This window comes from Papaver somniferum, chromosome 1, assembly GCF_003573695.1.
Source record: "Papaver somniferum cultivar HN1 chromosome 1, ASM357369v1, whole genome shotgun sequence".
Taxonomy (NCBI): Eukaryota; Viridiplantae; Streptophyta; class Magnoliopsida; order Ranunculales; family Papaveraceae; genus Papaver; species Papaver somniferum.
The window spans coordinates 28947438-29019526 of record NC_039358.1 but is presented as its reverse complement, the minus strand read 5'-3'; the positions used below and the strand labels follow the sequence as shown (position 1 = coordinate 29019526).

Genomic DNA, 72089 nt, shown 5'->3' with positions numbered 1-72089 from the left:
AGTGAAACTCATTGGCAAGCCTTAACAAGAGTTTTGAGATACTTGAGACATACAAAGGAGTATGGTTTGCATTATACAAATTATCCTGCAGTACTTGAAGGATATGTTGATGCAAATTAGATCTCATACACGTATGATACTAAGGCTACTAGTGGCTATGTATTTACCATGGGAGGGGCTTCCATATCGTGTAAATCATCCAAACAAACGTTGATCTCTAGATCAACTATGGAGGCTGAGTTTATCGCTTTAGACAAAGCAGCGGAAGAAGCAGAGTGCCTTCGAAATTTCCTTGAAGATATACCAATATGGCCTAAACCCGTCTCGGCAATAAACATACATTGCGATAGTCAAGCGGCTATAGCAAAGGCTCATAGTAAAATGTATAATGGTAAGTATAGACACATATGTCTTAGACATGAAACCATTAAGCAATTACGCTCCGGTGGAATTATAACGCTCCAGTGAAATGGTAACGTTCCAGTGCAATTACGCTCCAATTATATAAGGTCCAGAGATAATCTAGCGGATCCACTTACAAAAGTATTATCCAGAGAGCAAGTAATTGTATCATCGAGGGGAATGGGACTATTGCCTACAAATATAGAGTAAGTTACAGCGGTAACCCAACTTAGCGATTGGAGATCCCAGGGTCTAGGTTCAAAAGGGAAAACTAAGTTGTAAAACACTCGCCAGAGACACCGAGAGAGATTAATCTCTTTCCCATTTCTATGATGAAACAGTGTCACCTGTCAAGTGAAAGGTTGAGAATTCTTCTCTTAGTGATTCCTATAGCTTAGTATGACTAAGAAAAGTATGGCAGGATACTTTCAAATACGAGATCACCTATATGAGTGAGAAGTGGGGCCGCTTCCGTGATAACTATAAGGCTATGTTAATCTAAGAGCACTCATGAATTCCAAGATTGTTCAGGGCCGAAATGAACACAACCGAGAACCAATGAAGTAAGGAAATAAGCTATGTGATATCTATTGTATCGACTTACACTATAAAGTTGAGCAGTTCAAGACATCACGTTCACTGAACAACTAGTAAGTCCGGTAGGTATTCACTAAGGAAGATTCAAAGCCAAAATCTATCTTTCCCGATATAGTGATGTTCCGCGCACAAACTCTCTAGTGTCTGCATTAGAGTATAGGATTAGAATTAAGCATTTTCTAAATGTCTATGTGGGAAACTTTATTCATGTGGGGGATTGTAGGAAATATGGATTTGGATGGGCCCCCAAATCCGTTCCCAAAGGTGAATAAAGTTGTGACTGTTCCCAACCAACGTGACCATTCAGTTTCGGTCACAACCATTGGTGAACCGTTATATTTTCTATTATAAGAACCCAATGTTCTTAAGCGTACAAATATAGAAAAAAACAGAAAAAAACATCCATTGTTTTACTGAAAATAAACTTGCATTAGAGTATAATTGAAGAGAGTTTGCTGCTGCTTTAAGTTCGATTGTTTTGATGTTATTCGAGTGCATGTTAACATCAAAGGTATTGTTGTATCTTGGATAGACTTACTTCCGAATTCGTTTTGCACCAGTGACGGGAAGTTAAAGTTTTCAGGAAAGAGGAGTATCTCGCCTCAATACACAAATTAAGTTGGTAATTCTAGTCCTTGTTCTCTATAATTATTGTATTGTCTGTTTTGTGAATTGTGGATTCCTTGGTTGCTGAAATTGGAGGAAGAGGATTGCTTCTCACCAAGTATTTGATAAATTGTCTCAACCATCTCTTGTGTTATTTTGATAAAATAGAATATGAGTCTTGTTTGTGAACGATTGATTTGTTTGTATCCATTGTTATAACCCAGATTTCCCAACACATTTCTCATCACCGCGTTTCTGACGGCGAATCCATCATAGGATCTTTCTTGGTTTCATGGTCTAGACATAGAATTATTTCCTTATCATGATCGACTTGCTGTTTCTCAACCAAGAAACCCACCTAGAGTTGAATTTGCTCATGGTTCAATTGAGTTCAGAAAGACTACTACTAATCTCGACACCGCCCCAATGATCTTTCCATCATTACATAAAACTATAATTGTCAATTACTCTGTTGAGTCTATTAACAAGCTGAAAGTTATGGTCAATGATAACCCCGATCGAAGATACAACACTTTCGTGTGTTTTCTTTCCCATGTATGGAAGAAGGTAACTCAAGTTAGAGGACTTGGCCTAGAAGAGTCGAGTCAGGTGAGGATAGCAGTGAATGGAAGAACACGAATATCTGAACCAGTGGTACCCATGGAGTATTTTGGTAACTTGTTACTTTGGGCATATCCAATATTGAAGGTGAGGGAACTATTGAATGAGAGTCATGCATATATTGCCCAAGTGATCCTTAATGAAGTTAATCGTGTCAATGATAGGTACTTCAAATCATTTATTGATTTTGGAGCTGGGGTATATGAAGCTGAGGAGCTGCAAGAGACGACATCTGAACCGGGAAGCACTTTGTGTCCAAATTTGGAAGTAGATAGTTGGTTGGGATTTCCAGTTCATGATATTGATTTTGGTAGTGGAAGTCCTTGTGCAATAATTCCACCCAATAGTCCATTTGAAGGAATTGTGGTTTTTATTCTTGCAGATGGTGGGGTGGATGTAAAACTTACTCTATTCGCCAAACATGTTTCTCTTTTCAAGAAGATTTCTCACTCCATTGATGGCAAACTCTCATGTTCCTCTCTTTAAGAATATTGCGATGACAAACTCTCCCCGGGGGCCGAGATTGCATAATGAAATTTTTTTAATTTGTTTGCTTTTTTGTTTTCTTTGTTTAATGGTAAGGTATCCATAAAATATTTATAAGAACTTAAAATTGTCTTCTCCATTTCCTGCAACTATATCACTTAAAAATGAGAATTCTGTTTTCTCTAAACAGCAAGTGTGATGCGTTTATGCTGCAGCGGATCTGCGCAGAAACCTCTCCGCAACTCACAAAAATGAGTTTATGGCATGCCGGGATCCCCAAGCACTATGGGACTCCTTGAAAGAAAGATATGATATCTTAAAGGTAGACATGTTGTCAAACTTTAGAAATGAATGGATTCATCTGAGATTCCAGGACTTTAAATCTGTTCCAGACTACAATTCTGCATTGTATAGAATTACTGCGCAATTACAGTTGTGCGGTGACATGGTCACACAAGAGTCTAAACTGGAGAAAACTTTCAATAAGTTCCATTCGTCTCAGATCATACTTCAACAACAATATCGTAAACGACATTTCATTCGATATTCAGAATTGATTGGTGTTCTTCTCCTATTAAAACAAAATAATAAATTGCTGGTGAAAAATCATGAATCTCGTCCCTGTGGTTCTGCTCCTGTGCCAAAAGTAAATGAAACATCTTACTCCGGACATGGAAGCGACTTTGGTAAACGTGGTTTTCCTGGAAAAAAGGATAAACGTGGAGGTCGAAAGAACAAAAATAACCGTGGTAATCCGTGTAAAAAAGAACATGATACGTATGCGAAACAAGCAAAAGGGAAGGAATCAACTGTCAATCCTTTCAAGAAAACTGACAAAGATCAGCGTTGCTTTCATTGTGGTCGTAGCAACCACTGGTATAGAACTTGTCGAACTCCTGACTATCTCTGTAAACTTTTCAAGAAGAATGAAAAGAAGAAGGCATCAAAAGCAGAGATGAATCTAGATGAAGCTAGTATTTCCACCAAATCTCCAAAGATAGATGTTGCTAGCTACTTGGTTGATTTAGGAACTAAGTACGAAACTGATTTCGATAAGTTTGCTAATGGTTTATTTAGTGTAAATTAAATCGGTACCTATTTTAGTTTTTGTTTATATTGCTTTTGGTTTTGCTTATGTATAATATGTATACATATATGTGATATATACATATTTTGCTAGAACATGTTGTGCACTCTTTTTACACCTTCTTTATTTCGAAGAGGAATGAACTCAAAGGGTCAATCAGATGGTGACATTTGTCTTTTTGATAGTGGAACGACAAATTCCATCTTTCGAAGTACTAAATACTTTATTACCTTGAAAAACTTCAAGGATAATATCAATACCATCTCTGGCTCAACCAGTCTTATATATGGTTCTGGTAGAGCAAGTGTCTCATTACTAGGTGGTACCATATTGACTATTAACGACGCTTTATATTCCTCTAGATCCCAAAGGAATCTGTTGAGTTTTAAAGATATATGTCGTAATGGTTATCACCTAGAAACTAAAGATGAGAATGATATGAAGTATTTATATATTACTTCATCAAATTCGTGTGGAAAACACGTTGCTGAGAAGCTTGTAGCTCTCGCATATGGGTTGTACCTTACAAAGATTCAAAAGGTTGAATCTTATTCTGTCATAAGCCAAAAGTTTTATGACCCGAATGCTTTCATGCTCTGGCATGATCGGCTCGGATAACCAGGTTCTACTATGATGAGTAAAATAGTACTGTCATGGACATCCTTTACAAAAACTTTTGTTTAACAAAGAACTTGGTTGTACTGCTTGTTCTTTGGGGAAATTGATTACCAAACTGTCAATGACGTAAGTGGCTCACAAATCCCCTACTTTCTTAAAGAGAATACAAGGTGATATCTGTGGTCATATTCATCCCCAAAGTGGACCATTTAAGTACTTTATGGTTTTAATTGATGCATCTGCTAGATGGTCGCATGTTTGCCTCCTCTCAACATGAAATCTTTCCTTTTCTAAGCTTCTTGCTCAGATTATTAGATTACGTGCTCATTTTGCAGATTATTCCATCAAGTCTATTCGTCTTGATGGTGCAACAAAGTTTTCTTCAGAAACTTTTGATGCATATTGTCAGTCGCTGGGTATTGATGTTGAACATCATGTTTCTCATGTACATGCACATAATGGTTAATTTTAATCATGCATTAATCACCTTCAACTCATTGCGATACCTATGCTAATGAAAACTCCCAGTTTCTTCTTGGGGACATGCTATTTTGCATGCTGCTGCATTGGTACGTCATCGACCATATGCAAATAATCGATGTTCTCCTTTGCAACATGTGTTAGGTCATCAACCCAACATTTCTCATTTGCATGTTTTTCGTTGTGCTGTTTATGTTCCTATAACACCACCACAACGCACCAAGTTTGGCCCACAACGTCGAATTGGGATTTATGTTGGTTTTGATTCACCATCTATTATTAGATATCTTGAACCATTAACAGGGGATGTATTTACTGCAAGATTTGCAGATTGTCATTTTGATGAGCTAGTTTTCCCACCGTTAGGGGTGGGGGTGGAGAAGCTACCGCTTGAAAAACATCGTGATTTGTCATGGCATACACCACATTTATCTCATCTTGACATTTGCACCAAGCAATGTGAAATTGAGGTGCAAAAGATTTTTACATCTTCAAAACATTGCTAATCAAATGCATAATGCATTTATAGATACAAAAAAATAATGAATTCAAACGTACCAGCTAAAAATGCTCCGACACGCGTTTTTGTCCCTACAGGACAAGCCGTGGATGTGCATGGTAGCAAATGAATCGTCTAAAGAACATCTTAAGCGTGGGAAACCAGTTGGTTCAAAAGATTCTGCTACTCGAAAGAGGAAAATCCAATCACAATCATTGAAAAATATTGCTTCTAAAGAGGCTATTAAAGATACGTCCAAATTTTTTGAGCATAAATCTCCCGATGAGGAGAATGTTTCTACGGAAACAATGGAATCTCAAAATGAGGAAATTTCCATAAATTATATATCAAGCAGAGAAGTTTTGGATCGTAATACAATGATTATTGACGACATATTTTCATTCACAGTAGCTACTAGATAATGATGGTTTTGAACCACACTCTATAGAGGAATATCTTCAAAGGAATGATTGTCCAAAATGGAAAATGGAAATCCAATAAGAATTTCAATCTCTCGCTAAACACAAATTTTTTGGAACTGCAGTTCAAACACCATGCAATATCAACCTTGTTGGCTGTAAATTGGTGTTTGTGCATAAGCGAAATGAGAAAGGTGAAATCGTTCGCTATAAAGCGAGACTATTGGAACAAGGTTTTTCACAAAAACATGTTATTGACTATGAAAATGCAATTACCTTTCACTATTTGATCAGTCTGGTAGTCCTTGAATGGCTCGACATGGATCTAATGGATGTAGTTACTGCCTATTTATACGGCAAGTTAGACACTAATATTTACATGAAAGTACCTGAAGGTTTTCAGTTATCAGCAGATAAAAAATATGATATGTATTTACTAAAACTTAATCGAGCGTTGTATGGTTTGAAACAATCTGGACGAATGTGGTACAATCGTCTCAGTGAATACTTAACAAGTCAGGGATACGTAAACAATCCTATATGCCCATGTATATTCATTAAAAAGGAAAACTATGGATTTGCTATAATTTTTGTATATGTTGATGATATCAACTTGATTGGAACTCCTAGTGAGCTCCAAAAGTCTATATAATGCCTTAAGAAAGAATTCGAGATGAAGGATCTCGGAAAAACGAGATATTGTCTCGGTTTGCAGATTGAACATTCTGCTAGCGGAATTTTGGTTCATCAAATGACGTATACTGAGAAAATTCTCAAACTTTTTGAAATGGATAAAGCCTATCCGCCCAATACTCATATGGTTGTGAGGACACTTGATGTTCATAATGATCCATTTCGTCCTAAAGAAGAGGATGAAACACTTCTTGGTTCAAAAGTACCATATTTGAGTGCAATTGGTGCATTGATGTACTTAGCTCAATGTACGAGACCTGACATTTCTTTTGCAGTAAACTTAATATCCAGGTTTAGTTCCTCCCCAACTAAGAGACATTGGATATGACTGAAGCATATCTTCCGGTATCTTCGTGGAACTACAGACTTAGGTTTGTTTTACTCAAGAAATTCATCAGAAGGTTTTTAAGTAAAGGGATATACAGATGCTGGTTTTCTATCTGATCCACACAAAGCGGTTTCTCAAACAGTTTTTTTTTACTACTGGCGGAACTGCATTCTCATGGAGATCTTGCAAACAGAGTTTACCAGCTACTTCATCAAATCATTCAGAAATTATTGATCTGCACAAAACAAGTAGGGAATCTGTATGGTTGAGATCGTTGATAGGGCATATCATAAATTCTTGCGATTTGCCTTTAGTCACTAATGCACCAACGATTATCTATGAAGATAATGAAGCATGTATATCATAATTCAAAGATGGTTACATTAAAAGTGATAGAATAAAGCACATTCACCAAAGTTCTTCTATTCTCACCATGTGAAGATATAATCATGTGAAAACTTAGCTGATCTATTCACCAAGGCGCTGCCAACAAAAATTTTTCGTAAACTTGTTCATGGTATCGGAATGCGACATCTTTATCGACAAAATGATTGATGTCAGAATCAAGGGGGAGTATCTACTTTTGAAGATCCTTGAAGGTACTGGAATTTATTGCGTTGTACTCTTTTTCCTTTTCAAGGTTTTTCTCCCATTGGGTTTTTCTTTGTCAAGGTTTTTAACGAGGAAACTTGCGAGTCCAACACTGTTCTAATTTTTGGTACTGTACTCTTTTCCCTTCGCTCTGGTTTTTCCCTATGGGTTTTCCAAGCAAGGTTTTAATGAGGAAATATTTTAGAATAATGGATATCTATTACAGGTCAGGCAAGTGACGCATAATGATTGCGCGTTACAGTATTGCAGGACAAGAAAATATCCGACAATGAATGTGCGACACTGCATAGACTGTCAAGTGCTAAGAATGGCAAAACCCTACAGGGACAGTGAAGCGCAAAGGTGGCGCTAAACTGTAGAGACATTTTTCTAAGTAATGAAGCTTATTGGCCGACACAATGAAGCTTCATTTAGGGAAAGGCAAGAGATGGCCAAAGTGACAAGATGTAACATGCGATGTTGACATTGAGGCATATCCATGGAATTGAGTTGGCCTAAGATCAAGCATGATGCAAGAAGGTAGAATAGGCCAAGAGTTGGTCTGTGCATTAGTTCAAGGCAAGGCCAAAGCTTGAACATTGCAAACAAGTTAACAATGCAAGAGTGGCATTGTTATTGCCAAGCAAATTGGCTAAGTGAAGCATATGACGCATGAGCAAACAGGATGAGCTTAAGGAGTCGTCCTTGATGATTGAAACACAAGTATTGTCCGTGCATTATCTTAGAGAAAGAAGTATGCAGGGCCAAGATGGCTGAGCATTGGATAAGGGCCGAACTCAGTAAAGCGCAACAGTTGTGCAACACAACTCAAGTGACGGTTGTGAGTTGGTTATTGGCTTTGCGAGCATGCCAATAAAGTGAGACAAGTTAGAACCGTTATAAAGTGTGTTTGTAACCATATTAGAGTATTAATAACCAACAAGAACAGGTGCGGCACCAATTGGCGTGACAACACAAAAAGGTGGCAGTTGAAGTTGGCGGCTATGGAAACTACTCGGACACTTGGCTGTCCAAGGCTTGTGAAAGCAGTTGCACATAAGTTTTGGCATGATCCAAGCATGTATAAATAGCTTAGAAATCAATAATGTTGGTGTTTTTCATTTGAGAGAAGAACCACTAATGTAGAGAGTGTTTTAGGCATTCACCAAGAGGGTGAATGGCCTGTTTTGGTCCATGAGATGGACTGTTGTTTGTAATATTCTTTAATGCAATAAAATTGGTTTATTGTGTTATATCTTTGTGTTCCCGATGTTGGTGATCTTGTGAAGTTGTTTGAGTACATTTATGCATGGAAAACCTCTTATTCTTATGGGGGAATGAAGAGTTAGAGAGAAAGAAGAAAGACTTCCATTGTGCAAAGCCTTTAGAGTGAAGGCAGATGCGTACTTTGATGCAAGTATGAAAGGCTGAGTAATTGTGGGTGAAGTTGGTTCACTGAACCACAATTATATCCGGTCATGTCCCATGAAAAATTTAGGATATTAAATGGACATGTGATAGATGGTATCAGAGTTGTGTTAGGGGACACAATTGCTGATTTTTCTCTCTTTTTACTCAAGTTGGTGTCATTTGTTTGTCAAATTCAGTGGTGAATTGTTTGGGTTTTCACTAGTATGGAGACTAGAAGAAGTTTGTCTTGTGTGGAAAGATCAATTGGAATAAACTTTGAAGCATGCGGTAGCAACATGCTATGAAAGTTTATGACTAATGTGTCAAAATTCCAGCACAAAGTGTTAAACGAACATGCGAGAATCATTAGAAACCGGTTTTTCAAGTGATTGCATGGAAAACTGAAGAGTACGCTGACTTCTATGGTGCAATTCAGTTTTTTAAAGTCCATGTTTCTCACAAGTATGCGAAGATTATGCATTAGGAATGCATATATTCATAGTGTTATCAGTAGCGAGTACATTACATGTTGTATTGGAAATTTTGGGAAAATTCCTGAATGTAAATTTGTTGTTGGCCTTTGCAGTGGCAAAGAAGATGGAGAACTTGTCTATGCGATAGATTGAAGGTGTCTCATTGTGGCCAGTTGATGGAAGATTAATGTTATCTCTCTTGAATGCATGTACCTTGGTGGTAATGCCAAGTCTGGTTGCGAACCAGCAATTTTTGTGGCAATGTGATGCAATAAAATAAGAATTGGATGGCCAATTCTTATCTAGCATAAAGCTTATGGAAAGGCTGAAGAAATAAGCGCAAGTTAGGGAAAAACCGATAAACCACGGTCTTGCATTTTCAAAGTGTTCTTCGTTGATGCTAGATGTGCACAAGGAGTGTGCTTGTACCTGGTTTATGAGTGGGATCAATATGCTTGGACAAGGGTGACCAAAGACCTGCATTTGACATAACCACAAGTGGATGTTCTTGTCGACTGCAAATCAACAATTATTGCTACTGAAGTTGATTTTGGAGAAGGGGAAAAACAAGAGTAACCAATTGTGCATGGGAAGTAAAAATGAGTTCCAAGTTTAAAGAAATAATGCGGCATTCTTGCTTCAAGGAACGTAGGAAGTGGGTTCCTCATTTTCAAGGATTATGGCCTTGTTGATATCGTCCAAGGAAATTTGTCCGTGAAAGTCATTGAGTGATATAACTTTGCTGAGCTCTATGGTGATGCTCAGAATCACCAAGTTAAATTTGTTCCAGTTGTGCAAAGGTGCACAAGTTTGTGCCAATATTTGGGTGCTAATTAGCATAGCAAGTATGCAACAGTAACATGCTCCAAATGGGATTTGGGAATGGTGAAGATGCATAATGCGTTTGGAAATGCAAGTTAGGAAAAATTGTGGATGCGAGAAAGATAAGGACAAAGTAGTGGTGATGCATGAGAATGACATGAGGTCATTTTTGGAGAAATCTTCATGAAATCTAAAACAACATGATAACATCAGTTTGAAGGAGTATTCAACTAAGTGTCAATTATGTTATGCTTCGTTGTGGGAGTAGCATAAGAACGTTGATAAGTAGAAGAGTGCATGTGGCAAAGTGAATTTCTACATTGGGGACAGTAGGTGCTGTCTTGCTTCCTTGTTGGTTACTTAGAAGCGAAGATGAATTCAATATTGCAAGGCTTGTTAGGTCTTACAAGTTGCAATCAGTTAGCGCGAGTATTTGCTCAAGTTTGAGTATACTTTCAGTTTAGGGTCGAGTGGACCTTGGTGTTGGGAATTGTCTCTCTATGTAAGGTAGTAGTGAATGAGGATATTTGAGACGAGAGTTCTTGTCTCTTTCGTTATAAGTAAACCTAGTTCACGTGGAAGATGATACATAGCATATTAATCCAAAATATGCAATAGAAGACGCTGAAAGTGAAAGAAGCAAATAGAAGAGTTGGCGGCATAGTCGAGTTTTCTATTGAGAGTTATGTGGAAGTGCGACGACATTTGGCAGTGATAGGATGGAGCAACGCAACAAGAATGAAGATGTAAGTCCATCAAGTATATGAGTTAAGAGTAACTCATAGTTATGCATGATGTTGTTTTTCCGCCACATTAAAGCGTAGAAGTTTGAAAGAGCAAGCGATGCTTAAATGGCTGGTTTCAAAGGTGCGTGAAGAGGATACCTGGTCCAAAATGACGGTGGGATGTCCCGAGTAGTCCTAATTCATGACTATACCAAAGTCATGCATTTCAATCAAGGTGTTTCGAAAATGCAAGCAAAAAACAACAAGGTGCTGGTTCTTTGGCATACAAATGATGCAAGTCCAAGAAGGTGAAGTTTGCAATATGATTTAGTGGCCAAATCTAGTGAAAGTGATGATGTTGGCAAAGTGCAGCAAAAGCTATAGGTTGTGGCACATACCAAGAGTGATATGAAATCATAGAGTGCATACCTTATGGCATGGCATAATTTGGCATAGGCGCATATAATTGAAGAATGAGGCCAAGTCTTATATAAGTCCTGTTATGTTGCTTGGTGAAACTAAAGTCGGAAATGAAGGCATAAGGTTATGGCAATGATCATTGGTGTTCATTTGGGGAGAATCATTACTTGTGTACACTTAGGTGCAAATGATTCCAGCGAAGTTCAAGCCTAATTCAGGGAATTTGCAAGAAGAATTTCAATTTGCACTTGGGTGTTGATATATGATTTGCAATGGAGTTGAAAGTGGTCGCGATGCAACAACAAAGTTCAAGATCAGTAGGATCAATAGAAAGGCAGTAAAGCTAAGTGGTGCTGATGCTAAAGCATATAAGTTGGCTAAGTGTGTTTTTCAAAAGCTAGCAAAGATTGTTGAATTTCAGAAAGATTTCTGAAAGTGCATGCGACGAAGATTGAGACCGGTATAGAGTTTATACTTGGTTGCGTTCAACAAGGGCGTTGAACGGATTAGGTGGGGGAGGTCTATTACAGGTCATGCAAGTGACGCATAATGATTGCGCGTTACCGTAATACATGCCAAGTCAGTGTCCGACAATGATTGCGCGATACTGCATAGAATGTCAAGTGCTAAGAATGGAAAAACCCTACAGGGCCATTGAAGCGCAAATGTGGCTCTACACTGTAGATACGTTTGGCTAAGTAATGAAGATTATTAGCCGACACAATGAAGCTTCATTGAGGGAAAGGCAAGACATGGCCAAAGTGACAAGATGCAACATGTGATGTTGGCATTGAGGAATATCCATGGAATTGAGTAGGACCAAACTCAAGGATGATGCAAGAAGGTAGAATAGACCAAGAGTTGGTCTGTACATTAGTTCAAGGCAGGGCCAAAGCTTGAACAGTGCAAAGAAGCTAATAATGCAAGAGTGGCATTGTTATTGTCAAGCAAATTGGCTAAGTGAAGCATATGACGCATGAGCAACCAGAATGAGGTTAAGGAGTCGGCCTTGATGATTGAATCACAAGGATTGTCCGTGCATTATCTTAGAGCAAGAAGTATGCAAAGCCAAGATGGCTGCGCATTGGATCAAGACCGAACTCAGTAAAGCGCAACAGATGTGCAATACAAATCAAGTGATGGTTAGGAGTTGGTTATTGGCTTTGCAAGTATTCCAATGAAGTGAGACAAGTTAGAACGGTTATAAAGTGTGTTTATAACCATATTAGAGTGTTATAACCAACAAGAACATGTGTGGCACCAATTGGCGTGGCAACACAAAAGGTGGCAGTTGAAGTTGGCGGTTATGGAAACTACTTGGACACTTGGATGTCCAAGGCTTGTGCAAGAGGTTGCAAAGAAGTTTTGGACTGATCCTAGCATGTATAAATATCTTAGGAATCAATAATGTTGGTGTTGTTCGTTTGATAGAAGAACCACTAATGTAAAGAGTGGTTTAGGCATTCACCAATAGGGTGAATGGCCTGTTTTGGTCCATGAGATGGACCGTTGTTTGTAATCTTCCTTAATGCAATAAAATGGGTTTATTGTGTTATACCTTTGTGTTCCTGATGGTGGTGATCTTGTGAAGTTGTTTGAGTACATTTATGCATGGAAAACCTCTTATGCTTATGGGGGCATGAAGAGTTAGAGAGAAAGAAGAAAGACTTTCGTTGTGCAAAGCCTTTAGAGTGAAGACAGATGCGTACTTTGATGCAAGTATGCAAGGCTGAGTAATTGTGGGTGAAGTTGGTTCACTGAACCACAATTATTGCGGGTCATGTCCCATTAAAAATTTAGGCGATTAAATGGGCATGTGTCAATATCCAAGGGGGAGTGTTATAAAATGCATAGGATATGCATTGGATGTGATGGCTATCCACTTAGAACCATTAGTTACACCAAGCACCTTGCATAAGCACCTTGTATAAGCAACTTGCATAGGCTACTTAAGCAATAGTAAGCTACTTGTTGGATGTGATTAATACCTGAAGCTAGTGGGTGTTGAATTACATGGTTTATATGCAAGCTAGAAGTGCTAGAATCTCTACGTGTAGTGTGACATCTAATACTAGGTGGTGTTCACAAGATAACACCTTAAAACTTTGTATAAACAGCTCCCTTGGGCTAATGTATTTGATATCCCAGTTTCTTAAGTGAATAAGAAATTCTCTCTTCTCCCATATTACTTCTCTTGATATTTTATATATAATTTGAGTCCAATTTAGAGAGTTGTGGTTGAAAGATGGAAAAAGCTCGAATTATAGAGCTTCAGGCCCCACTTGAGAGAATATAGACCAATAATAATCTCGGGTTTTGAGATCTTTACGATGTTTTTTGAAGCACACCCTATGGAGTGGGTGGTCAAAACCCACGCTTATATACACAAGTCACAAATCGTATCTTCATATGCTCTCATCTTTATCCCTTTGCAAAACCGAAATCGTATCTTCCAATATCTCTTATGTAACCGCAAAATGTATCTAAATATTATCTAAATATTATCTCTTTCTCTCAATTTCACTCATTATCTCTTCGTCCATCTCTTTTTATGCCCTCACCGCTGAAGCTATGCCTCTTTAAGTTTGTTGTTTAATATTTTGATTTAAAGAGTTTGTTGTTTAACTACTCTCCATCTGTATCATAATCAGGTTCTGCAACGATCATAATCAGGTGGTGCAATGGTGTGCACCAGTGGAAGAGGAAGGCGTGGAATTGTAGCTACTGTGAAGTCTACGCCACTATTGACGAAAGTGGAAGCACGCCATAATCGCTATTTACGGAAAGCGGTAATTAGACGCAAAAAACCATTACAGAAGCATTTGCTTCTTATGCAACATCTCCTATATTATTATGGAAGTCAACTGACAGGTATTATTCGTTTCTTTGTATACTATTGTCAACATCTCCTATATCAGGGATTTGTCTGCATACAAATAGATTAAAGGTTTATATTAGATCAGCTACTTCATGGTATAGTATAGTAACTCTCGAAAGTGCTATTAGGGATTTGCTAACACAGTTTATTTGGTTATTTGGTTACACAAGTTCCATTTTTAAACATCATGCCATTGTATATGCAAAGGATATATGCAATTATATATATATATATATATATATATATATATATATATATAAGTATTACTATTGTCAAAAGTTCATGAAAAGGAACTTGCTAGGGAGAAAAGGAAGGTTCGAAAGGAAAAGCTCGATGCTAAGAGGGCATTACAACATCGGTTGCTATTTGATGAAGCGATATTATTGGAATCAAGTTCCGAAAACAGCTCAGATGAGGATGAGATGCCTCGGTTTACAGACGTGGAGGTCGAGCATTCTATATGTAAGATCCAGTTTGTTCTTTTAACCAACAAATCTAAGTTCAATTGTATTTTATGGCCACTTATAATAGACTGCTAACTATATTTCTGTGACGTATGCCGTTTTCACAGCATTGGGTATTACAAAATCTGATTTTGGAGGACCAAAACATACTTGCAAGTATTGTGGTGCTATATTGTGGCACCAAGAGAGATCTAAAGAGAAGCGCTGTTAACCCCGAATTTAGCATATGATGTTCTAAAGGGAATGTCAAACTCCCTCTTCTTAGAGATGCCCCAGAATATCTAAAGAGATTGTTAGACTTTAATGGTGGACAAATGTCAAGGAAGTTTAGGAACTTGATCTGGGCATACAACTCTATGCTTGCATTTACCTCAATTGGAGCAAGATTTGATAACAAACATAATAGGAGAGGTAAGGGACCATGGACGTATAAAATTCAGGGTCAAAGCTATCACAAAATTGGTTCCCTGGTGCCTCCCAAAACAAGGATCCAGGATACAACCAGCTCTATATATGTGATACGGAATTGGCACATGAAGCTTTGCGTCGGAAGAATGTATTTTTTAAACAGGCACAACAGGATGACTTGGGAGTAGATTGTGCGCAGAAAAAGACAGGCCATGAATCAAAATTTCTAAGAAGAATGACAGTGAATTGGACTTGGAAGTCATCACAAATTTAATCACTATGATGGATCAACATAACCCATATGCAAAGACATTCAGGATGGCTAAGTATCGAATGCAATCCCAACCCGCAGTCGAATTGCGGTTAAGAATCATTAGTCGGCGGCAAAGGGATGCGAGGCAATATAACTTACCAACATGTTCCGAAGTGGCATTTTAGTCCAGACTCCTACAGATGATGATGTGTACAGGGATATCATAGTTGAACATAAGGAAATGGTTATATAGAATCAAGGAGATACACCCATGCTATATGCTATGCAGTTTCCTATTTTATTCCCTCTGCAGGGATGGTTATAACGTTGATACTGCATACAGTAACGTAAAGATAGGAAAAGATGGTGTACTCAGAAAGCGGCAACAACTTACTATGAGAGAGTATTATGCATTTAGGCTACAACGGAGACTCGGAGAGGGACAAACTTTGATCAACGGTGGTCGTATGTTCTAACAATATTGTGTTGATGCGTATGCATGTATTAAGAATGTCGACTTAAATGGATCAGGAAGAACCAAGAACACATAAGAGCTGATTTATACTGTGGATTGAAAGATTCACTGCTAAAGGGAGTTCATCTATAAAAAAAGGGAAGAGAATTGTGCTGCCATCATCATTTACTGGCGGACCAAGGTATATGATGAACACTATCAAGATGCCATTGCAATTGTCGATGTATTGGTGTTCCGGATCTGTTTATAACATTCACTTGCAATCCCAAATGGACGGAAATTACAATGGCTCTAACACCAGGTCAGCGACCAGAGGATCGACCAGATATTGTTGCGAGGGTATTTAAGATAAAACTAAAGCATCTGATGGAGGTTCTACGTACAAAAAAATATTTTGGGAAAGTGAAAGGAGGTATTTGTGTTTCTGTATTTAATTTTAATTTTAATTAAAATACTTTGCATCTTTACTGAAGACCATAACAATGAACACCATTTAAGCTGATGCGTTTTTAACGAGTTGACCACATCCAACCTTATTGTTCACGTAAGGTGGATCTCCATATCCAAAACATTCCTAATATGCATTCCTAAAACTACACAACATCATAATCATATATAAAGTTGCCGAGACCCATGGTTGCAGACAATAGGTATAAGTTTTAATTGTTCTTTACTTTGGTTCTAATTTAAATATTTTTTTATGCAGCCATTTACACTATTGAATTTCAGAAAGGGGGTTGCCGCATGCCCATATACTATTATTTCTGGAAAAGAAGGATAAACCAGAAACTCCGTCCGATATAAACAGAATTGTCACCGCTGAAATACCTGACAAGGAGAAGGATCCTGATGGTTACCAAGCTGTTGTGAACTACATGTTGCATGGACCATGTGGAGTATTAAAAGAGGGTTCACCATGCATGAAAGACAAAATGTGTTCAAAATAATACCCAAAAGAGTTCAGTCGCGATACTAACGTTGACAAATATGGGTATCCAGTTTACAGAAGACGCGATAATGGTAGGACTGCAGTTAAGGATGGTATCGAGTTGGATAATACATGGGTGGTGCCTCACAACAGAGACTTGATCGTGCAGTTTGATGCACACATAAATGTGGAGGTGTGTAATTCAAGAGGGGCATTAGTTAAGTACTTATTCAAGTACATTAACAAGGGTAAAGATTGGGTGACAGTTGTAATCGAGAAAGATCCAGAACGCAGCGAAGATTTCGGGGAAGAAGAGGTATTGATTGACGAAATCAATAACTACTTGGATTGTCGTTATATATCTGGAGCAGAAGGGTGTTGGAGGATTTTCGATTTCGACATTCAGTACCGTGATCCATCCGTTGAGCGTCTTCCTTACCATTTGGAAGGTGAACACCGTAATATTTCGTGATACAGATGAATTAGAAGATATCTTAGACAACCCAAGTGCGAAATGCACAAATTTTTGGAATGGTTTGAAGCAAATAAGAAGTATCCAGAGGCAAGGTATATAACTTATGCAGATTTTCCATCTGAATTTGTTTGGGACAACACTATTAAAGAATGGTGACCAAGGATAAGTGAGAATGTTGTGGGCAGGTTGTACAACGCTCACCCGAGTTCAGGAGAAAGATATTTACTCCATATCCTGTTGAATGTTTGCAAAGGTGCACGCAGCTACGAGGAACTCAAAACTGTTGGTGGGACTACTCATGCTACTTTCAGAGACACATGCGTGGCTCTTGGATTGCTCTCAGATGAAAGTGGATAGCATCTCGGACTAATAGAAGCATCGACATATAGCACGGGAAACTTATTGCGCCAAATGTTTGTTGCAATGTTAATTTTTTGTGAGGTAACTGATCCAAAAAGATTATGGGAAGAAAACTGGAGTTTGTTATCTGAAGGCATCGAGAAACAAGAGAGAAAGAAAAGACGCAATTTACATCTGGATCTTGATGAAGCTGAGTTGAAAAATCTAACCCTAATTGACATCGAAGAGATAATGGGGAGAAATAGCAGAACTCTTAAGGAGTTTTCATCGATTCCTTTCCCAAACAAAGAAAAACAATATGCTTACAAAAATAAATTAATAGATGAGGAGCTAGCTTATGTTATGAAAAAACTACGGAATTAGCATATTAGACTGAAGAATGGTTTGAATACGGTTCAGCGAGAAATATTTGATGTTGTTAGCCAGTCAATTAAAAAAGGGGACGGTGGATTATTCTTTGTTTATGGGAGCGGTGGTACTGGAAAAACTTATCTTTGGAACACCATAATAACCGGCTTGTGTGCAGAATCCAAAGTTGTCCTGGATGTTACATCACTGTTGCTTCCCGGGGGGAGGACTGCCCATTCTCGGTTCAAGATACCAATAACTTTGGAAGACAAATCCACATGCGATATTAGTCATGGAACTCAGTTGGAAGGGTTGATAAAAAAAGCTGAAATAGTAATCTGGGATGAAGCACCGATGATTCACAGACATGCTTTTGAAGCTCTAGAACAACGGTGAAAGATCTCATGAATGAGAGCAAGGACAAGACAAAGGAAAAAGTGTTTGGCGGAAAAACTCTTCTGTTTGGAGGAGACTTTAGACAGATATTCCGGTAATTTGTGGTGGAAGCCGAGAAAATATTGTCGATGCTTCTATTAGTAGTCAAGGTTATGGAAACATTTCCATGTATTTGAGTTGTCTGAGAACATGCGGTTGTTGAATGGAAATTGTAATTCTGCTGAAAAACAATCAATATCCGAATTCAGCAAGTGGATTTTGGATCTTGGGGATGGAAAACTACCAGCAAAAGCAATAGAGGGTGAAGACGATGAGCCAACTTGGATTAAGATACCCGATGACCTGTTGATTGAGAGTGGTGAAAATCCCATCAAACTATAGTTCAGGCCATTTATCCTGGACTGCTTGATAAAATTGAGGATCAGGATTATCTAAGGAAGAGGTGCATCTTAACCCCGAAGAATGACATTGTTGTTGACCAAATAAATGACTACGTGGTTTCCATGATTCCAGGTAAAGAGCACGTCTTTCTAAGTTATGATTCAATTAGTCCACAGTCGTACGATTTTGAAAATGCAGAGCTGTTATACAACCATATCTGAATAGTCAGAAACTATCAGGAGTACCTAATCATGTGCTTCGATTGAAGCTTAATGTACCAGTAATGCTTACAAGAAATATAAATCCAAGTGCGGGGCTTTGCAACGGTACAAGACTCATTGTTACCAGGATCATGGAAAGAACTATTCAAGTTAAGATTATAACTGGAAGTGCTGCTGGTAAGAGTGTGTAATTTCAAGAATAGTCATACAACCAACAGAGACACACCTGCCTTTTATCCTGAGAAGGGTGCAGTTTCCTATTAAAGTATGTTTCTCAATGACAATTAACAAGATCCAGGTCCAGAGCATCGACAATGTAGGGATCTATCTTCCGAACCCAATTTTCTGTCATGGATAGCTCTATGTTGCAGTCTCCAGAAAAACTATCCGAAGTGGATTGAAAATTCAAATTGATAAGACAAAGGATATCGTACCAGAAGGGTATACTCAGAATGTGGTGTACGGGAAATATTCAAAATTTACACCAGGTCAGTAATATATTACTACTTTCTTTTTGAGCCTTATAGATAAATGATATGTTTAGTTATTTTACCTTATTTATATAACAACTTTACTTATAATTTTACCAATACAGAAGCATAAAACACACCAGATCCAGGAAATTTCATATGATAGGAGTCACTTGGAAGGGGATCCAGAAACCGATGAAGAAATGACACCATTGATCGAAGATAGTGGTGACAATTCTCGGCATTCAACAATACAGTGATCGAAGACAGTGGGGACTTCTCGGCATTCAACAATACAGTATCGAAGATAGTATTGAAAAAGGAGATCAAGAGAGTGATGAAGAAATGGCATTGTTTGTCGAAGATAATGATGACGAATATTAGGGATCAACAACACTGAAAATGATAATTAAAAGAACATCTGAGAATCATTACCTGTTTAATTTAATTTAATTTAACTTTTTTTTTTTTGTTTCGTTTGCAATGGAATTCCAAAGGCTCCAAAACTTTTTTCATATTTAATGCTGTCAAGGATTTTTTTTTTTAGTCTTTATATATGCCAGATTGCTGAGGACAAATGAAATTTTGTTCAACAGAAATTTTGTGTAACAACTGCAGGTACAGTCCTGCATCTAGCACAAATGAAAATCAATAAATCCCTTATAAGAGACACCGATCAAAAAAAAAAAAATACAGAATGAGACTGTTAAATTGAACTGAATCGAGTACAGAACATTATCATTCATAGAAACGTGCAGACTCATTTATACGTTCCCAAAAATAAGGATATGGTAGATATCAATATATCTTGACGATGACGCAATATTCTTATCAAAATCTACACATTTCATAATTTAATTAACAGAAATTATATATAAATATTTATTCTTATCGAAGGATAGCTATCTGATTTGTTACTTCTCCATCAAAAAGAAATAAATCATTAAACCATATTTCAAGTTAGTTTTACTAATCAACAAGAATAAGAACCAAAATATGAAAAATTCAGAATTCTTCGAACATGGGATACCAAAAAATCAGACACCGACGAATTTTACAACTTTCATATGATTTTTCTCAATGAGTCTGTAAGTTATTATATATTTTTTTAATGTAATTTATGATTAATTCTTTTGCAAAAACTAATGAAACAGTCAACAGGAAGAAAAATACATGCTGTCGTATCCAAAGATCATTACAAAAATCACGCCCAAAAATTTCAGGAGCTGATAGGTTGGGAAACCTACAATAATATACTGCAAGTGCACAGTGTTAACTAGTAGAACAATGGCAAGTACAGTTCGTTCCCATGAGGAGTGTGAAATACCACTACTGGCTAATATCAGAAGTCACTAATCAACAATGTAATGTTTTTGAGAGTTTTCAGAAATTCGGACAAAAAGAAATAATAAATAACAAAGACGTGACCAAAATGAGAAAGGGTTGTTAAGGTTCTCGATTTCCACCAATTCAATCATATAAAACTCTACTAATCTCTATTTATTACTCAAGATAAATTTCGAAATCAATCTCATGTCCCGGAAGATGTTATATTTAATTATAAAATATAGTTTCTCCGTTGTAACTTCCTTCGCTTCATGAATAGTGATTCTAAAGAATTATCTATCTATCCTTGCATACCACGTCTAGGGATTTAACCGAAGCACGAAATATCAATTCAAAAGCATAAATAATCAAGAAAATCACATAAACGATTAAACACCAAGCTATATGAAGAGAAATCACTAATCAATGAATCATTATTAGAAATATCATCGTAGAGTTTATATAAATAAATTGATTTCAATCTAAACCCTAATAAATAATTTAGAAAATCATGAGAAAAGAAAACCGGAAACATAAACCCTTGTCGCCTCTTCTCTATCCACGGCTGTGCGGCCGCCCCCCTCCTGAGTTCATCAATGTTGAAATATATACCACTCATTACGAGTCCAAAAGTCGCACAATTAAAACCTAGCAGCTGCCTAGGCCCAGTCCAACTCCAATACCCGCATGTTGAATTCCAAATCCGTGCTCCACTCGAATCTCGACCAATCTAGCCACCAGCTGTCTCACCATCGACTGCACATAATATCTCCACCGGAAAACCCCACCAAACACCATTTCTCATTTGCTGGTCTACCTTCATTCATGTTAATCAATTCCACATCGCTCAAACCAAAGAACCCCATTTGTTGTCGGACCTTCTACTTCTCTTAACTCGAGCACACACCATTTGAGTATCACCTCCGGTCCCAAAGCTTCTAAACTGTGTCACCAATTCAGACCCCATGCCACTTTGTCCGGCTGGGTTTCTTCTCCCTGTGCAGTAACATCTCACCAATCACTCGAACCAAACACCCCACATAAGAACTCAAATCAGTCAACGACATTCAGTTCATTTCTGAGTTCCCAGTGCACGACTCTAACACCACCATGTTCAAGCCATGGATCAACACCACCAGCAGACTCGGCATCTATTCACAGCATCAGCTTTTTATAAAAACACAAATGTCAGCAAGCATCCATTCTAAGCAGCAGCGGCAACTTCAGGCAGTGGGTATTAGAGAATGACCGCCGAAAAGCTCAACTCATGGACTCCATCTATGTATTCAGATGTACACTTCAGCTGCAGTACCTTTTACATTTCTTGTTGTTCTCTCGACAACCACAAATTTATTTCAGCCATAACCATCACTTATCCACGTTGCTGCGATCACCACTGATTCAATCAAATTCCATCCATGTAGCGGCAATCAACATAGTACCAAACAAACCAACGGATTTAATCTTCAACGACAAACAACGCCGTTTTCTTTCTTTGCTGCTGTCCACTTCTCTTCGTTGAGAACCTTCATTATAACTCCATCTGCAGATCATGTCTCTGCTTCCTCGAACAAAGCTCCCATCTATATCCAATGTTCTGTGTCAAGAACTTGATTTAAAACCCAACTTCTGCCAGTTACGACCAAGCTGTATAGAACCCTCAGTTTTGTCTTCATAGTCCCAAAACTCATTGAGTAGTATTAACCCCTGCCAATATTGAATAGTACCCATCACAGCCTCTAACTCCATTCCAGTGCATAAGCTTAAGACACTTCAGCCATCTGTGTTGTTGTCGCCAGGAAACAAAGAGATCACCACCATCTGCACCATTTCATAAAAGAACCATCGCATATTCACCCCCACAGCAGCGTCCAGTTCAGTTTGTATCTCTCCTTGAGATCCCAATATCGCACCACGCACTCATCTCTGCCAGCAGCTGTTCAGCCATCGATGACAACCACCGATACCTGCAATTCTTTCCTGCCAGTCGCTATTCCTGGACCTCTTTAGCTCCTTTGATCATCAGGCCACATATAACACCAGAATCCACCAACTCCTCGTTGACGTTAAGCTCTTCCACGTCTCACAATGACGTAACAAATTCTTTGCTTCACTTCTGCAGTAAAATGGTCATGGTGCAGTGTTATATGGATGAGGTGATGGCCCAAATCCATTAAGCTCCGTCTCCATTTGGTGTTGTATTTTGAGGGTTGCTGATATATGGAAATACCAGGCCAACATCATTTCATTATCGTGGTTGCTGATACATGGAAATACCAGGCCAATCCGGCTGCTGATACATGGAAATATCAGGCCAGCATAATAAGTGCTGCTGATATATAGAAATACCAGGCCAACATAATAAGTGCTGCTGATATATAGAAATACCAGGCCAGCATATTTGATCATTGTGGTTGCTGATATATGGAAGTACCAGGCCAACCACATTTTTCCATTGTCGTCGCAGACACCATTAAATCTCACATTTTGCTGTTTATTTGCTGGATGATGGAATTCACTTGTACTTTCTACAAAAGCACTAAAATAGTATTAGCAACTAAAATATTGTATCCTAGCAAATATAAATATGGGTATAAAATGTAGCATTTACATGCTTATCAAGAGCAGAATCTGATAACTATCACCGGCTTCACAGTTTCGGAGATCAAACATAAATGGAAACCTATTCCAGGAAATCTGATATTACACTTTACCGACCATACACATGTTACCGTGGAGACCATGGACAACAAAAAAATCCCGATGTATGGATTTGTTCTAACGGATCTAAAGGAACTCAATGAGAGAAACAACGACTTTACTCATTATACAGGTGACTTATTAGACATCACCTTTTTGTAATTTCTTATATCACTTTCTTGATTAATTAGTTTCTTATACCACAATATTGTTCATGTAGATGTCATGGGAATATTGGTGGGTATATCAGTTACTTATACCACAATATTGTTCATGTAGATGTCATGGGAATATTGGTGGGTATATCAGAATCAACATTTGGATCCCAAACATCTAACCAGTCTGCAATTACAAGGGAAATTTTAATACATGATGGATACGGAAACTTGACTAGAGTTACTCTCTGAGGAGATGCTGCTAGACAAATCAAAGAAAAATATTTAGATGATACCGACAGATACATCGTTCTGATAATCACTTAAACCCTGGTGGAGAAATTTAATAGTAAGCCATGATAACTTATTCCAAATGATAACGCCTATATTTATAAGATGAAATAATCACTAATTAATTAAAAATTTTAGATATGTATTGTCTTTCCACTACAATTGCTAAAAAAATATTTGTGGATTTGGCCATACCAGAAGTAGATGACATGCGAAACAAGTAACTATTAGATCTGTTTGCTAAAATGGATTGTTTTGATATGATTATACTACATATAAAGACACTAATATTGTTCAACGAATAGATGTGGACCGTACTTGCCAGTAAAGCTTATTGATTATGAAAGGAAGCAAGAAAAACCAATAGAAGAAATGCTTTTTTCAAAACAGAATGACGCTACGAGAAGGATGCAGATTAATCCACAATAAAGAGAATTTGGTAAGATCCACACATACTTATAATTGATTGGTAACAATATAATAAGATCATTGGTTGCTAATGTAATATACAAAATAGGGAATGATCTTTACTTGCAAGGGAAAAATAGTTCGCATTGTCCCGAATTCAACGTGGTATTATTTAGCATGTCCGAAGTGCAATTCAATAGAAAACACGAGCTTAACTGGAAGAGAATGGGTGCCCCATGCGATTGCACGATCAAAACACATGTACCAAGGTAACAATATTAATGCAAACATGTTACTGTGAAACCAAATTGCATTAATATACTAAAAAAATGACTGGTGGAATGCTTACGCAGGTACAAGTTAGAATTACGAATACATGATGAATCTGGAACTGGGACTGGAACATTTGTTATCGTGGGATCGGTTGCTGAATCTCTTTTCAATGACAATGCATGGATATCAAAGTTTATGTGATATAATGCCATGATGAAAAAGGTACATTACACCATGGCAATACATAACATGCTTACTGATTTTGTTACCATATGATAACATCAAACTAAAAAAAAAAGATTTGCAGAAAAGCTTGGCATAAGATGTATCTGAAATATTATTTACATTGGATCGCACATACATATTCGAAATCCGGATTATAGGGGAAAACCGAACTGGCTACCAGACTGTTTTTGTGCAACGCATATATCCTATCAATCATGAATTAGAAGATAAGTATCAAAGGCTACAAGAGGTTGAAAAACAAAAAATGCAACAGTACCACAAGCCGCAGACACCATCAAAATTGGATAGGACAACTGCGCATTTTCAAGATCCGTTGACCCCTTTGAAAATCACGATTATGGAAAATACTAACCTTCAAGAAGAAACACGGAATGCTGGGATGAAGAAACTACAAGAAGAAAAACAAAGAACTGAGATGGAGACAGATTAGAAGACAAATTATTTATAAATTGTTGGTTCAATTATTGGTTTGAGATTATTTCATAAATTATAAACATTATGTTTCATTTAGTTATTAGTGGAAGTTCATTATTTGTTTCACAAATATGACTATTTAACTCAGACAGACGGAGTACAATAATTTCAGCCATTTACATATACAATGATCAATAATGTCGGAAACGTGTCATTAACAGTCCATGAAGAACCATTAAACCAATCTACGAGCCCATTAACTTAGTTGAGTCACTTAGTTTTTTGTCACTTAAAATACTAATTCCAACCATTTCCCTACTTTTCAGAGTATTGCACATTCCTACACCGGATGTTTTTGAGAAAATATTGCACATTCCTTCCAAATCTTCAAATATATTTCAAATATATTCAAATTCCTTTAAAATCTTCTACTAAATCTATATATCTAACTAAATTTTATTCGTACAAATCTATCAAAATGAAAAATATACTTGATCAACAAGAAAATATATTTCAGATATTACCATTTGTGATATTTTATTCGTACCAATCTGCTCTATCAAATGACCATTTCTAAAATCATCTGCTAAATCTATATCTAACTAACTAAATTTTATTCGTACCAATCTATCTATTATATTCGTACCAATCTATCTATTATATTCGTACTAAACAAGATTCGATTTATTCGATTTTCCTAGTTATCCGAATAAATGTTCGTGTATAAAAAGAATATGATATTGCAAACATAAACTCACATCAACGCAGCAATCGTCTCTAATTGCAAACATAAAAGAATCGCCTCGGTGTACCTCCTCAATATCTTCTTTTCATCCTGCACGCTGAACAACATGAATAATCAAAAGAAGGTTATTTCAAAGAATAGCAAAACTGCTACTGCTGGCAAAGGTATGTATTACTCATTAAAATCAAGCCATATGTTTCCACTAATATATAAAAAATCCGTGTTTGATCTGATTTACAAATTTTGTGTAACCATATAGAAAAAGCTATTGCGAACATAGTCTATACACCCTTCAACGACCTGAGGATGAATCAACTCCAAAACAAGACAGTGAAAGCTAAAGTTATGAAAGTATGGGTATCAGAAAACAGGAAAACCGGTGAAGTTTGGAGCCTGGAAGCCCACATAATGGATGAGCAAGTGAGTACTTGAATTGTGTACATATATATCCTTCTCAAGTTTACACGTCTAATATGTTTTAAATGTCAAAAATTCCAGGGGACTCAAATGCAGCTGAAGGTGAACAAAGATAACATGCATTTGTTTCAGGGAAAATTATTGGATGGAGGTGTATACTCCATCCAACGATTTACACTCCAAGTTCCCACCTGTGGATACATAATAGTATCCTTCAGGTATATCATGTGGGTTAACAAATTTTCCAAAGTTCAACGACCAGAAGAAAATCCATCCAATTTCCCCACAGAAATATTCACTTTCTTGCCTTTAGAGATTGTGCCTAGCAGAAAAGGCGACAACCAATTCTATATAGGTAAAAACATAATCAAATTCTTAACCACTTCAAAAGTTATCATTCAGATCATAACATATCATTGATATATTTTGCAGATGTGATTGGAAGATTGCATTCTGTATCCAACGTTGTTGTGAAGCAGGTTCAAGAAATCTACGAAATAAGAGATGTCCATATGAGAGAGATTTGCATAGCAAACGACGCGTAAAACACGATATTTTTTAAAATAAATTTGATATTAAATTAAAAAACAACAACTAACACTTAATTTCTACTGTAATAGGGGGGAGACAACAATGAAAATTACTCTCTGGGGTGAATTAGCAGATATGATAGAGGATCAAATGCTGGAAAAGAACGAAAATGTACCAGTGGTGGTCATTGTCACTGGAACCTTTGTCATAGAACACTTAGGTAAGACTAATTTACAACATATTTGGTATGTGTATCTATTCTATACAACACTAAATATTTGTCATATCATCACAGGTGTAATCAGCCTTGATACTACCAACGCATCAAGAGTGTTTGTGGACTTGGATGTTGAACAAGTACATGTATTTAGACAGCGGTAAGAAAAAATACCGTCTAAGCACACTCTATAGTTATTTAATAGAATTAAACGATTAACCAAAGATACTATTTCAACAGGCTTGGTGAATAAACAACAGAGATAGAAGAGGTGCACCTAGAACAGGAAAAGGATCCCTATGAAGATAAGATTTCCCTATATGAAGCAAGCCAGTTTCTCCTGGACAATGAGAATAAGGTTGAACATTATATTAAATATTATTGCATCTACGTATTAACCTAAGTGAATTAAATAGTTCACTAATACCTGTTTGACCCAGGACAAGGATTTATTTTGTGAAGCATCGGTTATTCGAATCAATGAAGGAAAATATTGGTACTACATGGCCTGCGGAACTTGCAAAAAACAGGTGAAATACAACGATGGAAAGCCTTCTTGCCCCAAATGCGAGGACGACTTTCAAGGAGTAGTGATACCATGGTAAGAACAAAAACATATCAATATATATGATAAGAAACATAACATATGCTGATTATCATTATTAATTCAAACAGGTACATAATCAATGTAAGAATCAAAGATAACACATATACTGCGGATTTAACCATTATGGGCTTTAATGTCCAAAAGATGTTGCAATATACTGCCGCGGAACATGTTGACTATGCTTCCAAGTGTGAAAAGGTATCCACAGACTCACTATAGGGTTTTTATTTGTCTCTGTAACAATATAATACTCATTAAATATATTACTCGATTTGTAGTAAGATGATTCGTTCACTCAGATTTGTTGAGAATTTGTTTTAAGACTTAATAAAGAAAATACGGAAAAATATATATACAAAATTTGTCACAGGATGAAGAGAGACCGGGACTCGGGATTTCACTACTTTTCATATTGTTGTGGTTCAGTCATTACTTCTAGACAATATAGATCAAACAAAAGAAGTTGTGACTCTAGTTCTTTGCCAAAAATAGATTTCGTAAAATATTATTTGTAAGTTAAAAGCATGATGCATCTGAAGTAATTAAAACTAAGCATGCGACATCTAACAAAATAACAAGTAATTAATAGAAATGATAAAGCAATTAAATCTATGCAAAAAGTCAATAAAAGAATTAACTCATTTACCACAATCATGAAAAGTTGCTTCCTCTGTTGTCCCCGTGGTGGGGTTTAGCTTCTCATGGTGAAAACACACTCAAAGGAATTTTTCATTGCTCAAAAAGGTGCTTACAAGGAGAAAATGGGGAAATAATTCAAAACCGGGTTTGTAACAATTATATTTGTTACAAACCAGAGAACTACGAACCACAGTATGTGTCACTGATACTGTTTCTCTAAGACCCACGTTAAGCGTCATTGTCACTGTTGGAAAACGACTGTCTTTGGCAGTCTGTTCTTCGTGTTCTACAGCAGCAGAAGAATATTCTCTGCAACTCGTCCAATCTCCTCTATGTAGATCTCTATTTTCTTACCCAACTCTCCACCCCCCTTCTAAGACAACCCAGCACCTCTTTTATACCCAACAACCCCTCCATATCTATGTAATTAATCGAGTAAACATGAAGAATATTTTCCCTTTACTCTCACAGGAATTGCCGAGATTTCCTTCCTTTTTCTTCTCTTCGTGCTTCTGCTGATGTCGACACTCTCTCAGGAATTGGTTTCACGTTCTAGCATAAGTAAAACTGTTTCTATCCACGCGCGCATTACCAAACATAGCCATCTGACTCGGGACAAAATAAGAATATCTGAGATACTCTCGTGGTTGGTTGTGTGCTGGAATTCACTATTTATTCGAATCCAACTAACCTACCATTCCTGTTTGGTAATAACAGGGTGGTAGCTATCCAAAAAAGGTAACAAATCCGGCCAACTCATCATGCAGAATCCGACCAAATATCCGTGAATATCAACTCCTCTGTCTTGCTCCCAATGGATTATCCAACCACTTTTAACTGATTCCAAAGCCCATACCAACAATGTCTAGCTGAATCGAGCCCATCCAACAAGAATCAGCCATTGAATCTCAAGATATCACGTCCAAATGGTGAACCCTAATTCTGCCAGTTCACTACTCCATTTTCCCGCCAAAAATATAATTCAAATGGAGAAGATGACCTCCCCATAATCCTGTACGGGCGTCCCTTTAGCACTTGCCATATGGTGTCTAAATAACAGCTGGTGTGCCCCTTAGTAATTAGGTTACCCCTTATCCAAAGTGAGGGTCCGTATAGCAAATGTCCTCTGGGTGCACCGAGCAACTTTTCGAGCCGAATTTTCCAACAATATTTATTTCCAAAAAAATACCTACAAACACACAAAATACCATAATAAGGAAAAAAACGAGTACTAACAATACGAAACATTGAGGACAAATTAGACACATAAATGCGTCTATCACATCTACGTATTAACCTAAGTGAATTGCATAGTTCACTAATACCCGTTTGACCCAGGACAAGGAGTTCTTTTGTGAAGAATCGGTTATTCGAATCAATGAAGGAAAAGATTGGTACTACATGGCCTGCGGAACTTGCAAAAAACAGGTGAAATACAACGATGGAAAGCCTTCTTTCCCCAAATGCGAGGACGACTTTCAAGGAGTAGTGATACCATGGTAAGAACAAAAACATATCAATATATATGATAAGAAACATAACATATGCTGATTATCATTATTAATTCAAACAGGTACATAATCAATGTAAGAATCAAAGATAACACAGATACTTCAGATTTAACCATTATGGGCTTTAATGTCCAAAAGATGTTGCAATATACTGCCGCGAAACATGTTGACTATGCTTCCAAGTGTGAAAAGGTATCCACAAACTCACTCTAGAGTTTTTATTTATCTCTGTAACAATATAATACTCATTAAATATATTACTCGATTTGTAGCTGGGTGAACCAGGGAAAATTTTGAAGGTGTTCGATAAAATAATTAGACATAAATTTGGGTTCAAGTTGAAGGTTACTGGTAGACACATTTTTGTGTCTGAATTATCCTCAATGTCTCTATTGATAGTACTCGTTTTCGTCCTTATTATGGTGTTTTATGTGTTTGTAGGTATTTTTTTGGAAATAAATAATTTTGGAAAAATCGGCTCGAAAAATTATGCGGATCATCCCGGAGGACATTTGTTATTCAGACTCTCTGTTTTGGATAAGGGGCACCTCAATTTATAAGGGGTACCTGAGTTGGACACCTGCTAGTTACACTCCACAGACGGTTAGGGGGCAGTCATCTTCAAGAATTCAAATTCTGAATTTTGGCGGGAAATACTTAAACAGTTCTGGAAGAATTTCAATTGAGAAAATGAAGGGGTTATGGGTCGATTCAATGACTGAAATTTGGTAGAGAGATGTGATATAGGTTAAGAAACACAGTATGAGTGACAGGATCAATTAAATTTGGATGGAATTCTCGGTGTGATTCACAAGCCCAAACAGAGTACGTGGACTGTAACACGAGCAAAAATATGTTTCTGATGTGCATGGAGAAGTTCTGCTAGCGTGAGACGAATTCTGAGGCGTGTATAAGCTGAATTGGAGCGTGCTACAATGAAGTTTACGTGTGAAATTCCAAAAATGGTAAGAAAATATTATCTTCACTGCCCGAGTAATGAAGGATTATTTGGAGTTATAGCGATGGATTTAAGCGTGTTTTTGAGTATAAATATGCTCCTTGGGTCTACTAGAAAGGTTGGCAAGTGAGAGGGGATAGAATAGAGCAACACAGAGTTCAAGGGAATCGATAGAAAAACTTCCAGAGAAGAAAGTTTCTGCTGCTGCTGGAAGGGAAGAACGCGAAGAACACACTGACCAAGACAGTCGTTTATCAACAGTGACAACGACTATCGGTTCCGGGTCGTAGTATTCTAAATACTACTGCATTTTAGGGATATCGTTCTTTGTAACAGTGTTTGCAACAGTTATAAACGTTGCAAACACCCGGTTTTATCATTTTTCTCCATTTCATCCTTGTAAACATCTTTTGAGCAATGAATATCAATTTTGAGCAAGTTTACACAATGATGAGCTAAACCCATCCTCTGGGGCAACGAAGGAAACTATTCGGCCAATGAAAAAGGGGTACTTTCTATTTTAATTCTTTATGCAATTTATTATAATTAATTATTTGCCTTGAACAAAGAGTTTTTCCAAGGATTTTTATTAAATAGTTGTCATTTTAATTGATGGTATATGCTTGACTTAGAGTTTTTGATATTCCATGATTTTAAATTACATTTATTCTTTTATAAAATCCATTTTTGCAATAATTAAAACTATTTAAAAGGAAAAATTTGCATAATAATATTAGAAATATCATTTTAAATTGGCAGAAAAAGTGGAATCCTTAGCCCCAGTTTTTCCAAAAATATTCCAATCACTTTGCTATTTTGCTTCACTTATAAAATTTATTTAAATCTAATTTTTTTTTTATCTCCTTCAGAAGTTCGAAAAGAACCCCAGCTCTTACCACTATTCACAACAACTTTTGAAAATACGTCAGTTACTGAGGAGAATATCAAAAGCAGACATACAGTTACAAAGTCTTAAAAGTTTATACAAAGGGAACAAAAAAGAAGAGCACAAGTGAACAGTTGGGTCCGCAAACACCATAAAAAGATCAACAAAATAGGGTCCTTCAATTGGTTGATGAAACACCCAAAAAAGAAAAAGGCTCAGGCGTATAGCACTTTCAAAAGATTACGAAGTAAAAGATGATGATGATACTCCAAAAGATGATGAAAAAGCTCAAGATGATGAGGATACTCAAGATGATGAGGATACTCGAAAAGATGATGAAGAAGCTGATGAAGATGGTGAGCAACCAATAAACAGTTGGTTGAAGAACAATAAACAAAGGCGTCTGGTAATTTCAGAAGATGATGAAGAGGCTGAAGAGATTCAGGAAGATGATAAGGTTGAAGAAAAATAAACAGATTCTTTCTTAGTCGTTTGATCTTAGTGTTTCTTTCCTTATAATTTTTTCTTAGGTAGAGGTCCTTGGAAGGTTTTTCTCGAAAGAGTTTTTTAATCCAACATGGAGTTTGATTGTTGGATTTTGAGTAGTTTGAATTGAATATATCAATTTGTTTTGTTAATTCCGGATTTCATACAAAAATTCCACTGTACCGTAGTCTTCTTTAAGCCTCAATTTAACTCTTTATTCCTCCGCAACTACAAACTTAAGCCCGTGCAACGCACGGGCGAGACATTAGTATCTATTTAGAGTTTAGTGCTTAATTAGTACTTGCTTTAATTGTTATTAATAATTAATCCGGATATATCCCAATTAACTCGGAATTCCGGATATACCCTGATCTCGCGGGTCTCTTTTATCTCTTTTATATGGACATGGATTCTTCCCCACACAAAAGATTAGACGCTTTAGAAAATAAAAATAATATACAATTGTACGTCACATACAACAGACGACTAACTGAATTTTAAAAGCGGCTTGTGGTTCACGATCTGTCCGACCTAACGTTGCTGACACGACCGAAAGAAACGTCTAAAGACTTTAAACATTAAGGCACTATGACACTACATGTGGCTGATTTACATATAACTGCATTGACTCGGGCCATCAAATTTTGATATCTTTTGATCATATCTACCGTGACATCCCATTTTTATAATAATATTTTCTTCCATCGTGATTCTCACAATCGAGGAACAAAAACAACGTGCGGTTAAATCATTTTTGTAATCAATCGCAGAGTGGATATACACTAATATGGTTGGTTTACTATTACCCAATTCAGATATTGTCATCTCAGAGTTTGAAGAACTGAAAGGAAATAAAAACACTTTGTAAAAAAAACAGAGAAAAATAAAAAATAAAAATCAGATTTTCATGGCAATTACAGCAGCTAGTCGTGATGATGAGCCATTGTTAGATACAAGATATGTCGAAGGTATGGTGAATTTCCAAGGAGAGAAGATACACCAGAATAGTATAGAATTTGGTGGATGGAAATCTGTTACTCGGGTTATTGCAGTTGGTAGCGTTGATTCTTTCATCTTTTATGGAATGGCTTCCAATCTAATTAGCTTTTTAACATCGCAACTGGAACAATCTACTGCAACAGCTGCAGTGAATATTAATGTCTGGTCCGGTTTCGTATATATGCTTCCATTATTAACTTCATTTGTTGCTGATTCTTATCTTGGTAGGTTTTCTACCATCTTATTCTCCTTGGTCATCTATGTACTGGTAATTCTCAACTCTCTTGTTGCATTGAAATTTATCGTTTCAGATAATGATGGATTGTACTTTTGAAACCTTTATATTACTTGTCTTAGGGGCTTGTGATGTTTAGTATATATACTTCATTACAATTATCAGCTACTTCCTGTTCTAAGAACGCCGTCGAATGTATCATCATCTCTTGCTCTTCTCCTTCTACTTTTCAGGTATTCTTCTGCTTCTTGTCTTTATATCTAATCGGAGTTGGGACCGCTGTATGCAAAACCTGTGCACCAGCTTTTGGTGCAGACAAATTTGATGAGCTAAATCCTACCGAATCCAAGTCCAAAAGTTCATGTGGGAGATTGTTGGAGAAAATGAGTTATTTAATAAATGATTTTTTGGTCTTGGTGTGGTTTGATCTCATGACCTAAGGGTCTAAGGATACTCACTCATTTTTGAGTGAATGAAATGGAACCTTTAGTCCCACATTGTGGAAAACTAAAGAGGTGCTCCACTATATTACCATGTTCTCATGGATATGTTGTAAAACAATATGGGCAGAGCGGGGAGAAATTTTTTGATGGGGGCGAAATCCGAAGGGGGCATGGGGGACAAATGATATGTTGACACATGTCTTTGATTCCCATGAATTCTGTTCCTAATAATACCAACAACAATTAAGAAAACAAGTTTTATGTCCAAAAATACATTTCTTTTATATTATTGGAAATAGAATTCATGGGAATCAAAGACATGTGTCAACATATCATTTGTCCCCCATGCCCTCTTCGGATTTCGCCCCCATCAAAAATTTTCTCGTAGAGCGGGTGGGGCGAAAAATACATGTTTCGATCCATGCCCATGCGCGTGTACCAAGCACCAAGTCCGTGTCTACTTGAAAATATTTTTTGCAAGTTTTTAACTTGAAAAATAATTTATTTAAGAGTTTTATGGTGGGTAAAGGTAAACACTATCAGAGAATTTCATTCTGATAGTGTGACTGCATGTGGAGGATGACTTTTAATTAAGTCTTAATAAGTTCTATAGTTTCAATTTAAGATTGAAGTGGGGTGTAGGAGTAAACACTCTTGATGAAACTCACCTATCTGAATGAAGAAGTGGGTCGCTTCCAATGAGAATGGAGCCGATTCTCTAAAGCATTTTGAGAAACATGATATGTCCAGGGCCAAAATGGACAAAACGACACAAACTTAGCAACACTTGGAAGATATCATGCATGGATGTTATTAGAATTACACCAAGCGCTAGCAGTTCAAGACATAGTTCACTGTCTAGCTAGTAGTTCCGGTAACTTCTCTCTATGCAAGGTTCAAGACCTCATGGACACCTTTGCCTAAATGGTATTTTCCGTACTCTGATTTTTCGTTTTTTACCGAGATTTCATTCATGTGGGGGATTGTTGGATAAAATGAGTTATTTAATAAATGATTTTTTGGTTTTGGTGTGGTTTGATCTCATGACCTAAGGGTCTAAGGATACTCACTCATTTTTGAGTGAATGAAATGGAACCTTTAGTCCCACATTGTGGAAAACTAAAGTGGTGCTCCACTATATTACCATGTTCTCATGGATATGTTGTAAAACAATGTGGGTGGAGCGGGTGAGGCGAAAAATACATGTTTCGACCCATGCCCATGCGCGTGTACCAAGTCCGTGTCTATTTGAAATTATTTTTTGCAAGTTTTTAACTTGATAAATAATTTATTTAAGAGTTTTATTTATGGAAAAATTCCTTTTTTGTGTTTAATTGTTTTACAAGAAACAAAACTCGTTTTATAAGAAAAAACCTAAACCTAACTTGATTTGCAAGTTAATTTTCCTATAAATACAACTCGAAAATCTCTTTTCAAAACACACAAGCAGCGACCATCTCTAGGTCTACTTTTCTTCATCTTCTTGCTTTTATTTTCGTGCGGCGTTTTACCTCCATCCCCGTTGCTGAGTTTAAGAGTGGGTAATTTGTTTTGTGCTAATACAAGTTATATCGGACAGTCTTATCCTGGACACATCTTCGCACGTTGGGGTTTAGCATTACTTTAGAGTATACCCGCGAATTAATGTGTTAATGACAGCTTGTTGAACCTGTGATTCTGCCCTCATCAATTTGTTCGTGGTAGAGTTGTTTGATACGGTTTTTTATATTTATTGTTTGATACATCCGAGGTTTCTTCTATTGTTGCAAGACTCCAACATTTAATTGGTGGCAAATCGGACTGTGTGTTGGATCTAGTAGTTCTCACTTGATATTGAACTGCGTCCAAGATATTTTGGGTTGGGGACTTGCATTTGGCATTTCATCCATTTCAATGGTGACAGCGCTTATTGTTTTCTTGTACGGAGTTAAATCTTATCGCTATACTTTGAAAAGTGATCAAGCTGATAATGATCAGACACCTTCTAGTATTTTTAAGGTTGTACGACCGCTACTTCCATTATGTTTTATATGTTTGATGTACACAGTAGTGGATGCTCAAAATGTTACCTTCTACACTAAGCAGGGGAGCACTATGGACAGATCCATAGGACCACACTTTGAAATACCTGCAGCTTCATTCCAGTCCTTAATTGGTTTATCCGTTATCCTGTTCACAGCATTGTATGACCGTGCATTTGTTCCATTTTCTCAAGCTTTAACTGGCAAATCTAATGGCATAACTACACTTCAGAGAATCGGTGGGGGCATTGTTATTTCTGCCATATCCATGGTCATAGCAGCGATAGTGGAGAACAGAAGGCTTCAAATTGCACTGGAGTTTGGGTTGATTGATGATTCAAAAGCAATAGTTCCTATGGGTGTCTGGTGGTTGATTCCGCAGTACGTCTTGTCGGGTCTTGCTATTGTATTCACAACTGTAGGTCTACTAGAATTTTTCTATGATCAAGTACCCAATGAGCTGAGAAGTGTGGGTCTTTCCCTTTACTCAACCGTATTTGGCACAGGAAGCTACCTCAGTGGCTTCCTTATATCGGTCATTCAGAAGGCAACTAGTGCAGGTGGTGGATACGGATGGTTTGCAAACAACATCAATCAAGGACACTTAGATTACTTTTACGGGTTTCTAGCCGGAGTCAGCCTAGTTGGGTTTGTTGCATTTTTATGTTTCTCAAAATCATATGTATACAAGGGAAGAGCACCAAATTTTGTACACTGATTTGGTCTTTATTTTAGCTCTATATAAACTTGTCATACTTTCCATTCTTCTCCATTGTCACTAATAAAATTCTTCTAGCTCCTCTCTCTCACACTCGAATGATTTTTGATCGACAAAATTAACAGTTGAAATAGATATTGCGAGGCCCTTCTGTGGTGGTATACATGATACGGTTTTCCATCGGTGCAACGCTCACAGAAGAACGACATGAACTATATGTGGCTTGGAATGTCATACAAGACCACACAGATGCCGTACTTGAAACAATGGGAGGTAAAAGCTTACGTACTTTGAAGAAATAAAAAAGTATACCGTGAGAGTATAAAGACTCGTAAACTTTTCTTTGTAATTTGCGATTGTGTATGTTTCCAGCCTTCTCTTCCTGGTTTGTTAGTGTTTTTTTTTTTCCGTTATTTATTGCTCAAACTGTCAAACACTTTGATGTAAAGCAAACCCCAATCTGAGTTATAATTTCAGAAACTTTTTTTAAAAAAAAAAAAGTGAAAAAAGGGGCAATCCGAGAATTGAACTCGGGACCTCTCGCACCCTAAGCGAGAATCATACCACTAGACCAATTGCCCGTGGGTGACTATTTTTAGAAACTGTTATTTTTATACAAATAAAAAATCTATGAAGGTTTGCTGCAGTTATCTTCTTTGACGTGTGTGGGTCACAATCAACAGCGGTAGCTTTAACGCTTTAAGGTTGTTCGAGAGATGATCAACTTCTCTTTTCTTAAATTTACGCTACCAATTCTTTTTCTCTCGTACATCTTCTGGTACGGATTATAAAACCAGTGAGCTATCACTTCTGTGAAATACAATGCCGACCTTGGCTTTGTTTTAATAAGCTCTACTTGGTTCGATCTCGGTAATGAAGGCTACATACGGAGTTAGAGAATGTTTGGACCAAAAAAACGTATGCAACATGTAGATATTATTTGGTAGTACTGTTGTCAGATTTACTTTGAAGATATTCTAGATTATCTCGGTGGAGAATAGCAGAAGTAGTGTTTTGTAAAAATCTAATGTTACTGTCAATATTTTCTTCTTGTGATGTGCTTGCGTTATGAATGCTGAATAGTAATGCTTTACATATCAATGTACTGGTTCAACATCTCAGTTGCACCAAGAATCCTGCAGGACGATGTAAAACTGGATAGCAGTGTCTTGTAATCAAAGTTTCTATCTTGTTTTCCGTTGTCTAGCAGTGTTGTTCTGTTCGTGGTCCCAATACTGAGTCACTTCCTTGTCATCCTTATCATGATCGACTCGGTGTAGAGAAATTCAAATGCAATTAATTATCAAGTTACATGAAATAAACGAGCTTTATTTGGTTCTATATTAACTTGTGATACTTTCCATTCTTCTCCATTGTCACTGATAAAATTCCTCTCACTCTCTCGCACACTCAAAGAGTATTTTGATTGATAAACAAAATCAGCGGTTGCAATAATGGATACTCTTCCTTCTGATAACCTCGGAAACATGTCTAGGAACCCACTAGACCCAGAAGAGTTTAGAAGGCAAGGTCATATGATTGTTGATTTCCTTGCTGATTACTGTTGGAACAATTGCTGAAAATATCCTGCAAACAAACATAAACCAAACAAATACAAAATTGTTATGGCTGAGTCACGACCAGGTCGCTCTCTTTAAGACGTTTCACGGCTCTGCCCAAGATTGTGCAAGCAATTCTTGCATGTCGCGTTGTCCCCAGGATAAAACAGCCGAGTAAGTCTCTTTCACAATCACTCTTGCACTTTGAAAGTATGTGATACTTGTACACTTCTATTCTTATTCAAAATCAAACTTGTAGAAAACAAGTGATGATTACACACTAGTTTCTTTCTCTCAAAAATCTTATTTTTCTTTAAAACTCCAAAACAATTAAAGAAAAATCTCACATTATTTTCCTACCAAAATCTGATTTATGTATTAAAGAAATTCAATCGTTAATGACATTTTATTATCACAATTAATACCATTAACTTCCTCTAAATAAAACGGTCAAAGGATTAATAACAGAAATAAATTTCTTTTATGAAGATCATTAAGATTAACAAATTTTTTTTTAACAAAAATAATAAATGAAAATTAATTTTGTTTTAAAACATATATTTCCAACAATCCCCACTTATATTTTTAAAACATTGAGCAAGATCTATATAGTGATGTGCATAAGTAAAGGTATCTTTCGATTTTGAACCTTTACATAGTGTTAGGCTCTCAAAAAATCTAACCATAGAGTGAACGTAAGTCTTTGAACTCTAGGAGATAAGAAGATTGTCTAACACACACAAAACTATGCTAGTATAAAGTCAAAAATGCAACTATTTGATCACTAAAATAGCCAAAAATTGTTCATCAAACATACCTCATTTGCTTGGAAATCTCAACTGGTCATAAACCAACGTCCATTCTTTCCACACCAACAAAGAAACCAGCAAACCATTGTTCCTTTCGTCGATTAATCTCTAGTATTTACTCGCAAATTTTGTTTTCATTGGGAAACAAAAAACTTCCTCAAGTAAGTGAAATTATCACCTGTCACAATCATTTAAATGTGAGCATTTGTAACCCAAAATAAGTAAGGTATGCACTTATGTAAGTACTTAAAAATCAAATAAAAATTAGAACTCCAAGTATCAAACAAAGTAAAGTTTTAGAGTTATAACATCATAGATTATAACTTTCTACTAAGCATTTTATCAAACATTTGTCGCGCACTAGTTTGATTTCCAATAATGATCTTATATTTTCATTCCCAAAACAAAAGTAAAGTAATAAAATAAAACATTATTTTTATTCTAAGTTCTTACATCTCCAATCTCTAAACTCAAGCATCACATCTCATATTTTTAGACAAACAACGATTTTGAAATCACCACATCTCTCAAAATAAAAATTCAAATGGAAAATTTCAAAATGGGGTTTCAAGATAAATTCCTGATCCATATATTATTTTTCATGTTACATGAATTTGAATTATCTACACAAAGATTGGGAAAAAGAATTCAATCATAACTAAATTTCTGCCCGTCAGAATTTTTCAGATACGTTATGCAGTTTTCTAAAATACTTTAAAAATAATTTTCGGGCTCCAAAAATTCTGAAATTTGACATGGATGATCCTCATGATGTCTAATATATCTGGTTAAAATTTCTAGACCCAATTCATTTTCGTGTATGATATAAAAATAAAAGTCTACATCATGTTAAAAAACATTTGTTTATCATCAATAACATTTTTCTATGTTAGGTATTCATGATGAAAACTATTATCCATATGACAATCCTAATCCATCAAAATCACAAATAAAATTTAACTTTAGGTATCTAGTAACCTAAAATTTACAAGCATCATATTAAATTGTTAAAGAAAAATTGTACCATTCATATAATTCTATAAAACAAATTAAAACAGAGATACTTATCGCATTTCAGCAATCATTTACTTTTGATATCCCTGGCAGAATAAATCGTCTTAAAATTGTTGGAACAATTGCTGAAAATAGCATGCAAACAAACATAAACCAAACAAATACAAAATTGTTATGGCTGAGTCACGACCAGGTCGCTCTCTTTAAGACGTTTCGCGGCTCTGCCCAAGATTGTGCAAGCAGTTCTTCCATTTCGCGTCGTCCCCAGGATAAAATAACCGAGTAAGTCTGTTTCACAACCACTCTTGCACTTTGAGAGTATGTGATACTTGTACACTTTTATTCTTGCTCAAAATCAAACTTGCAGAAAACAAGTGATGATCACACACTGGTTTCTTTCTCTCAAAATCTTATTTTTCTTTAAAACTCCAAAACAACTAAAGAAAAATTCTCACATTATTTTCCTACCAAAATCTGATTTTTGTACTAAAAAAATTCAATAGTTAATGACATTTTATTATCACAATTAATACCATTAACTTCCTCTAAATAAAACGGTCAAAGGATTAATAACAAAAATAAGTTTCTTTTATGAAGATCATTAAGATTAACAAAAACAAATTTAACAAAAATAATAAATGAAAATTAATTTTATTTTAAAACATATATTTACAACAATTACTATGGAGATATTGAATACTATCCGGTTAGAAGCCAAGTCGAACCCGGTACCTAAGCAAAAGATTACCCGAATCAGCTCCGTACAGTTCTGAATCCACTGAAACCATCCTTAAAGATATCAACGTCCCAATTACTTTGCTTATTTTCCCATTACCGCCTCCACTGCAGGGTTCCTCGGTGAAATACTGAGCACTGGTTATAATGTTGTCGCATTCAACTGGGTCTCATCTCCAGCATCAACGGAGTTGGAGAGTGTTGTCATGAATTGGCTTTGTCAAATGCTTAATCTTCCCAAATCATTTCTCTTCACATCTGAGTTGGGAAGTTCAGGAGGAGGAGTTTTGCAAGGGACTACTTGCGAGGCCCTTCTGTGTACGCTAGTTGCAGCAAGAGATCAGATGTTGAGAAAATTCGGTAGAGACAATATTAGCAAGTTAGTCGTTTATGCTTCTGATCAAACCCATTGTGCACTTCAAAAAGGTGCTAAAATTGCCGGTATCCACCCCAACAATTTTCCTGTCATCGCAACGTCCAAGGCTACTGAGTTTGCGCTCTCTCGAGATTCTCTTCTGACGGCAATTCTAGCAGACATCGAAGCAGGGTTGGTTCCGTTATATTTATGTGCAACTGTTGGTACAACTTCATCAACGACGGTAGATCCAGTCGGCCCACTTTGCAAGGTAGCCAAAAAGTATGGTATTTGGGTTCATGTGGATGCCGCTTACGCTGGAAGTGCATGTATTTGCCCAGAGTTCAGGCACTTCATTGATGGCGTGGAGGATGCAGACTCGTTTAGTTTTAATGCGCACAAGTGGTTTTTAGCTACACTGGATTGTTGTTGTTTGTGGGTCAAAGACACTAATGCTCTTATCAAGGCCCTATCCACGAACGCGGAGTATTTGAAAAACAAATCAACTGAATCAAAACAAGTTATTGATTGTAGGAATTACTGGCTAGTCCAGTTCTAGCAGACCCACTTAATGGCTAGTCCACCCGTGGAAAAGATTTGCTCTCTAGTCCAAAAACTTCGTGGAAACTATAAAGTGTATTTTATAAATTCCTAAAACACCCTTCCAGGTCTAATTAGTATCAACACATGTAAATGTTACTTGTAGTATGTTACTACATACTAGTAGTATCAATACGGTGATACTACATATTAATATGTACTGTACTAGTAGTAACAAAAATATCTTATTGTTACTAGTAAATTATGTAACTACTTTACTATACTAAAATAGTATACTAGTATACTACTATAGCATAGTATACTAGTAAACTAGTAGTAACTAGTACTAGTAGTAAAATATGTAGTATCAATACATAACAATTTTTTTTTTGATATGTAGTATCAATAAATAACATACTACATATCAATATGTAGTATCAATATATAACATACTACATATCAAACATACTACATATCAATATATAACATACTACATGTCAATATGTAGTATCACTACATAACATATCACATATCAATATGTAGTATCAATATATAACATATTACTACTAGTATACTAGTATACTAGTTACTACTAGTATACTACATATGTTATTACTACATATTACATACTAGTTACTACTAGTATACTACATACTACATACTAGTTACTACTAATTACTACTAGTATACTACTAGTATACTAGTTACTACTAGTATATATTACTAGTATACTACTAGTTACTACTAGTATACTATACTACATATCAATATATAACATACTACATATCAATATACTAGTATCAATATATAACATACTACATATCAATATATAACATACTACATATCAATATGTAGTATCAATACATAACATATTACTACTAGTATACTAGTATACTACATACTACATATGTTATTACTACATACTACATACTAGTTACTACTAGTATATTACATACTACATATGTTATTACTACATACTAGTTACTACTAATATACGTAGTAACATATGTATTATTATACTAATGTTATATACAAGGGTTAGTAGAGTAAATTTACTTTTTTCAAAACTTTTTTGGATTAGGGAGTAAATATTTTTTGGCGCTGGACTAGCCAGTAACCCGGGTCGGGTTTTCTGGACTAAACAGTAAATCCCTCTTACTGATTGGGAAAAATATGGTTCAATCCAAAATCTCATCCAAATATACTAGCTAGTCAACACCCGTTTAACTAGGTACAAGTTAGTCCTTTATTTATTTGAAATATGGAAAGTACACTACTAACCCTTCATATTTACAATTTAACCCAAATATTTTCAGTTTAATCCATAGTGACTCATGATGGCGTCACCAATTTCTAAAAATATAAAAACAATTTAAAAACGATTTATCTTTCGAACACTCGTCCAAAATTTATAAACTTTATATATTCGGAAAGCTCTTTCTGATAGCTACAAAAAGAGTACCCATATGACTATATAGTTTTCACTTTAAAAAAAAATAATTTTCACTTCATTATTTGATGTGTACAAAAAAGTGCACCTGCACGAAAATTTTCAAAAGTTTATGCAGTCAGTGTTTTATATGTGCACCACTTTTTCCATGCCTACAAAACCTGCATGAATTAGTCATTCATATCCACTGTCAGACCTATTTTTTCATGGAAATTACACTGGTATGTACAACCTTGCAAAACATGCATGAAACCGTTTATTCATAACCACACACAAACCTACTTTTTTACTGGAATTACACATATGCACCAATATGCACATCCTACAAAACATTCATATATTAAATCGACAATTCATAACCACACATCGACCTATATTTCATTGAAAATACATTGGTGCACATATATGTACACCCACACAAAGCATGGAACAAACAATTATATTCGCCTACAAACTAAACTATTTCATTGGATTTACACAGGTGCAGTAGTATGTACACAACTACCTGTTGTATAAACTTAACATGAAAACTCAGATGGATTTGAACCATCAACCCCACAAACCTTGTAATAGGCTTGGGTGCTCTACCATTTTGAGCTTGTGAGTCTCTAAATTAGATGCATAAAACGAAAAGAAAAAAATATTGATGCCAAAGGGGCAACTATTTACACATCAACAATCTACATTGTATAATTATGTACACATTAAGAATCAACAGATGTACAACTATGTACACATTAACAATCAACAAGCTACAACTATATACACATTAAGAATCAACATGTGTATAAACCCTATGACCCAGGTTGCTATCACCAACAACATGATAACCGTTTTGGTATCCACAAAAAAAATGTAAGCGAAAATACTCTTAGGAATCTCCATAACCATCTATGTGTCATTTTCTCATATCTGCGTAACTTCGTACACCCTGATTACGAAAAAAGAAGAAGATAAACTCACCTAGATTAATAATTTTCCATGTCGTTTGTTGTACATCTTCAGTAATGTCTGCAGCTTTCTCTTTACCAATCCCTAGCTGCAATAATTTTCATCCAGCTTAAAATCTTCAACATCACACTTGGAAACAAAATCATGTAATAACTATTCGAATTCTTAAAAAAGTAAAAAGAACCTCGACCGCTGCATCACATGATTTCTCTCGTAAATGATTCACCGAACATAAAAAAATCAACAAACCTTATAACAAATATCATCAGATGCCCCAACGGTCAGAAAATCCCAATGTGAAATGGCACCATATCACTTACACAAAATCTCCTCAATGTTTATGTTGTGCCACTATGGAATATCATAAAAGAGAGCAGCAGTAATGGTGTACACGCTTACAAAAATCCATCATCTATACCTACAAAACATGCATATACTATTGACATAGCACAGTGGTGTACAACTATGTATACACCTATAAAAAAAATTAAAAAAATCCAACATCCATACCTACAAAACAAGTCATATATATTATTGGGATTGTACAATGGTGTACAACTATGTACACACCTACAAAAACCTAATAAATCCAACATACATACCCAGGAAGAGACCATAAAATAGTGAAAGAGCACAATGATGTATAACTATGTACGCACTTACAAAAAATCCATCATTTATACCTATAACATGCATATATTATTGAGGTAGCGCACAATGGATGAAAAATCTAACGAATCCAACATTCATACCAGCAAAAAAAGTCATATATTTTATTGATATGATACAGTGGTGTACAAACTATGTATACACCTATAAAAATCAACCAAATCCAAGGTCTTAAAATCATGAGAGAACACAATGGTGTACAACAATGTACACACCTACAGAAATCCAACATTTATACTACAAAACGTGTATTTATTATTGAGATAGCACAACATGTATACCACAAAACATGCATGTATTATTGGGATAGCACAATGATGTACAACTATGTACACACCTATAAAAAATTCAACAATTATACACATTAGTGCTTTTCCTAATTTTTGGTTTGTATTACAAATACAACTAGATACACCTAAATTATCAACACGTGGAAAACTATGTACACCTAAATAATATAACGTACACATTAGTGCTTCCCCTGATTTCTATTTTTGGTTTGTATTACAAATACAACTATATACACCTAAATTATCAACACGTGGACAACTATGTACACCTAAATAATATAACACACACATTAATCCTTCCCCTAATTTCTTAGACTTCAAAGTGAATAACACGTGTAAAACTATGTACACCTAAATAATCAACATGTGTACAAATATGTACACATTGATAATTCAAAAACAAAATGTGCACAAACTAGTAAAGTAAGTGTTTAAATTATGTGTATGTTGAGATAAGAACTCGGAGTAGTGGTTTCTCTAACATTTGATAAGTCTCTCTAAATATGTACATATTAATAACTCAAAAAAAATGTGCACAAACTAGTAAAACAAGTATTTGAAATGACAAGTGTTCAAAAAAAGAAAGATGGAAACTCAAAGATGTTAAGGAAAAAAAAAACATTTGATGTATTAACCTAGTCATAAACAGGTAGCTAGGCAAACACTTATAAATTCATCTGACAAGTGACAAGTGACAAGAGTATTAGCATCGTTTCTCCAATCAGGTAACAAAAGTACATACATCCGGAAACCACTAGCTCTAAAAAACCAAGGACATTGATATAGAATAGTCTTACGCTCATAATACACTAAACACGCTGAAAAAATAACACAAATACAATCTGGACTCACAAAGCCTTCATACTAATTCATCATGGAACAACCAAAAAGACATGGAGGACTGACATCAAAGACCTGCAATTTTTTTATTAATTCAATGTTCGCTAATGCCACACTCACAATAGAATTAATTATAAACAGACATAAATCGGTCTCATGCTACAGGCAAAAACCTATCAAGATAATTGAACCCTTATACTTGTGCATTAATTAATAATCACACACCTATTATTCCCGGTGTTCATGACTGATGCAAAGTGTACTAAACCTCCACTAATTGGCATATAAAGTAATCAAGACACATTTTATAAATAAAAAAGTGATCTTGCTGCATTTGGCCTAATAATGAGAAATAATGCATGGATACTCTTGGCAGCTCAAGGTAATCTACCTCGTTTAAAATACAAATTATAGTGGATGCTCTATCCGAAGCAACTGAAACTACTAATAAAACCTCTTGACTCGTTTTGTAAATCCAATATTTCCAATTTAACAAAAAAATCCGCATTTATCCAAGCTGCATGAATCACAAGCACCACTCCATTCTGTCAAATTTTGTTCTAGAATTTCCACCAGATTTCAGTATTTTCAAAGGACAAATGAAAAATAAACCTCTTACCCCCAAGCTCATAAAATCAATCAAACACACAGAAACAACATTTCATTCAAATCTACATCCGAAATTTCTCATCATCAAAAGAACCACATAATTACTCAAAGTACATGATATCAATGAAACACAAATATCTTCAAATTAAGCAAGGAAAAAAAATGAAACCTAAATATTTAGGTTTTCGAAATCGTACATAAAATTCTGAAATTGATTCATAAATTAATAGTTGAGATCAAACTAAATGATAAGAAGAGGTTACACTTATCTTTCCAATCGCTTTCAACGATGAACTCTTCAATGTTGAAAATGAATCTCATCAAGTTTTCCCCTAGATTGAGTATCTTGAAAAAGAAAAGTATCATCGTATCGATGATAACGAATTAAGTCGAATCAAGTCCAATCAATTTTTTGATTGATTCCCAGACCTGTGTTTGGAGTTTGAAATTTCATTTGGAAGAGATTATGATTATGATTTTTTCTTCATGGGAGAGTTGATGGAAAATGAAAAAACAGAAAGTGAATTACGAAGAACAAATATGAGTGATGGGTATTTTCCGTTGTGGAAAATATTGATTTGGATTGAATCGTAAAAAAAAAAAACACTGACCCGTTTTAAATTTGGTGAATTAGGATCTCGTGGTACTAGGCTTTGAAGGACAGGACTAAAGAGTCTAAGGCCCAACAAAAATGGGACTAAACGTCAATTCTACTTATTGATTACAAAGATTGGCAAATAGCACTGAGCAGAAGATTCCGGTCAGTGAAGCTCTGGCTAGTACTTCGCAGCTACGAAGTTGCTGGCCTAAGAAATTTCCTGAGGAGTCATGTCAAGATGGCTAAGCATTTCGAAGACCTCATAAGGATGGACGACAGATTTGAAATTGTTGTTCCTAGGACATTTTCTATGGTGTGTTTTCGGCTTAAGCCGCAGGCGATTTTTGGTCCTAAATTGAACGAAAAGATGGTGGATGTGAATCACATTGAAGATCAAATGAAAGTGATCAATAGAAACTTCCTTGAATCAATTAATGCATCAGGCAAAACATATATGACTCATGGCGTCGTAGGAGGGGTATACATGATAATGTTTGCAATCGGTGCGACACTCACAGAAGAACGACATGTAGCTTTGGCTTGGAAGGTCATTGAAGACCATACAGATGGCATAGTGGAAGGTAGAAGCTTCTGAGGATTAAAAAAGTATACCGTGGAGGTACAACGAGCTCGAGTATAATAACTACTATATCGACTTGTAAACTTTTCTTTTGTGATTTGTGATGTGTTTATGTTTTCGGTCTTGTCTTCCTAAGACATTTTAGGTTTGTTTCTTATTTTGATTGCGCAAAGACTTTGGTGTATGGCAAAACCTTTATGATTTATCATTATTTCGATTGCAGCTTGTCTGTCTACATAAGTGTAGTTGTCTTTGAGTATCAGAAAATAAATCTGTAACGAATTGAAAAAGAACAGGTTTTATCTAGTTATTGGGAATCCCTTACAGCTGCTCACCTCCCCCATGGGGGGGGGGGGGGGGGGAATAGAAAAACATAACTAAGTGAGCAAATTATTTTGGGGCACTACTGCTCACCTCCCCCATATGGGGAATGTACTATAAACACCGATCCAAAGCAAACAAAACCAGTTAATCCCAGAATTTCCAACTCCTCCCGGGGAGCATGCATCTGATGAAACAACCTAGCCATGACAATTCCCTTTATGTGCGCATCTTCCCAGGGGAAGGTCTAGTGGGGTGGGTCTGCTTAGGATCCATGTGAAACGGAATATTATGTTTCCTGCATTAATAAACACCGATCAACTACTAAATATAAAGAATTGCACATGAAATCGAATATTTTTTTCTATACTGTTAACTAAGATGCATTACAACCAAAGAACCCTGAACCACCAATTAAAGAATCACAGCATTTTACATTCTCCTAGTCCTGAACTACAATTTTTTCTTCACAATATGATAAATCCATTGATCAGTAATACCCTCTTGAAGCACTATTCTTCTTCAACATCATCGTTGAACAACAATTTAGTGAAATAATCCCACTTACAATCTTTGATAAAGTTACTCATGATTGTCATGTAGGTTATTATTTCGTATTTAAACCACCTGTTCCTCCAAATGAAGTCTTGAAAGATGCACTCTCAAAAGTTCTTGTTCATTATCCACACATGGCCGGGAGGTTTGTGGTTGATAATCTAGGTCGAACATGTATCATTCTGAACAATGCTGGTCTGCGCATAACCGAAACTTACTTCCCTACTATACTAGCTGAGCAACTCCCATTCGATACATTGAAAGATAGTAGTCATCTTCTTCCACCTGTTAAAGGAGTTAAAGAGTTGTGTCAGATTCAACTCAGTCGTTATGCAGGTGGTGGTCTAGTTTTGGGCTTCACTGTTCATCATCGTGTTGCCGATGGCCAATCCATCTTAGGTTCTTTTTTCATTTTATGGTCTAGATTGGCTCGTGGTTTGGACATAGATTTACTTCCTTATCATGATCGACTCACTGTTTCTCAACCAAGAAACCCACTTAGAGTTGAATTCGATCATGGTTCAATTGAGTTCAAAAAGATACTATTAATCTCGGCACTACCCCGGTGATCTCTTCACTTGAAACTGTGATTGTCAACTACTCTGTTGAGTTTATAAACAAGCTTAAAGTTATGGTCAATAATAAACCAGATGAAAGATATAGTACTTTCGCGTGTTTGCTTTCGCATGTATGGAAGAAGGTAACTCAAGTTTAAGGACTTGGCCTGGAAGAGTCAAGCCAGGTGAGAATAGCAGTAAGTGGAAGAACACGAATATCTCAACCAGCAGTACCCATGCAGTATTTTGGTAACTTAGTACTTTGGGCTTATCCAACATTGAAGGTGTCGGAACTATTAAATGAGAGTCATGCATATATCGCCCAAGTGATCCATGATGAAGTTAGTCGTGTCAATGGCAGGTACTTCAGATCATTTATCGATTTTGGAGCGGTAGAATATCAAGGTTGTAAGCTGCAAGAAACAATACCTGAATTGGGAAGCACTCTGTGTCCAAATTTGGAAGTGGATAGTTGGTTGGGGTTTCCAATTCATGAAATCGATTTTGGTAGTGGAAGTCCTACTGCAATAATTCCACCCAATAGTCCATTTGAAGGAATGGTGGTTTTTATACCTTCGGATGGTAGGGTGGATGTAAAACTTACTCTATTCGCCAAACATGTTTCTCTCTTTAAGAAGATCGCACACTCTATCGATGGCAAGCTCTCATGTTCCTCGCTTTAAGAAGATTGCTCACTTCATGCATGGATGTCAAACTTCCCCCAGTGGCCGGTATTTGCAAATTGAAAAGGTTTTAATTTGTTTGCTATTTTAGTTTTCTTTTTTTTTGTTCAATAATACTGTATTCAATAAAGTGGTTAAGAACTTAAGATTCTCTTCTCCATTTCCGGCAACTATATATATATCAATTGCATAGACTTCATTCTCCTCAAAATCTGGCATCATTGACACTAGTGTGAGGACTAGGTAAACCGAGTACAACCTTGTTTCTATATTTCAAACTACTCGACCTTAATGGCTGAGCCTTCAGTAATATTGCAGCCATAGGCACGAAAAATTCAGGTCAATGAACCTCTGGTTGGTACCTACTTCGCAGTTATGGAGTTGCTGGCATTAGAAGTTCCATAAGGATTCATGGTAAGATGGCTAAGCCTTTCGAAGGGTTCATAGGGATGGACCATAGATTTGAAATTTTTTTCAACATTTTTAATGGTGTGTTTTCGGCTCAAGGGGCAAGAATGAAAAGATCGGGGATGTGAATCACATTGACGTCCTGGGAGCCATTATGCGTCCCTTTCTGTCTCTCCCTATTTCTATTTAAGCTGTTGTTGATGGTGGTTTTTAATTTAGGTTAAAATCGTAAAACTGTACATCCGACATGACGTCACTATGACCATTAGCATACTTACTGAATCAATCAGCATGCTTACATAAGAATTACCGGGGTACCTTTTTTTTTACATGGGTCATGTTCCACAAAAAAATCCTTAACATTGACTAACATCATCCATGCCAAACCCTAATACTCATGCTATTGCGCCAAGGCATGCCAACCAGGCCAGCCGCACCACTGTTCCAATGGCAAACCATGTCAACCACATCTTCGCGCCAAGGCATGCCAACCATGCCAGCCGCACCACTGTGCCAATGGCAAACCATGCCAGCCACATCTTCGCGCCAAGGCATGCCAACCGCACCACCGTGCCAATGGAAAACCATGCCAGCCACATCTTCGCGCCAAGGCATGCCAACCATGCCAGCCACATCTTCGCGCCAAGGCATGCCAACCATGACAGCCGCACCACTGTGCCAATGGCAAACTATGCCAGCCACATCTTCGCGCCAAGGCATGCCAACCATGCCAGCCACACCACTGTGCCAATGGCAAACCATGCCAGCCACATCTTCGCGCCAAGACATGCCAACCATGCCAGCCGCACCACTGTGCCAATGACAAACCATGCCTGCCACATCTTCGCGCCAAGGCATGCCATCCATGCTGGCCGCACCATACGCCAATGGCATGCCAAACCCTTGGCCCTAGCCATGATGTCCGCACCATGCGCCAATGGCATGCCAAACCCTTGGCCCTAACCATGATGGCCTCACCATGCTCTAATGGCATGCCAAACCCTTGGCCCTAGCCATGCTGAACGCACCATGCGCCAATGGCATCCCAAACCCTTGTCCCTAGCCTTGCTGAACGCACCATGCGCCAATGACATGCCAAACCCTTGGCCCTAGCCATGCTGGCCGCACCATGCGCCAATGGCATGACGCGCCATGCACCAATGGCATGCCAAACCATATGACCCTAGCCAGGCTGGCCGCACCATAAGCCAATGGCATGCCAGACCCTTGGCCCCACCATGCCAAGCCAACCACACCTTTCCTTGGCCCCACTATGCCAAGCCATCCGCACCATTCTGCCTTGGACCCACTATGCCAAGCCGTCCGTACCATTCTGCCTTGGCCTCACTATGCCAAGTCGTCCGTACCATTCTGCCTTGGCCCCACTATGCCAAGCCGTTCGCACCATTCTGCCTTGGCCCCACTATTCCAAGGCGTACGCACCATTCTTCCTTGCCCCACTATGCCAAGCCATCCATACCATTTGCCTTGGCCATACCATGCCGACCTTCCCTATGCATCTACCAAAACGAAGGCGTGCGGCGATCAACGACCACCCTTCAATCCTAGATGCAAATCCTAGACGTCCAAGGTCGCCAGACAACGCATGGTAACCTTTGACCCAAAACCCTAGTTTTGGCCACGCCAAACCGCGCCAAGGCATGCCAACCACCTTGCCACGCCATACCATTCCGTCCTTCCCTATGCGACTACCGAAACGAAGGCGTGCGACGATCAACGACCACCCTTCAATCCTAGATGAAAATCCTAGCCGTACAAGGTCGCCAGACAACGCATGGTAACCTTTGGCCCAAAACCCTAATTTTGGCCACGCCAAACCGCGCCAAGGCATTCCATGCCATATGTGCCAATGACATGCCAACCACCTTGTCGCGCCATACCATGCCGGCCTTCCCTATGCGGCTACCAAAACAAAGGCGTGCGACGATCAACGACCACCCTTCAATCCTAGATGCAAATCCTAGCCGTCCAAGGTCGCCAGACAAAGCATGGTAACCTTCGGCCCAAAATCCTAATTTTTACCACGCCAAACCGTGCCAAGGCATGCCATGCCACATGTGCCAATGTCATGCCAACCACCTTGCCGCACCACGCCATACCGTCCTTCCCTATGCGGATGCCAAAACGAAAGCCTGCAACGATCAACGTCCACCTTTTCATATAAGATGCAGATCTTAGTCTTCCATGGTTACCAGCTAACGCATGACAACTTTTGGCCCTAGTTTGGTCGTGCCTAAACAAAGCCAAAACCCTAACTTTTGGCCGCGCCTAAACCAGGCCATATTAAAGCCATACCGAGCATGCTTTCATGCCACTGGCTACCAAACGAAAGGTCGCAATAACCAACAACTACCTTTCCTCCTATGATGCAAAATCTCGACCGTCGAAGGTCACCAAGATGGCAAGTCTCCCAAGCTTGACTTTCCAGACGACAACAACATGCTACATGTTTTCCATGAAAACACTCGAGACATCAACGCATGTTACAAACTGGGGGATGCTCATTGGGTATTGGTTTGGCGGTTTTACAGCGTGCGACGTACACTACGCCCGTTATAAGAAAGTATCAAAAGGATGAAGCGGTTATTCAATACAGGGAGTAATGGTGAAACGCTTTCTTTTATGGAACATGAAACGCTTTCTTTTATGGAACATCAATTCCAGGCGTTACCGGTTACCACCTCCTCCCATTTACTCACCTGTTTTCCATTTCTTAATGAGACCAGCGTATAAATAGGCATTACCTATTTCCACCGAACAACAAGTTCAGTTTAGGAGCATACAACACTCAGAAAACATTTGCTAGCTTTCCATCTGTTAGCTTACAACTTTCTGATACAAGTCGTAGAAAACAACTACTCTTCCATAATCAACTATTCTGGTCTCAACACTTTCTTCGCTTCCCTCCACAAAACCAATCATTCTCCTTCACTTTGTGACCGAAGTAAGTCCGGAACGACCATTTCTTGGTTTAGGCCGGATTTGTACAGATTGATCTCTCGAATCTAAAGTACTCCCTTGTAGTACATTGTTTAGGGTTTAAATTCGTTTCAAACCCACACACCCGAAATTACCAAAATCAGCAGAAACCGTTTTCACCTACAAACAATTGGTGACCAAAGTGGGAGATCAATCTCTCGGTTGCAATATATAAGTAATAATTCTTCGCGACCTGGTATTGAAGACGTGTTTGGATTAAAACAAAGGATTGGTGAAAGTTTGAAGCACCTAACTAAAAGATGGAGGACTATGTGTAGCGAGATGGCTGGCCGTGTAGATGAGAGATATCTTATCTTATCATTTATCAATGCTATGTTTGCAACCAACCTATTGTATATCCAAATTTTCAGAGTCAAGAATACAATCACAATGACTGAATTGCGAGAACTTCAGGAAGAATATATTACTCTAGAGGAAAGGCAAAATGAAATGGAATCATATCCGGTTGCGAACACCAGTTCACAAACAACGAATGCAAGCTTATTACCCAAACTAATAAACACAGTGGCGAGCACTTCGCAAGTACAACAAGAAAAGGTGACGGGAAACAATCAACAAAAACTGGTGGCTATGGGAAGCCGAGATCAAGAGGAGTATGAAAGAGAAAGAAATTTCTACAATCGTGGTGGAAATAACAAAATCCAAAGACTCGATCAGCCGCAAGAAACTTATGGAGGTCAAAGACAAAACTATAATAGAGGACAAGGAGGTCACAAGGTGGTAAGGGAAGAAATCAAGATGCCACCTCTAAATGCAAGTGTGGAGAAAATATGAGAAGCTATAATTTTGATGGAGAATATACCAACACCATGGAACATGGGAACGGAACCACCTCCAAACCACAGAAGTCATGAGTTTTGTTCTTATCATCAATTTCATGGACATACTAAAAATGATTGCAGAAATGTAAAAAGAATTATTCTGAAAATGATAGATCAAAGAAAACTAAACCACTTTTTGGTAGGTCACCCACAATCCCAACCATTGCCACCACCACCAGAGCATCACAAAGTAAACACGATGAAAAAGAAGGAAACATTCTTCATAGAAGTTGGTGCAAAAGCAAAGAATCTATTCTGTAACTCTATTGTACATTCATACAAGACAATTGAAGATTTTCATGACAATGTTTTGAGTAGAGTGTTCGCAATAGATAATGATGGAAGAGAAATTATGAATATTACGAAAATCTCCCCGCTAGAGGAATGGCAGAAACAAATTATTTCTTTTACCGCAGAAGAAATCCCCGAAGGTGAAGAGGTACATGATAATCCATTGGTAGTAAAATTAGAAATTAATCCAAAACCGATAAAAGATGAGGATGATGAAGCTGAAGATTCATGGGAAATTAATAGGATTCTAATCGATACTGGAAGCTCTGTGAACATCTTATTTTATCATACTTATAAAACAATGGGAGTAAGAGATGATGATCTTATACCATCAACATATAAGATATATGGTTTTAATGGTACTGCCAACAAGCCTAAAGGGGAGGTTACTATGCGAATTCCATTGAAGGGAATATCTTCTGAAATACTATTATGTGTCGTTGATGTAGAATCACCCTACAATGCATTAATTGGTCGACCTTGGCTACATGGGATTCTAGGTGTAGCTTCAACTTTCCACCAGTGCATCATATTCCCTCACCCCAGCGGTGTAGGAATCATAAAGGGAGATTGGGTTGAAGGAAAGGGGTGTTACGAAACTGAGGTAGAATCCTGCGAAGGATGAGCAAACAAGAAGGAAAGTTGGCGACACAGAATCAAAGAGACACAAAGAAGTGAGAGGTTAATGGTGGATGCAATCGAAAGAAAAGAAGAAGAGATGTTGCGAAACTAATGCTAGCTCAGAATAAAAAATGGTGAACATACCACTACCAAGGAAGCAGTAGCATAAAATAACAAAGAAGCAGAGGATGACAAAGGTAATGTATGAATGATTGATTTGTTGCGACACTCTCGCAATAAATAAAATTCTCAAAAATACATTTTATTGAATGACAAAATTGAGATTGCGAAATGCAAATACGATATGTTGATGTGCGAGAATCTCGCAAAGATAATGAATTCTACAAAAGACAATCAGAGAACAATGACAAAAGAGAAAGGGGCGAACCTTTATGGCGTACACCCTAGTTCGTGAATACAATTTCGCAAGAGGTAAATGTAAGACCCAAAGTACGTCATATAAGGGGGTACCTGTTACATGGCTCAGGGAAAGGCTACACCGCCACCGGAACCTGAGTCATGGAGATTTGGGGTCAATAAAGCCCATCCGGGAGAGGCACCTTGGATTCTCAGCTTAAGCATATGACTTAGGTTGGGCGACTAAGGTAATAAGGACTCTCCCAAGGAGTGCAAAATCAGATCAAGGCGCCGAGGTACATGGTTGAGTCAAGAGTGCCAGGGGCGTCTTGAGCGAACCTTGCCATTCTTGACAAGTCTTGGCTTATACTGCACTCGGCCTAAAGAAAACCCCACTTAGGGTGCAGTCTCGTAACCATAAACCCTATAGGTAAAAGGGATAAGAGGCTTCGAAAACAACTGGTTGTTGTTAATACTGGATGGGAGGAGCTAACCTTGTATGGTATAAGTACGCCTCCTTGAAGGGGCAACCAAGGGGGAGATAAGGGCGACACCTTCCATTACGCCTCCTTAAGACGCAAATGTCATGAGGCTTCTTACTCGCAAGGGTATTAAGGCTTGTTATATTTGTGCAACAATCCTGAAGAGGCAATAATACTAAAGAAAAAGATAAGACGAGATCAATGGGTTTTCGCATGAAAGTGCGAAGACGTCCTGCGATTTCGTCGCAAGACGACAATATAATGGGGCTTTATTTTCGCAAGAATATTTAGGCCTGTCATATTATCGCAACATTCCTGAAGAGGCCATAATACAAAAGAAAAAGTTAAGGCAAGATCAATGGGTTTTTGCATGAAAGTGCAAGGACGTCCTGCGATTTTTTCGCAATGACAAGAGGTGGCATAATAAGACCTTTAACTAGGAAGGAAAAATAAGACCACACAGGGATGAGGTTTTGAAAAGAATCAAAATTCACTTTGCATATGAATGCAAAATTATACATAAACAACTGCGAAGTTGACGCACAAAATAAGAAAAATCTGCAAAATCTCTCATTTGGATACAAATAACAGAGGCAAGTATGGGAATGAATGAAATTAGAAAATGTTATTTGTCTCCACATTATAGATTTACGCAAAAATTAAAAAATTAATGATTATGTTGATTAACCATATTGCAAGGAAGAATCGTTTTAATGAATGCAGGTCAAAATGAAAGAAACTCATATATTAAGGAATATGGAGAACCAAAAGAATTCGCCAATATACAGAAAGAAGGAATAAATGTACAAGTATTACAGAAGATTAAAGAAAGAAACAAATACTACTTCTTAGTTGATCCTTCATCATCTTCATCAGACTTGTTCCCTTCTTCGTCTGCATCAGAACTTTTATCTCCATCAGAACCTTCATCACCATCAGATTCTTCATCATCAGCTTCGCTATCAGAAATGGTCAGACTAGGAATGTTCTTTGGGATCTCCTCCAAGAGACAAGGATAATCAGAGTGAGGAATACTATGGTCATCACAAACCATTTGAATAGTTTGATTGCGAAAATGCAGAGCATCGTTCTTAAAGTTTGCAACAGTGATCTTGATTTGATTCTTTAATCTAGCATACTTATCTACTTTCAGAATCTGTGAGCAAAAGGAAATCAATTAATAACTTGATGAAAATTCATAACAAACAAAAGATTAATGAAGAAGAACAGTTAATAACCTTCTCTGTCAGAAATCATATCTCTAATCAAGGTTGTATTCTCAACTTGGAGACTAACATTTACACCTAAATCTTTTCTGGTATCATCTAAGATTTTCGCAGCCCAAGCGAATTCATCCTCATTATTTATAAGGAGACGAGAACTAATTTGGTTTTCTCTTTCGCAGAGCTCGGTATTCTTGCGGTTAGCTTCATCTCGTTCAAGTTGAACTTCAAGAAGGGTCTCTTGGAATTTCGCCAAAGCCTTAGTACCTTAATCAGAGATGCGATCCTTATCATCTATGAGACCGCTAATTTTGGTTCTTAGCTCATTGATTTTCTCTTTAGAATTAAGAAAGAAACGCTTAAATTGGTTGGCTAAACCTAAACTAGATCTATGGTCAATCTCTAAGAGGCGAAATTTGGATCTCAGTTCATTCAGAGAAGGAGATGAAATTTTATCATTTGAGAAACTATTTAAAGATTTATTAAGACGCTCAAGAAGGGTATCATTATCCAAGGCATTAGGAAATGAACGAAGAATGGTAGATTCATCAGACAGACCATAAATGTCTGCAAAAAGGATCAATCAAATAAGATAAAACAACAGGATGAATGAATGAAGGGAAATGAGAAAAATAACATACCATAGAGTTGATTATTAGCTTGCTGAAGACTAGAGATTTTATTCTTGTACGAAGAAGAATCAATTTCTAGTTGTTTGTTCTTCTCACGAAGACCTTTGACTTCCATTTCCAGTTCCTCATTGTTTGCACGAAATTGAAGATTTTTCTTTTCAAGAATTTCGCGTCTCCTCTCCAGATCTGAGGCAACAGAGAAAGAAGCTTTTCCAGCCTGCGAGAAAATGTAAAAAATATTAAAATAGAAAGATATTTTGAGTTACAGTAATGAAGAAGTAAAAAGACGAAAGCATACCAGACTATTAAGAGAATGCAGGAAGTTGGGAGTAACCGATCTAGAAACTCCGCGAAGAGAATTATCACCATCCAGTAAAGGAACATCTCAAATCGTAGCGAGAGCTTTGCAGGTATTAGCGAATTGATTATCTCCCATTCCTTGCCAAGAATCAGAAAAGAGGCCAGAGAGCTTAGCCATAGAAGATTCAGATGGAGAATCTTCATTTGCAGCAAGGTCATCATTATCCTCATCATCCTCATCACTCTCGGAGTTTTCATGAGAAGGAATATTTGAAGGAGTGGAAGAACGGATTTTTCTCTTCTTTGAAGGAGGAGCAGTTGGTTTTTCCCTGCGATGAGCACCTTTGCCTTTATCACCAGTCTTCGCAACATTGGCAGGCTCTTCTATTTCAGCAATAATCTTTACACACAGATAGAAATAAGAAATAGAGGCAACAATATACTGTTTAAAATCATAAGAGAATATTTCTTACCTCATCTGTGTATGAGCGAAGATCTAACAAGGTACTAGCCTTCCCAGTCCTGTGATAGCTATCTTTCAGTTTCTGGATCTGTAGAATGTCGCAAGAATCAGCAAACAAAAGAATAAAGACAAATAAAGAAATATAAAGTGGGTGAAACTGGAAGAGGCATACCTCTTTCTCCTTCTCGGGCCAAGATAATACCCAAGGTTGATAAGAAGCGAGATTCTCAGGAAGAACATTTGACCCAGCAATGTAAGGTCCTTTCAGCAACAAGGGAAAAACACACCATTTATCATCTTTGGATTGGCGAGGAGTTGTGTTCTTACAATAGTGCCAATCAATGTCTTTGATGAGTATTTTAGCTTCATCAATATTATCTTTCCTTTTCAAGAGAATAACCCAACGAGTGTTATCTTTCTTCATGGAGATCAATTCATAATTTTCAAAGAAACTCACTACTGTGTATTTTTCAGCAATTATCTCCAAGTCTGCGAATTTAGGATCCCCAAGTTCTTTAGAGTAAAGAGATCCTTTACCAGCGCCACGGTTAGCGAACTCCAATATCAGACGGATGCAATCCCCACTCAATTGGAAGATAGCTCGCGAAAATCCCGAGTGAGCGAGAATTTCATAGAACAGAGGAATATCTGGGTCATAAAGGGGAATGGGGAGACCTACGAGAATTTGACCTAGCGAAACTATGATTGATTGATCATCATAATGTTGATCAGAGAAAAGTTTGATAGAAAGAATTGACTTGGCACTTTCACCAGGAATGGTAGAAAGTGTGAAAACTTTCTCAGCAAGATCTTTTTGGACTCTTTTAAGTTTTTCTCATGTTTGTGGCCACTTGGAGGCATATCTGAATATAGAGTATGAGAATGGATAAAAAGTAAGAAGATTGAAGATGGAAGAATTACAGTAGCAGAACTTACGGAAGAACAATAGAGTTGCAGAGATGAGAGAATAAAAAGAGAAGAGAAAGTAAAAAGAAAATGGAAAGAAGAGTGATAAGAATATATAAAGAAGATTTTTTTTTACTCGAAGAAATAAACACCATTAATGCGAAAAGACGTGAGCGGTTGAAAAGCAGCGGTTACAGAAGACGTGTCAAGAAATAGATGGAAGAAATAATATGTGTGATAAATGCAGAATATGAAGAGATGAACAGCTGCGGCATTTCTCACATCATTCTCTACTTCGCAGAGAAGATATGAGAAAAGGAAAGATGTAGGATCAGAATATCGCAGCAATAATGCCTCAACGAAATTATTAACAACACAACACAACAGTGTCGCAGAATAACTTCAGAAACGAAATAATAAACGACGTCAGCTAAATCATGAGAAAAATGTGATGGTCCTGCGAAAATTAGAGAGTTTGCGAGATTAACATTTGTAAGGATGCGAGAATGTCGCAAGTCATATCCGAAAATAAAGGACAGATTAGCTGTCATCCACTATGTAATTCCCTATAAATAGCCGCTCAGTTGTAAAGGAAATGAGAGAAATATTTTCTGATTGAGAAGCAAGTAAATAGGAGAGAGAAAATCTAGAGCAGTGGTTATTCTTGATTCCTTTATATTTTCTTGTAAGATTGTTCAAAAATTCATCAATAAAATTAAGATTGTTAATCTAAAATGAGTTGAATGTTAATGAAATCTTGTGAGGGGGTGTAGTGTAGGATTTCCTGCAACTACACCTTTCACTTCCAACTCCAACATGGTGGAACTCAGATCCGGATCAGCTGTCGAGAACGCCAACGCAGAATCTGTCCCTGGTGTTAACACTACTTCCAACAACATCACTACGCCACCTACTGACCCTAGTAACACCGAAACCACTCCTTCAGGTGTATCACCGCCGATCACTAGGTCCAGATCCGATGCCGCCTCTAATGTCCCTGCGCAACTTGATAATCCTGGCAGTACTGAAAGCGCTCCTTCAGGCATTAGGCCACCAGTCACCAGGGCCAGAGCTGCTGCTATCGCTCCTAACGCCTCGTCAAGCATGGCACCTCCAACTGCCACTAAGACTCCAACTCCCCCATAAACGAGACGAGAAACCGGAGAAACAAGAGGAAGCCGACCCTATATCACCATCGCTGATTTGATGGAACGACGGGAGGTTCTCGCTAGAGCCCAGAAGGATATGGTTTCGACACAGAAAGAAGTACTCGTGTTTCTCAAAGCCCTGACAGAGCGGCTGCCGTGTGAGTCACGCCCTCCAGATCCGATTAGAAACGCCTCCAACACTCCCGACGCTAGCACCTCGGCGGAATGCGTCTCCGCGGACGAGGAGATTCGTGTCAGAACCCCATTGGAAAGAAATCGGGCGTCCAATTTTGTCACGCGAGAAGATTTGGAGCAACTTCTCCGGAATCGAATAGACATGCATCAGCATCAACCTCCTTACCCACCTGAAATACAAAGGATTCCTCTTCCAAGAGGATACTCCTCTCCTCAATTCACCGTGTACGACGGCGCCGGAAATGCACGTGAACATGTCTCTCTCTTCTTGGAGTCCCTAGGCGAACATGAATACAATCACGTTCTTCGTCTGAGGGAGTTTTCGAAATCGCTTACCGGAAGAGCATACACATGGTACAACAACATCGCGCCAAACAGCATCCCCAACTGAGATGGCATGGTTACCGCATTTTACAAGAAATACTTCTTTGTGTCTGACCAAGTTACCTTCTCTGACCTATGAAGGATGTACCAACAGGATAACGAACATCCAAATGATTTCGTTAAAAGATTCAGTGTTCAAGCACTAGACTGTCATGACCCAAACGTGACCGAGCCACAGCTGGTGAATTCATGCATCAACGGTATGTATCCCATTTACCGCGCCTTTCTAGAGAACCTATGTTTCCAGACATTCTCTGAGATCCATGAAGCTGCCAGGAGATCAGCAATGACAGCACCAGCATTATTAGAAAGAGCTAGACCAACCAGAGCCGAAGATGTACGCGAAACTCGCGGGAATAGACGTCTCACCAACAAGCAGTACAACGCTGGTCCCTCCTCTGTAAGCATAGTAAACGAGGGAGGAAAAAGGAATGCCCCAGCTGCAGACCAACAGCCTAAACACGAAGCACCAGCACGACGAGCAAGTCCGCTACGGAAGGCCGTCGCAAAGGCTCCCATGCGTCATCACGAAGCTGAAGGAAATACCCCGGTGTTTTTGGGTGAAAATGGTTTCTGCTGATTTCGGTAATTTCGGGTGTGTAGGTGAGAAACGAATTTAAACCCTAAACAATGTACTGCAAGGGAGTACTTTGGATTCGAGAGATCAATCTGTACAAGTACGGCCTAAACCAAGAAATGGTCGTTCCAGACTTGTTCGGTAAAAAAGTGAAGGAGAATAGGTTGGTTTTGGAGAGGGAAGCAAGGAAAGTGATTAGACCAGAATAGTTGATTTCTGGAAGAGTAGTTGTTTTCTACGACTTGTATCATAAAGTGGGAAGCTAACAAAATGGAAAGCTAGCAAATGTTTTCTGAGTTTTGTATGCTCCTGACTGAACTTGTTGTTTGATGGAAATAGGTAAGACCTATTTATACAAGTCGAAGTGAAATGTACTCTGGTCTCATTAAGGAATGGAAAAATGGGTGAGTAAATGGGAGGAGGTGGTAACCGTTAAAGCATGAAATTTATGTTCCATAAAAGAGAGTGTTTCACCCTTACTCCCTGTATTTATTAACCGCCTCATCCTTATGACACTTTCTTATGACGGTCGTAGTGTACGCCACACGCTGCAAACCGCCAAACAAATACCCAAAGAGGATCCCCCAGTTTGTGATATGCATTGATGTCTTGAATGTTTTCGTGAAAAACATGTAGCATATTGTTGTCCTCTGGCAAGTCGAGCTTGGGAGACTTGCTAGCTTGGTAATCTTCGACGGTCGAGATTTTGCATATTAAGAGGAAAGGTAGCCGTTGATCCTCGCGCGCTTTCGTTTTTGGTAGCCGCATAGGGAGGGCCAGCATGGTGGCGCGGCAAGGTTGGCATGCCTTGACGCGGTAAGGTTGGCATGCCTTGACGCGGCCAAACTAGGATTTTGGGCCAAAGGTTACCATGTGTTTTCTGGTAACCTTGGACGGCTAGGATTTTCTCCTAGGATTGAAGGGCGACCGTTGATTGTGGCACGCCTTCGTTTTGTTAGCCGCATAGGAAAGGCTAGCATGGTGGCGCAACAAGGTTGGCATGTTATTGGCATGGCATGCCTTGGCGCGGTTTGGCGTGGCCAAATTAAGGTTTCGGGTCAAAGGTTACCATGAGTTTTCTGGTAACCTTGGACGACTAGGATTTTCTCCTGGGATTGAAGGGTGACCGTTGATTGTCGAACGCCTTCGTTTTGGTAGCCGCATAAGGAAGGCCAGCATGGTGGCGCGACAAGGTTGGCATGGCATGACTTGGCGCGGTTTGGCGTGGCCAAACTAAGGTTTTGGGTCAAAGGTTACCATGCGTTGTCTGGTAACCTTGGAAGGCTAGGATTTTCTCCTGGGATTGAAGGGATACCGTTGATGGTCGCACGCCTTCGTTTTGGTAGCCGCATAGGGAAGGCCAGCATGGTGGCGCGACAAGGTTGGCATGGCATGCCTTGGCGCGGTTTGGCGTGGCCAAACTAGGGTTTTGGGTCAAAGGTTACCATGTGTTGTCTGGTAAACTTGGACGGCTAGGATTTTCTCCTGGAATTGAAGGGCGACCGTTGATTGTCGCACGCCTTCGTTTTAGAAACCCTAATTAGCGCCCTTTATTAGAATCGCTGTAGAATTCTCGTACGGACTCGTATTTCGACGGTCCGCCCCTCAAATCGACCGGAAAAGAATTTCCTATCTCCCTACGAGGGGATACTTAGGTTTTGAACACGTTCGAGAGGTGAAAACATCCCGAAAGTAAAACTCAGGAAGAATTCAAGAGGGATGTTGCGGGCCCGAGGTGGCATAGTTTAGGCGCAACCAAAAATTAGGGTTTTGGCGTTGGGCCAAAGGATACCATGCGTTGGATGGTGACCTTGTACGGCTAAGATTTGCATCTAAGGTGGAAGGGTGGCCGTTGATTGTCGCACGCCTTCGTTTTAGCAGCCGTGAAGGGAAGGTCGGCTGGCATGGCATGCCATTGGCGCAGTGGTGCGACATGCATGGTTGGTATGACTTGGCGCGGTAGATGTGGCTGGCACGGTTTTCCATTGGCACAGTGGTGTGGCTGGCATGATTGGCATGCCTTGGCGCGATAAACGTGGCTGGCATGGTTTTACATTGGCACAGTGGTGCAGCTGGCATGGTTGGCATGCCTTGGCGCGGAGACGTGGCTGGCATGGTTTGGCATTGGCACGGTGGTGCGGATGGCATGGTTAGCATGCCTTGGCGCGGAGACGTGGCTGACATGGTTTGCCATTGGCATGGTGGTGCGGCTGGCATGGCATGCCATTGGTGCAGTGGTGCGGCTGGCATGGTTAGCATGCCTTGGCGCGGAGACGTGGCTGGCATGGTTTTCCATTGGCACGGTGGTACGGCTGGCTTGGCATGCCATTGGCACGGTGGTGCGGCTGGCATGGTTGGCATGCCTTGGCGTGGAGACGTGGATGGTATGGTTTGCCATTGGCACGGTGGTGCGGCTGGCATGGTTAGAACGCCTTGGCGCGAAGACGTGGCTGGCATGGTTTTCCATTGGCACTGTGGTGCGGCTGGCATGGTTGGCATGCCTCGGCGCGGAGACGTGGCTGGCATGGTTTTCCTTTGGAACGTTGGTGCGGCTGGCATGGCATGCCATTGGCGCAGTGGTGCGGCTGGCATGGTTGGCATGCCTTGGCGCGGTAGCATGAGAATTTAAGGTTTGGTATATGTGATGTCAGTTAGTGTTAAGGGTTCTGCCATGGGACCTGGCCCGTGAAAAAAAGGTACCCCGGTAATTCTTACGTAAGCATGCTGATTAATTTAATAAATACGCTAATGGTCATGTCAGGTGCATAATTTTATGATTTTGACCTTAAGCTAAAAACCACCATCAACACCTGGATTTCCCTTTTCCCATTGAGGAGGTGATCGATCTCTTAGAAGCATGGATTCAAGATGAAGTTATCAGACTACCATCTCCCAGAAGACCACCGACTGAGGCCGAGATGGCAAACCCCAAATACTGCCACTACCACATATTTGTTCACCACCCAACCAGTGATTGCAACAGACTGAAGCATATCTTCAAAGAAAAGATAGAAGCAGGGGAACTTCAACTAGGAAACGAGGGAGTACATCGAGACCCACTTCCGGTGAAGAATTGTGGAATCTATGAGGACTCCGTGCATGAGAGTGTGCGATCCATGATGCAGCACGTATGCGGAATTCTCTACCTTTCCAAGGTGCGTGACAAGATATCTTCACGGCTCTCAATCGTGTCGTATCGGGAAAACGGCTTTTTCCCTCCACGGAAGCCACACCAAGAGCCCACGCTCTCTCGGCGAGCGGAATCTAAAAGGACAACTGGGGACTGCTGACCATGTCCAATTTAAGAGGTATTGAATTCGACAACATGTTAATCGACACGGCTTCTGACTTCAACATTGTTACCTTCAATACTCTGAAAGCTGCGGGATTTATGAAACAAGAGGATACCCATTCCCCATCCGTGATAAGAACCCGGGAGGGGAAGCCTTGAACGCGTACGTCTACATTAACCTCGAGATCAAGGTGGAAGACACTATAACGCGTAGAAAATTCCACATTGTCAAAAAACTGGTTTACGACATGATATTGGGGCGCTTGTGGGTACTCGAAAACAAGGATAAATTAGGAACATCCCCTCTACCGATGTCAACGCCCGAAAGAATCTCCAACAAACCGTCCCACATGCTGCCACATCGACGAGTTACCGATAGAACCCGGACACCTGGATATGACCTGTTGGCGCTAACTCATAGATTCCAAACGCAAGTAAGTTTGGTTGAACGATATACTTTACAACCAGTCATTTCTCCCCCTATTCTGTCAATGGGGACTCAGCAGATTACTGGCGCGGACGCTGTCAAGAGATATGAGTGGGGCGCTGGGCCATTCAAACGCTTTGCAAAGAATTTGGAAGTTGCCATCGAAACTGACGAGACAAAGATTCAAACGGTTGCACAACACCCGAACCCGTTTCAAATCAGAGATATGGTAGTCAAAGTGAACTCGTTTCAAGTCGGGAAGATGACGGTGAAGGTAGTTGCTCGGACTGATTCACCCAAGGAAAAAGAAGATGAACCATATCTGGTGGCAGACATCCTTTTGGGAGGTTATTGCAAGCTCATCAACACAGACAAGCTGGGAGGCGTGATAATTCACACGCGATGGCTCAAGCTTTTCAATCCCTAAAACGATGTACTACCCTCTTCCAGCACTCTCCCTTTAGTATTTTCTTCAACAATTTCTCCTTCCGCTTGATATTTGTATTTCCCCAAAATGAATGCACCGTTTTTATTCTTCTTTAGGGTTTCGTTTTTATTCAAAAGGCACACATTTCTTTATGAATGAGTTTTCCAAATCCCAAAAATAAATAAATATACCAAACAAATCCCAAATCATTGAGAATCCATTAACCATCCAATCACAACCAGAGACACTAACCCATTCTAAGGGAAGGCTTGGGTCTTTCAAAAATGAGAATTTTTTATTCAAAGACAGAAACCGCAATTAGTCGCCACGAATGCAAAAAAAAAAAGAAGAAGAAAAGTTTGCAAAATGTCAGGACAACTAAACGAAGAATAGAAACAATAAAGAAGAAGAAGCTAGTTATAGAAAGCTAATGTCTGAATTTACAATGCCTCAGTCATAGCTTTTTCAAACACTTTCCCCAACAATCTTTCGGACAGCAAAAGTTCCATCCGGAAGTCACATCAACAATAACAGCCTCAACATCCCACTCAGAAGCCGTTTCAGCAGCAACATCATCCGTCTTTTTACCAACATCTTCCTCGGCAACCAACCCAGCGTATGCCACCACGACTTCTCCAATGCCACCGGCAACAGTTTCGCCGTCTTCTCCAAAATTTGTTCCAGTTTTATCAACCGCGACATCATCATATTCCTCGGAAGTCTTCTCAACAACCTTTCGAAGAGAATTTCCCGGTTCATCAGAATCAAGGGTTATGACACCGTCCTGGACAGGGGAGCTACGTTGATTTTCACCTAAAAGCTTCACAAGCTCGGTTTTCCGCCGTTTCAACTGAGAAGTGAACTGTCCCGCCCTAACAGTGGACTGTGAAGAGGTTTTGTTGCACCAAATCCTCCCATCGCACTGGGATGCTTCGCCGCCTTCCCGTTCTTCCTCCAAAGGTATGTCCCGAATGGTTTCGCCGGCTTCACGAAACAGAGATTCAATTCTATTAAATGCCTCCCCATGAGAAGAAGATTGGTTTTGGTCGGCTCCAAAGCTTCTCTCCAAAAAATTGGAGACATGTCTGTCATTGGAAGATCCCATTATGCGCTACAAAATCAGAGAAAGGATAGAGGATAAATACGATTTCAGAACGACCTGTGCAAATGAAAGATTCAAGATCATGTCTTATAACCAGCAGAGCGATGAAGTCCCTAAAAGGAAAGCCTCCTACTAGCCGAGGATTGAGGCGTGATATCAGATTCTAATAAAACTGTTTTCTACTAGCGAGGTAAATTAGGGTTTGGTGAGAAAACGTGAAAGTACATGTTTAAGACACGCTTGCCCGCATTGTTACTCTCTGCCGCCAGCACCGAGACTTGGAAGAAACAACACCGACAAGGTCACGCGAGGAGAAGGAATAACGCCCCCTTTCTACGGGCATAACACTTGCAGGGTTTTGAATAATGCAAAGATTTCCTATTTGAGTCAAGTAAGGAAAAGAGACAACCGGGCCCGCGAAGACAATTCACCATGCCAAGAGCGCCCACGCCATTTCCTTGGCCCCACCACGCCAAACCGCGCATGTTTTGCCTCACCAAACCACATCATGCCTTTCACCACCGTGTCGCGCCATGACTTGTCGCGCCAACACCAGCAACTCACCAAGCCAGTGTCATGATGTTCCCTAACCCAGCCAAGGTGATGCATAGCCAGATGATGCGTGTCGTGAGTGCAATCAAATTAATAATCTTATTTCCACACAATTAAATGGTAATATAATGGAAGTCAGGATCGTTCCCACGAAGAGCAGTGAGTTTTAGCTGTCAAAGTGTCAAAATAGGGGGGGTTGTTTTAGATTGTAAACAAAATAAATAATCAAAGCAAATAAAATTGCATTGTAATCAATAGAGAGAAATATGATCGAGGAATCCTTCTTCGTAAATAAACCGTCAATGAGTTAATATATTCATCTATTCGTCATTAATCACAGATTATCACCAACCGTAGAAAAGCAGCTAGAGCAGTGTTATTCCTTAAAGTCCTTTGGTCACTGGGTACCGAAGTGCTCGAATACCAGATTCTATTCGTCCAAACCACCAAGTAGTAGAGCACTCAAGGTGTAGCTTGTCAACTGCTTTATATTTTGTGACTTAGGTTAATCCTAGTAGTTAGACTCTTAGCGCAAGGTCCACTTTCTAGTGTTGTTTCTACACGCGATTTCTCCACAGAATCCCGCTGCAAGGTTTCACGTTTTCTACTTGTGTAGGGGTTATTAAACAATTACACGGATATCCTAACCCTTTACTAGCTTTAGATTAATCAATAAATTGATTTAGTTGGCCACCTAGAACAATCAATCAATCAATCATAATATTTACTCATAGTAGAAACAAACGATAATCATATGAAGAAATCAAAATAGACTCATATATTAAATAAAATCAAGTTTACAACTTAGAATTCATCCTCAATCAATAGGTGTTTAGCTACTCATGGATGTAGAAACATCCATGATATACATATGAGAAAACTAAGAGATAACGTTACGATTGATAATCGCTTCGTGTGATGTTTCTTCTCTACAAACCCTAGAAATTTAGTGACCTTATGAAGTGATGTATGATGATATATTTTCACATAACATAATACCTTTTTATAGGTTTACATTGCTTGGCCTTCACGTATTGGGTTTAGGTTTAGGAACCGACCCAAAATACCGAAATAACGTTCCCAAACGTGCCCTCAGGTCTTCCAAGATGTAAAACACGTTTCCCCTTTTCTAAGTGCGTGAACCCAGTCCGAAAACTTCAAATTCCAGCAGATATTTTCGGAATTAGGTCTGCGAACCCCGTCCGCAAACCCAGTTCGCGGACTGCACTGTCTTTGGTTTTCAATGGAAACTGTTTTGGCCACAACTTCTTCATCCGAACTCGGAATGACCTCATTCTTTTTGAATTATTTTTATATTTCAATTTTCTTCAAGATGGTGATGAGAAATCCTTAATTTGAATAAGTTATGATCGGTCTTTGGACCTTCTCTTGATTATGTGTGTTTTGCTCCTTTTTCGTCGCTTTTCTTCCACTTCTCCTGGACTTTGGCACTTGGATACTTGGAATACTTCTTCTTAGATCTTTTCAGAACTTTGTAGCTCCTTTTTGGATGATTCACCTAATAGAGGCAAACAAGAGAAAACAAGAGTAATAATACAAAAATATGCGAGAATAATAGCTAAAACAAGTATGCAATGGATACTAAAATCATATGAATTATGCACTTATCACCATACTAAGTCGGCGATCTTCATCTCACCACTTCACGGTCTACACCACGAATAGAATCTACGCAAGGACACCAAACACGAGCATCATGGACTCTCCTTACCTCTCGAAAAAGGTTAGTCAGACCTTCCTGACCATCTTTGCACGACTTGTCGTTTCGATTTTTGTCCTTGCCTGTCACCATCTTATGCTTCCCTCGCAATAATGCTCTTGTTCCGAGCTAAGCAGGGGACTTAATGTTGATGGTGGTTTTTATCTTAGGGTTGAAATCGTAAAACTGTACATCCGACATGACGTTACTATGACCATTAACATACTTACTGAATCAATCAACATGCCTACGTAAGAATTACCGGGGTACCTTTTTTTTACATGGGTCATGTTCCACAGCAAAACCCTTAACATTGACTAACATCATCCATTCCAAACCCTAATTCTCATGCTACTGCGCCAAGGCATGCCAACCATGCCAGCCACATATTCGCGCCAAGGCATGCCAACCATGACAGCCACACTACTGTGCCAATGGCAAACCATGCCAGCCACATCTTCGCGCCAAGGTATGCCAACCATGCCAGCCGCACCAATGTGCCAATGAAAAACCATGCCAGCAACATCTTCGCACCAAGGCATGCCAACCATGCCTGCCGCGCCACTGTGCAAATAACAAACCATGCCAGCCACATCTTCGCGCCAAGGCATGCCAACCATGCCAACCGCACCACTGTGCCAATGGAAAATCATGCCATCCACATCTTCGCGCCAAGGCATGCCAACCATGCCAGTCGCACCACTGTGCCAATGGAAAACCATGCCAGCCACATCTTCGCGCCAAGGCATGCTAACCATGCCAGCCGCACCATTGTGCCAATGGCAAACCATGCCAGCCACATCTTCGCGCCAAGGCATGCCAACCATGCCAGCCGCACCACTGTGCCAATGGAAAACCATGCCAACCACGTTTACCGCGCCAAAGCACGCCAGCCATGCTGGCCACACCATACGCCAATGGCATGCCAAACCCTTGGCCCTAGCCATGCTGTCCACACCATGCGCCAATGGCATGCCAAACCCTTGGCCCTAGCTATGCTGGCCGCACCATGCGTCAATGGCATGCCGCGCCATACACCAATGACATGCCAAACCCTTGACCCTAGCCGTGGTGGACGCACCATACGCCAATGGCATTCCAAACTCTTAGCCCCACCATGCCAAGCCAACTGCACCTTGCCTTGGCCCCACTATGCCAAGCCATCCGCACCATTCTGCCTTGGCCCCACTATGCCAAGCCGTCCATACCATTCTTCCTTGGCCCCACTATGCCAAGCCGTCCGTTCCATTCTTCCTTGGCCCCACTATGCCAAGCCGTCTGCACCATTCTGCCTTGACCCCACTATGCCAAGCCGTCCGCACCATTCTTCCTTGTCCCCACTATGCCAAGCCATCCGTACCATTTTCGTTGGCCCTACCATGCCGTCCTTCCCTATGTGGCTACCAAAACGAAGGCGTGCGACGATCAATGGCTATCCTTCAATCCTAAATGCAAATCCTAGCCGTCCAAGGTCGCCAGACAACGCATGGTAACCTTTGGCCCAAAACCCTAGTTTTGGCCACGCCAAACCGCGCCAAGGCATGCCATGCCACATGTGCCAATAGCATTCCAACCACCTTGCAGCGCCATACCATGCCGGGCTTCCCTACGAGGCTACCAAAACGAAGGCGTACGACGATCAATGACCACCCTTCAATCCTAGATGCAAATCCTAGCCGTCCAAGGTCGCGAGACAACGCATGGTAACCTTTGGCTCAAAACCCTAGTTTTGGCCACGCCAAACCGCACCAAGGCATGCCATGCCACATGTGCCAATGGCATGCCAACCACCTTGTCGCGCCATACCTGATGTAGTTTTTTATGTTGTTGTAGATAGTGATAAAAGGTTGTCGTTCACTCAGACTTGTGAAGATTTGTTTTAGACCTAAATTAAAATAAAAACTCAAGATGAAGTTGTTATCAAGATTATAAAAAGCACCGAGACTCAGGATTCCACCATTGACCAATTAAGTGATTTAATCTAATCAATATTCATGCAATTCTTTGCGTTTAAAGTGATTCTAATATATTGCCTCTATTAGATTTTTGAAGTAACAATTGTATACATCAAGCATGAATCATCAAAAGTCTTAAACTAAGCATGCTCCATCAAAACGGATCACAATCATTCAATAAGAATCAATTTTCCAATATTAGTTCCATGCAAATAATCATAAAAGAAATTGCAAGAATTAATTAAAATATAAATATACCACTTTTCATGGAACAATGGCTTCCTCCGTCGCCTCGGCTAAGGGGTTTAGCTCCTCATATTATTCACATACTCAAAATAGGTTTTCATAGCTCAAAAGGGTGAAAAACAAGAGAAAACTAGTTAAGAAGACAGTTTGCAACGGTGTATAAGCGTTACAAACAGCTGTTACAGAAACGATATATGAAAACTGCTGTAGAAGAAACTACTGTCTCTGGGAGTAGTATGTTCTTCGTGTTCTTCCTCTACACCAACAGAACTGAATGTCTGTAATTTCAATTTTTAGCTTTCTGTGGTTATCTAAACTACCCAAAACTGTTCGTAACCCTTCTATGACCTATCCGAACTCCTTTTATACTGCTCAGAAACCTAAAAATTCCGATAAAAATTCTCTCTTTCTTTTCGTGCAAGTCACGGAAATAATCTTCTCTGCCGACTTGTTTACGCGTTTCTGAGCTTTCCAAATCATCCCAAACTCTTTATTAGGTAAGTAGCTATCTCCGAAAAGATTATCTCCGGTTTAATCTCCCTGAAACTTCAAAAATCAGGCCAGCAGAGACCCATGTGTAACTTCACCTCTGTTTTGCTCCAACTCGAGTTCTAGCCCAATTCAATCCATTCCAGCGCTCATACCAAGCCTGTTATGCTAGAAATCCAACCCTAACTCTGGTATGCAAACTGGTTTTTTTCCCGCCAATTTTTTCTTTTGAATTTTGAGAAGAAAGTGGTCTCCCCCTATATAGAGTGGGGGTGCGAATAGTAGATGCCTTGCAGGTATGCCCCTTAGTAATTAGGTTGCCCCTTATCCATGGTGAGAGTCTGAATAGCAAATGTCCTCCGGGGGTGCCCCGCA

General features: G+C 38.7%; 1 protein-coding gene, 1 non-coding gene and 2 pseudogenes across 2 annotated transcripts; 3 read left to right on the top strand and 1 right to left on the bottom strand.

Annotated features, from left to right (window-relative positions):
- The first annotated feature begins 33051 nt into the window (after positions 1-33051).
- Positions 33052-36560, top strand: LOC113272959 (protein NRT1/ PTR FAMILY 5.10-like). The gene is made up of 3 exons (XM_026522761.1): positions 33052-33411; positions 33501-33611; positions 35592-36560. Exons 1-3 carry the CDS (start codon positions 33052-33054, stop codon positions 36558-36560), a joined length of 1440 nt encoding a protein of 479 aa, XP_026378546.1.
- Positions 36561-37069: 509 nt separating this feature from the next.
- Positions 37070-37141, bottom strand: TRNAP-AGG. Its single transcript has one exon. It is a non-coding gene; the product is annotated as a tRNA-Pro (tRNA).
- An 873-nt stretch (positions 37142-38014) lies between these two features.
- On the top strand, positions 38015-47574 carry LOC113272879 (annotated as a pseudogene).
- Positions 47575-48061: 487 nt separating this feature from the next.
- On the top strand, positions 48062-49675 carry LOC113272818 (annotated as a pseudogene).
- The last annotated feature ends 22414 nt before the right edge of the window (positions 49676-72089 follow it).

Bases quoted from the DNA above. Each gene is read 5' to 3' on its own strand.
- LOC113272959 (XM_026522761.1), top strand. From the start codon at position 33,052: ATGGCAATTACAGCAGCTAGTCGTGATGATGAGCCATTGTTAGATACA. The intron at 33,412-33,500 runs GTAATTCTCAAC...TACTTGTCTTAG, and splicing joins CCTTGGTCATCTATGTACTG to GGGCTTGTGATGTTTAGTAT. The intron at 33,612-35,591 runs GTATTCTTCTGC...TATTGTTGCAAG, and splicing joins CTTCTCCTTCTACTTTTCAG to ACTCCAACATTTAATTGGTG.